Genomic DNA, 72,089 nt, shown 5'->3' with positions numbered 1-72,089 from the left:
AAACCTTTAAATTGCCAACTTTCAGCAAACCATGCCAAATCAACCTAGGGACCTCCGAATTCAATTTCAGGCATACGTCCAAGTCCAAAATAACAATACGAACCTATCGGAGCCATCAAAATATCGTTCTGGGGTCGTTTTCACAAAGTCAAACATCGGTCAATATTTCGAACTTAAGCTTCTAAAATGAGAATCACTCATCCAAATCAATCCCGACACATCCAAAAATCAATTCCGACCATACACGCAAGTCATAATACATAATACAAAACCACTCAAGACCTCAAACCACTAAACATAATGCTAAATGTCAAAACGACCGGTCGGATCGTTATATTCTCCCCCTCTTAAACAAATGTTCGTCCTCGAACGTGCCAAGAGTCTTTCCAAAACAATCAATTCACTATATAAACTCACAATACACATACACACGGGCTATCCCACGTCATCCCAATCCACATAAGCCCGACGACATCATCTCAACTGAAGATTATTCCTTTCACTCATGCCGATAAGAATTAAAACCAAATTTTAACATCCACCAAGGGCCCTATTATCTCACTAACACACTGTAAAATCCTCAACTAGCTGTAACAGCTTATGCATACATCCACAAGGTATAACCACACGACATGACACATCAGCCATATGCCCATAGCAACAACTCTGCCGTAATAGCTTCCCATTACCCAACCTGGTACCGGTAAATAGTCCCATATCGACTAGAACCATGTTACAAACCTTCCCAACACTGATAATGATGCAAGAAACATGTGAAACACATAACTACTCACCCGAAAAACAATCTACATCAAACGCTACCTGGGCACATACATCGCGATCCAAACCTAACAAGCACAACTCGAATACAACCAAAAGTGGAAAGAGAAATATATGAGAGAACTACCCAGCAAGTCCAATAGGTAAAACTCCTCATCGTTACCATACTACAAGTCCATCCCATAAGGAAGAAGCAAATCACACTTAATAATCATAACGAATCTCATCCTAACTTAACCCCGTCGCGACACGGTATGGAGACGTCTGTACTTATCTTCGAGAGGCTATGAAACTATTAGGAAAATTCCACCTCTTTCATTCCTGTCGTGCAAATTTGTTGATCTCTAAGTTTGAGCCTTTGTATCTCTATTCTCTCAGAGATGATGAGGACATGCACTACCAAATCAGCCGAGTAGACACTTGTGCCCCCTGCTAGAGCCGGGAGAGGCCAAGGCCGAGGAGGGGCACGTGTCGTAGCTAGAGCACCTGCCGGAGAATTAGTTGAGGAGACACCAGTAGCTCCAGTTGGGGTACAAGCACTAGAGGCACCTGTTATTACCCCCAGACTTCAAAAGACTTTAGCACAATTCCTGAGCATGTTTGGTACATTGGCTAAGGCAGGATTGATCTCTGTTGTACCAACTACTTCACGGTACATCTAGCAGAGGAGGTCAGGCTATGGGCACCAGAGGAAGAGCATAAGTGTGGTGACTTGATAGGTTATTTTGAGTTCTAGCCCTTATTTCCATGTTCCAAGAGGTCTATTAGCTTCATTTAGTGTTTCTCGATTTGCATGCGCATTATGTGTCTTTTTTCCGAAAAGCTTTTATGTGAAAATTTGAAGAAAAACATGATTTTTAGTTTTAAAAATAACCCGAGTCTACTATGGTCAACATTTTATGTAAACGACCCCAGATCAATATTTTGACGATCCCGGTGGGTCCGTAATGTGATTTTAGGCTTGGGCATATGTCCGGAATTGAATTAGGAAGTCCTTAACTTAATTTGACTTGATTTTTTGAAAAGTAGTAATTTCAAAATTTAAATATTTCCTATGTTTGACCGTAAGTTGACTTTATGGCTATCGGGTTCGGACTTAAATAGGTTCATTTTACTATTTAAACCTTGTCTGCAGGATTTGGCTCTAAACGGAATTTATTTGATAGGATTCAGACGCTCGGTTCTAAATTTGGAAGTTCTTGAGTTTCTTAGAAAATTTTATGCATTTTGATGTCCGATTCATAGTTCTAGGTGTTATTTTGGTGTTTTGATAGCACGAACAAGTTCGTATGATGCTATTACACTTGTGTGCATATTTGATTTTGAGCTCGAGGGGCTTGGGTGAGTTTCGGATAGGCTACGGACCATTTGAATTTAGAAAAATATTGCTGTTTCAGCTATTTGTTGATATCTGGTGTTTTGTACTTCGCGATCGCGAAGGGGAAATTGTGCTGGGACGTATTCGTTTTATGCGAATGCGAGGATGCAGTCGCGAACGCAAAGTAGTAGAGGGATTTCCCTTCTCGAACGCGACCATACTCACGTGAACACGATGGGTTAATGGGTCTGGGGTAGGCTTGTTGATTTTTAACCATTAATCTATGCCTTTTCATTGAAGATATTAGGGATTTAGGTAGAAGTTGGGGATTTTGAGAAACTAAGATATAGACCTCAAATTGAGGTCAGATTTCGAAACTAATCACATAACCGGGCTCGGGGGTGAATGGATAATTGAGTTTTGATATGAATCTCGGGTTTTGATTAAGCGTGCCTGGGGTTGAGTTTTGTTGACTTTGTGCAAAATCATTAAAGATTGAATCTTTTTCACTCTTGGGTAGTTTCTAAAGCCTATTTTGAATTATTCGAACTATATTTGGTTAGATTTAATGGTTAGATTTAATCGGTTTGGAGGCAAATTCTAGAGGAAAAGCCGCGGTTGAAAATTGATTTGGTTGCGGAGTGCGGTAAGTGTCGTGGTTGGCCCTGACTTGAGAGATTATGACTCGTTGGTCTATCTGCTACGTGTTTTATGTGTCGGGACAACGTATATGTGAGGTGACGAGTATCTATACGTTGTCATTGGGTTAAAGCATGCGGGTGGAAATTGTTTCTTTCTATTATATTGTTTCATTGATTATATTTTCCATGCTTAGGTTAGATTATTACTTCTATTAATTATTCATTTTTGTATTTATTATTTATTTCAAAGATGTTGAATATTTTGAAAATTGAGTTTGATGTCATGGCACCATAATTGAAGAAATTTTGTTTTCCACCCTGCTTTTATTATTCGGATTGGTGTTGTTGCTTGCTGGGGAAGAGAGAAAAGCATGAAGGGTGTTGTCGTGCCTTATTTGCATTCATTATCATATATTGAGAGATTTGAGAGTAAAAGCACGAAAGGTGATGTCGTGCCGGTGAGTAAAAGTACGAAGGGTGATATTGTGCCAATTCATTTATGATATTACATGCTGAGGACGAGAGTAAAAGTATGAAGGGTGATGCCGTGCCATTTTCATATCATTGACGTATTTGATTTCCGGTTTTGGTGATTTACTTGCTTATATTTTTACTTATTTCGGAAGATGTTATTTCGTGATTTCGTACTTGCCGTTTTTATGATATTTCCCCTTTCGCATGTCCCCTCCCAGTTAACATTTAATTGTTCATCTTGTTATTTTGCTGCTTTATATATACTTGTACATGGTTTTTACGTATTTGCCTTGTCATAGCATCGTCACTAACTCATTGAGGTTAGGCTCGACAGTTATAGAGTACATTGGGTCGGTTGTGCTCATACTACACTTTTACACTTCTTGTGCAAATACTGGTATTGGTCCCGGCAGTGCTTAGAGGTGCTCGGCTCGGATCACATTCACTTGCGAGACTCGAGGTAGATCTGCTAGCGTTCATAGACCTTGATGTCCCCTTCCCTTTCCTATCTTTACAGATTATCTCCTTCGAACGGTTGTATTTATTTCAAACTATGCTTGTAGACTTCTAGTTGCTCATGTACTTGTGACTCCGAATTTCTGGGAGTAGTTAGCATCGCGTTACTTTTATTCAATGTGTTAAATTTGGAATTTAGTTCTCGTTTAATGTCATTACTTTGAATTAATTGTTAAAAAATTGTTAATTTCTTATTAACGTCGGCTTGCTTATCAAGTGGATATTAGGCACCATCACGGTCCCGAGGTCGGGAATTCCGTGTTTTGACAAGGTGGTAGCAGATCACTAGGTTGCTTAGGTCTCTCGAGTCATGAGAAAGCTTAGTAGAGTCTAGAGGATCGGTACGGAGACGTCTGTACTTATCTTCTCGAGGCTATGAAGTTTTAGGAAAAGAATGTCACTTATTTCTTTTCCTATCGTGCGATTTTATTCTATCATTGATGTTTATAATCATTCCATTCTTGTTCTCTCGCAGATGGTGAGAACACGCACAGCGTCTATAGCCGGGCGGGAGCCGGAGCCCCCTGTTGCAGCCACTACTAGGGGTAGGGGCTGGGGCCGAGGTCGAGCCTGAGGACGAGGCAGAGGCAGAACTCATCCTAGAGCTCGTGCAGCAACACCCACTGTGGAGCCTCAGATTGATCATGAGGAGGATATCCCAGCTCATACTGCACCAGTCGGACCCGCTCAGGCCCTGGAGGGATTTATAGCCACTCTTATGCTTCAGGACGCTCTAGTCCATTTAGTGGGCCTTATAGAGAGTGTGGCCCAGACCGTGCATTTTCGGTGGCACCAATTGTCTCACAAGCTGGGGGAGGAGCACAAACTCCCGCTACTAACACTCGGGAGCAGATGGCTCCCATATCTCAGACTCCAGTAGTCTATCCAGTTTGGGTAGTTCTGCCTCTTATTGCTACATAAACCTGGGAGAGGCCCGCGATGTGTTTTGAGGGATTGATGAGGTTGGATAAGTTCACAAAGCTCTTCCCTATTCACTTCAGTGGTGCACCTTCTGAGGACCCACATGATTATTTGGATCGTTGCTACGAGGTGATGAGCAACATGGGTATTGTTGTGTCCAATGGAGTAAACTTTTGCAGTGTTTCAGATGACCAGTTCGGTAAGAGATGGTGGCAGGATCATGTGCGGAGCAGACCAGGTTCACCACCATACTTGGGATCAGTTTTCACACCTTTTTCTAGAGAAGTTCATTCCTTTCACTCTGAGAGAGGAGTACCGCAGGAAGTTCGAGCGCCTCCAGTAGGGTATCATGAGCGTTACCCAGTATGAGACTCGATTTGTGGACCTAGATCGCCATGCAGTTATCTTACTCCCTACTGGGAGGGAGAGAGTGAGGAAATTCATTAATGGACTTACTTTTTGTATTAGGCTACAGATAGCCAAGGAGACCAAAGATTATATTTCTTTTTAGAGGGTCATAGATATTGCTAGACGGATCGAGATGATTCGTAGTTAGAGTAGGGAGGTGGTATCTGAGAAGAGGCCTAGTCATTATGGTAGTTTCAGTGGGGCCTCGTCTGGAGGCAGGGGTTAATTTTTTAGGGTCTATCCTCCTAGTCCGTTTCAGTCAGCGCTTCAAGCATCCCACGGTGCTTTGGGCAGTCGTGGTTCTTATGTGTCTTATCCTAAGCAGCTAGCCTATAGTGCACCATCAGCTACTATTAGCGCACCTCCAATCCAGAGTTATCGGGTTGGTTATTTAGGTCAATAGGGCCAGTTCCAAGGTTAGTAGTCACAGTAGTTGAGGGTTTGTTATACTTGTGGAGATCTGAGGCACGTTGCTAAATTTTTCCCTAGGTCACACGGCGGCATGCTATAGTATAGTTCTCGTGCCATGGTTCCGGCACTGGTTTCTCCGCAGCCCGCTTAGCCAGCTAAAGGCGGGGGTCAGGTTGCTAGAGGAGGAAGTCAGGCCATTAGAGGTGGAGGCCAACCAACTAGAGGCCGTCCGAGTGGCGGAGGTCAAAATATGGGGCCCAGACCTATTTTTATGCATTTCTAGCTAGACCTGAGGTAGAATAATCTGACACCGTTATCATAGGTATTGTTCCAGTTTGCCATAAAGATGCTTCAGTTCTATTATATCAGGGCTATACTTATTCCTACGTGTCATCCTATTTTGCTTCAAATCTAGTTATGTCTCATGATGCTTTTAGTGCTCCTATATATGTGTCTAAGGCTGGGGAGATTCTATTGTTGTAGATTGTGTCTATCGCTCGTGTGTGATTTCTATCGGGAGCCTTGAGACTAGTGTAGATCTCCTACTTCGTGATATGGTGGACTTTTATGTTATTTTGGGCTTGGATTAGCTATCACCGTATCATGCTATATTGGATTGTCACGCTAATACAATGACCTTAGCCATGTCGGGGTTGCCTCGATTAGAATGGAGAGGGACTGCTGGCCATTCTACTAGTATGGTTATTTCTTATGTGAAGGCTCGGCATATGGTTGATAATGGATTATTAGCATATTTGGCCTATATTCCTGATCCTAGTGTGGAGGTTCCTTCCATTGATTTAGTAACAGTCCTGCGGGAGTTTCTAGAGGTGTTTCCTGCATATTTGTCGGGGATACCACCCAACAGAGATATCGACTTCTGTGTTGACTTGGCTTCGGGCACTCAGCCCATTTCTATTCTACCATACCATATGGCCCCTGCTGAGTTGAAGGAACTGGAGGAGCAGTTGTATGATTTGCTTGATAAGGGATTCATTAGACCAAGTGTCTTGCCCTAGGATGCACTAGTGTTGTATGTGAAGAAGAAGGATGGTACGATGGAGATGTGTATTGATTATCAGTAGTTGAAAAAAGTCATTATCGAGAACAAGTATCCTTTGCCGAGGATTGATGACTTATTTGATCAGCTTCAGGGTGCCAAAGTATTTTCGAAGAGTGATTTGAGATCTCACTACCCTCAATTGAAGATTAGGGCATTGGATGTCCCTAAGATAGCTTTTCGGACTCGGTATGTGCATTATGAGTTCCTAGTGATGTCATTAGGTTTGACAAATACCCCAGCATCATTTATGGATTTGAAGAATCGGTAGTCAAGCCCTATCTGGATTCTTTTGTGATCGTCTTCATTGATGATATTTTGGTATACTCCCACAATCGAGAGGAGCATGAGCAGCATCTTAGGATTGTACTTCAGACCTTGAGAGATAATCAGTTATATGCAAATTTTTTGAAGTGTGGGTTTTGGTTAGATTCAGTTGCGTTTTTGGCCATGTTGTATCTTCCGAGGGTATAAAGGTGGGTACTAAGAAAATTGAGGTAGTTCAGAACTAGCCTAGACCTACTTTAGCTATAGAGATTCGGAGCTTCCTGGGTTTGGAGAGTTATTATCATCGGTTTGTGGAGGGGTTTTCATCTATCGCAGCCCCATTTACTAGATTAACCCAGAAGGGTGCCACATTGAGGTGGTCTGACGAGTAGAAGCTCAAGACTGCTTTCACTATAGCTCTGGTGTTGGTGTTGCATGCAGGTTTAGGATCCTACACCGTGTATTGTGATGTATAGCATATTGGGCTTGGTGTAGTATTGATGCAGGATGGTAGGGTTATTGCATATGCATCTCGGTAGTTGAAGGTTCATGAGAAGAATTACTCTGTTTATGACATAGAGTTGGCAGCTATTGTTTATGCATTAAAGATTTGGAGACATTACCTCTACGGCTTGTCGTGTGAGGTATTCACATATCATCGAAGTTTATAGCACTGGTTCAAGCAAAAGGATCTAAATTTGTGGCACTTGAGGTGGTTAGAGTTGTTAAAATACTATGATATCACCATTGTGCACCATCCCAGGAAGGCCAATGCGGTGTCCTATGCCTTGAGTAGAAAGGCTGTGAGTATGGGTAGCCTTGCATATATCCCCGTTGGTGAGAGACCTCTAGCATCATATGTTCAATCCTTGGCCAATCAGTTCGTGAGGTTAGATGTTTCGGAGCCTAGTCAGGTTCTTGCTTGCACAGTCTCTCGATCTTCTTTGTATGAGTGCATTAGAGACCGTCAGTATGACGACCCCCATTTGCTTATCCTTAAGGACAAAGTGCAGCACGGTGATGCCAAGGAGGTTTTTATTAGAGATGACGGGATGTTGTAGATGCAGGGTCGGATTTGTGTGCCCAATATGGATGGACTGCGTGAGTTGATTCTTGAGGAGGCCCACAGTTCACGCTATTCCATTCATCCAAGTGCCTCCAAGATGTATCGGGATTTGAGGCAGTATTATTGGTGGAAAAGAATGAAGAAAGATATAATTGAGTATGTGGCTCTATGTTTGAATTTCCAACAGGTAAAGTACAAGCATCAGAGGCCTGGCGGTTTGCTTTAGAGACTTGAGATTCCCGAGTGGAAGTGGGAGCGTATTACCACGGATTTTGTTATTGGGCTCCCACGAACTTTGAAGAAATTTGTCGCAGTACGGGTCATTGTGGATAGGTTGATCAAGACTGTACATTTCATTCCGGTGGCGGCTGTCTATTCTTCAGAGAGGCTGGCTAAGATCTATATCCACGTGATTGTTCGTCTTCACGGTGTGCCAGTGTCCATTTTTTCTGATCATGGTACATAACTCACATCGTATTTTTGGAGGGCCGTACAGCGTTAGTTAGGCACAGGGGTTGAGTTGAGTACACCATTTCACCCAAAACGTACGGGCAGTCCGAGCGCACCATTCAGATATTAGAGGACATGTTTCGCGCCTATGTTATAGATTTCAGGGGTTCATGGGATCAGTTCTTGCTGTTTGTAGAGTTTGCCTACAACAACAATTACATTCGTGGAGGCTTAATTGTTGGTAGGCGGTGTTGTTCTCTAGTTGGTTGGTTTGAGTCGGGGGAGGCTTAATTGTGGGGTACTGATTTGGTTCGAGATTCCTTGGAAAAGGTCAAGATATTTGTGGATCGTCTTCGTACTGCATAGTATAGGCAGAGAAGTTATACCGATCAGAGAGTTCGTGATGTCGCATTCGTGGTTGGAGAGAGGGTTTTTCTCTAGATTTTACCTATGAAGGGTGTGATGAGGTTCAGGACGAAGGGCAATTTGAGCCCTAGGTATATCGAACCCTTTGAGATCCTTGAGAAAGTTGGTGAGGTGGCCTACAAGCTTGTATTGCCACCTAGCTTATCAGCAGTTCACCCGGTGTTCCATGTTTCCATGCTCTGAAATAATCACAGTGACCCGTCCCATGTATTATATTTCAGCTTAGTCCAATTGGACAAGGATTTGACTTATGAGGAGGAACCAGTGGCTATTATAGTCGGGTCCAGAAGTTGAGGTCTAAGAGTTATCCTTTTGTTAGAGCAATTAAGAGGTCAGCTGATCGAGGCAGTTATGTGGGAGACCGAGTTTAATCTGCGGAGTAGATACCCCCACCTTTTCACCAGTCTAGGTACTTTTGGTTATCCGTTCAAGGACGGACGTTTCTTTTAGAGGTGGAGAATGTGACGCCCCGATAGGTTATTTTGAGTTCTAGCCCTATTTTCATGTTTCGAGACCTCTATTAGCTCCATTTATTATTTCTCGATTTTTGTGCACAGTCCGTGTCTTTTTCCAGAAAGATTTTATGTGAAAATTTGAATAAAACAAGATTTTTAGCTTTAAAATGACTTGAGTTGACAACGGTCAATATTTTGTGTAGACGACCCCAGATCGGTATTTTGACGATCCTGGTGGGTCCGTATCATGATTTTGGACTTGGTCGTATGAGTGAAATTGAATTTGGAAGTCCCTAACTTAATTTGTCTTGATTTGTTGAAAACTAGTAATTTAAAGATTTACAGATTTCCTAGGTTTGACCATAGGTTCACTTTATGGCTACTGGGTTCTGACTTGGCAAAGGTCCATTTTACCATTTAAAACTTGTATGCAAACTTTGGTGCAAAACGGAGTTGATTTGATAGGATTCAGACGCTCGGTTGTGAATTTGGAAGTTCTTGGGCTTCTTTGAAAAGTTCATGCATTTTGATGTCTGATTCATAGTTCTAGATGTTATTTTGTTGTTTTGATCGTGCGAGCGAGTTTGTATGATGTTATTACACTTGTGTGCATGTTTGATTTGGAGCCTGCGGGGCTTGGGTGAGTTTCAGATAGGCTATGGACCATTTGAACTTAGAAAACAATTACTAGTTCAGCTACTTGCTGATATCTAGTGTTTTGTGCTTTGCGATCGCGAAGGGAAAATTGGGCTGGGGCAGATTCCTTTTACCGAACGCGAGGATGTGGTCGCGAATGCGAAGCAGTTGAGGGATTACCCTTCGCGAATGTGACCGTACTCACGCGAACACTACGGTTTAATGGGTCTTGGGGCTGACTGGGCTATACTCTACGCGAACGCGAAGGCCAGGTGGGTGAGGTCATCGGGAACGTGGAGCACACTCGTGAACGCGAAGGCCATTTGGGCTGCTATGCTTCGCAGTTGCATCAGATTTCTCGCAAACGCGATGAACACCTGATGCACAGTGATTTAAACTTCTAAAAATCGAGATTCTCCTCATTGTTCACCATTTTCAAGTTTGAGCTCGGCTTAGAGGCGATTTGGAAGGGATTGTTTATCCCAACTTCATAGGTTAGTAGATTCTAACTTGTTTCCTTACATTTCCATAACACCCATTGATTTTTAACCTTTAATCTATGCCTTTTCATGGTAAAAATTAGGGATATAGGTAGAAATTAGGGATTTTGAGAAATTGAGATTTAAACCTCAAATTGAGGTTGGATTTCGAAACTAATCACATAAACGTGCTCGGGGGTGAATGGGTAATTGGGTTTTGGTCCTAATCTCGGGTTTTGACCAAGCGGCCCTTGGTAGACTTTTGTTGACTTTTTGCAAAATCATTAAAGATTGAATCTTTTCACTTGTGGGAGGCTTCTAAAGCCTATTTTAATTATTCGATCTATATTTGGTTAGATTTGATTTGTATGGAGGATAATTCTAGAGGAAAAGCCACGGTTGAGCATTCATTTGGCTACGGAGTGAGGTAAGTATCGTGGTTAACCTTGACTTGTTGGTCTATTTGCTACGTGAGTTATGAGTCGGGACAATGTATATGTGAGGTTACGAGTATCTATGTGTTGTCATTGGGTAAAAGCATGCGGGTGGAAATTGTTTCTTTGTATTATATTGTTTCATTGATTATGTTTTCAATGCTTAGGTTTGATTATTACTTCTGTTAATTATTCATTTCGTATTTATTGTTTATTTCAAAGATGTTGAATATTTTGAAAGTTGAGTTTGAAATCATGGCACCATAATTGAAGTAAAATGTTTTCCGCCCTGTTTTTGTTATTCAAATTGGTATTGTTGCTTGGTGAGGAAGAGAGAAAAGCACAAAGGGTGTTGTCGTGCCTTATTTGCATTCATTATCATCTATTGAGAGATTTGAGAGTAAAAGAACAAAGGGTGATGCCGTGCCTGTGAGTAAAAGCACGACAAGTGATATCGTGCCATTTCATTAATGATATTACATGGTAAGGACGAGAGTAAAAGTATGAAGGGCGATGCCGTGCCATTTTCATATCACTGCTTTATTTGATTTCCGGTTTTGGTGATTTACTTGCTTATATTGCTGCGTATTTCGAAAGATGTTTTTTCGTGATTTCGTACTTGCCGTTTTATAATATTTCCCATTTCGCATGTCCCCTGCCAGTTAACATTTTATTGTTATTCTTGTTATTTTGCTACTTTATATATACTTGTACAGATTTTTTACGTAGGTGTCTTGTCATAGCCTCGTCACTACCTCGTCGAGGTTAGACTCGACACTTACAGAGTACATTGGGTCGGTTGTACTCATAATACATTTCTGTACCTTTTGTGCAGATAATAGTATTGGTCCCAGCGGTGCTTAGAGGTGCGTCAGCTCAGATCACATTCACTTATGAGACTTGAGGTAGATCTTCTGGCGTTTGCAAGCCTTGAAGTCCCCTTTCATTTCCTATCTTTACTGTTTATCTCATTCAAACAGTTGTATTTATTTCAAACTATGCTTGTAGACTTCTAGTTGCTCATGTACTTGTGACTCCGGATTTCTTGGAGTAGATAGCATCGCGTTACTTTTATTCACTATGTTAAATTTGTAATTTATTTCTCGTTTAATGTCATTACTTTGAATTAATTATTACAAATTGGTTAATTTCATATTAACGTCGGCTTGCCTAGCAAGTGTATGTTAGGCCCCATCATGGTCCCGAGATTGGGAATTCTGGGTTGTGAGAAGAAGAGGCTTGAGAGGTTCAAGAATAATGGCCCAACTACTTTTAGTGGCACAGTTACCGAGGATGTACATGATTTTCTAGAGAAGTGTCACCGAATTATCCGCACCATGGGTATTGTAGAGTGAGCGGAGTTGCTTTTATTACATTTTAGCTGTCGGGAGCAGCGTATCAGTGGTGACAAGCTTATGAGGAGGGTAGGCCAGCTGATGCAACACCACCCACTTGGACTCAGATTTTAAAGATATTTTTGTTGAAGTTTGTTCCTCAGACCCTTAGGGATGCGTGAGCACAAATTTCGAGCAGCTGCGTCAGGGCACCATGACGGTGTCATAGTATGCCATCAGGTTTAGTTAGTTATCCCGTCATGCACCTACTTTGGTTCCTATAGTCAGAGAGCGGGTCCGTAGATTTATCGAGGGGCTCAGTTATAGTCTTAGATTCAGCATGGCTCCAGAGTTGGAGACTGATACTCCATTTTAGCAAGTTATGGAGATTGCCAGGAGTTTAGAGCATATTCGGGATGAGGAGAGGGAGGATAAGGAGGACACGAGGTCTCGAGGTTCTGGAGGATTCAGTGGATTCTACTCTTCATCTATGACCCATCACGGCAGAGGCACAAGCAGTCAGCCAGTCCAGTCCGCACTTTAGACTACTCGTGGTGCTCCAGTTAGTCAAGGTACTCATATGTGTCAGCCATGTTTTAGTGCGCCACCTACACGAGGATCCTACAGTGGTTATTCCAATTATCCGGCAAAGACTCAGTATTAGCCGACATGCTCGCAGAGAGGTTGTTATGAGTGTGGCGATACTAGTCACATCATGAGTGATTGGCCCAGACTCAGGAGGGGAGGATAGGCGGGTAGAGGGTGCCCTTGAGGGGGAGGCCCGACCCGTTGATATTCTTTCCATGGTAGGGCTGAGGCAGCTGCACCAGATGGTGTCATTACATGTATGGTTTCAATTTGTCATAGAGGAGCATCAGTCTTATTTTGATTCGGTCCTATTTATCAAAGTGACTATTCCTATCTGCCTCGTATATGGGTAAGTTTGTGATTCCTGTACACTACTTATGTGTTTACCTCTATTGAGAGACTCTAGATTGGTAGCCCGTGTCTATTGTTTCAGTTTGTTCCCTACTGAGAGCTATGAGACTAGAATGAACTTTCTGTTACACATTACGGTAGGTTTTGATATGATTTTTTGATGGATTGGTTACGATTTGTGTTTAGGTGCTCTACTAGTATTGGATGTCCGTTACGTGTTATGATTTTGTTTTGGAAGGTTTCATTTGGTGTGATGTGTATTCTACTTGTGATTCGGAGCTGAGGATGGGATCCTCGCATTTTTGTGTGGTTTGATATGTTTGAACCGGGCTACATGCCATAGCGGAGTTATATGAGGATGAGATCCTTGTGATTAGTTCATGTGTTTTGATTCTCCCTTGTGGAATGGATTCGTAGAATGGTATTGATAGGGAGTAGTGCATGTCGAACTTGTTTGATAGTTCTCTCATGTGTTTCCCTTTCCATATTCAGTAATATTCGCGTTGTGCTTATTGGGTTTAGCTTGCGAGGTATGTGCCCAGGTGGCGTTGGGTGTGACTTGTTGATTTGGGTGAGTGGTTATGGGATCTTCATGTTACTTGCATCGTTGTAGGTGTTGTGAAGGTTTGGGACAAGGTTTTAGCTAATATGAGGTTTTTTGCCGGTGCTGGATTTAATGATGGGCAGCTATTGTGGTCAGAGATGTTGTTATGGGCGTATTAGTGATGTATTACATTGGGTAGTCATACCATATGGATGTATGCAAGAGTCGTGGAAGCTGGTCGAGGTTGATACAATGTGTTTATATGGGAATCGAGTCTTTGGGAAATGATCGAATGGTGATAATTTTGGTTCTAAGGCTTATCGATGTGGGTGGAAGGAAGAATCTTCAGTTGAGATGGTGTTGTTGGGCTTTTGTGGATGGGGGTGACGTGGGATCACCCACGCGTATATTTATGGTGAGTTCATTAAGTGATTTTGTGGCTTCGGAACAGTTCTTGGCATGTTTGAGGACAAACATTAGTTTAAGAGAGGGAGAATGTAACGACCCGTAATCTTGTTATGTATCATAGTTAACCCCTTTGAGCCTGTAATCTTGTTTCTGTGGCAACCACATTACAAGACCTACCCAATTGTTTGAATTGACCATCTATTTCAACCTTGTACCTCTCGTGAGCACTTGAATTTGTTATGAACTTTGTAAAAGTTAAAGTGTGGGGTGGTTGGTTTGGCTTTTGAGTGGAACTATCGAAAAAAGGAGAAAGGTGCAATGTTTTGAAAAAGTAAGAGCCACTTGAATTGAAAAAAAAATGGAAAAAGGTAATAAGTGTATGATTGTGAAAAATGTTCCTTGATAGTGGTAAATCTTGATGTAATTGTGCTTTAAGAAGTAGGGAGTTAGTGTATATTGATGTGAAGGTAGAGTTTTGGTTTGAAATAAGTGTGGGGTTTTGAATGGCTAATTGTATGTATTAAAGTGCTCAGGGAGGTGTAGACACTCTTATATCTAAATATATCCTACCCATCCCGCAGCCTACATTACAACTAATGAAAGTCCTACTTGATCCTTGACTGAATGAGCTCAATTAATAGAGTAGTACACTACGGGCAAGCCTATGCTACGTCTTTTGTGGCATATGAATGTTATTTCTGAGAGTGAGTGAATTCTTTCTATCTTGAGTTCTTAATTGTTCTTAAATTTCATTGCGTGAGGAACTACTCTATGTTGTTGTGTGAGGGCACTTGATTCATGAAGGAAAGGTAATGCCGTTGACCTCTGTTAGAGTAAGTGAGCGGGTTATAAAAATGCGTGGTGATTTTTAGTCAAATCTTGAGGCTAGGATGTTACGGTATTGTGCTTATTCTGTTTTAAATATTCTTGGTGTGATGAGTTATGAGAGTTGTTTAAAAAGGTTGTGTCTATATGAAGTGTAGTTTGATTACTCGAAGACGAGCAATGGTTTAAGTGTGGGTTGTTGATGGTAGGCTATAATTACATATTTTAGTCGCTTATTGCACTCTAATTCACTGCACTTTATTCATGTTGAAGCTTTAATTGATAGTGTTTTGTACTTATTGTGTGTTTTATGCCTTGTAAGAGTGATTCCGAGCTATGTAGATGTTATGGAATGAATTCGACCTATTTGAAGCTTTGAAGTCTGAGTAAAAGACCAAGGGATTAAGTCGGGATCGTGTTCGGGGGTCGAGGACCAAGTCTGGACGTCAAAAATTAAGATTTGATCAGTACTCTGAGAAATCCCCACTTCCGCGGCGGGTGGGGCACGGCGCTTGCACAAATTCTGCTGTATATCAGAAGTTAGCTCTCTGGATTTCCTCACTAATGCCTCGCATGGCGCATCGCCCCATGCGGGGCGCCTGTTGTTACATCCTGTACTTTAATATTAGGATAAGACGTAGTATTCTATATGTGCTTGAAGGGATTAAGATTATTCATGAGATTATAGAGGATTTGTAACTATGTTATTATAAAAGCATGTGAGTTTAACAACATGGATACCGTTATATACATTGGATATGGTATTTTGAGTGGAACATTTTTGTAAAAAAAAAAAGTTTTGAAACTATATGATTTTATATAGTTATTGAAATTACTACTTTCGAATATGCTTTAAATTATACACATAAAGTTTATGAGATTTTCTTTATTGTAAATATATAAATTACTTTCTCACAAGAAAAGAAGGTTATCTTTCTATCATTTTAAGAATTAAGCGTACGAGAATTTTTACTCTTTATAAGAGACTAGGAAAATTATAAGTAGAGAAAATATATGTATTTTTACATGGATGTTTTAATGAAATAATAGTGTATGTATTTATTTTATATGGTACCACATGACCATAATAGTAGGGTACATAAAGTGTATTAAAAATAAGTAGTATTTTAAGTAGTTTGAGATAATTCTTAATTATGTGGGTAATTGGTTAATTATCGGGTAACCGGACATTACCTAATTAACTGATGAGTTTGGGATAAAGATTAAATTTCCCACCCCCACCCCTACGTGGCAGCAAGCCACCTCTTGGAGAAGTGACTCTTAGTCAATTTTCATTATGTGGCAACTAATGTGTTAGTTATACACTACTTCATTTCTAACATTTTCAATACTACAATCAGATGGGATCACTACTTCATTTCTAACATTTTCAATACTACAATCAAATGGGATCACTACTTCATTTCTAACATTTTCAATACTACAATCAGATGGGAGGTTTGGTACCTTAGCAACGAAAGTTCTTACCAAATTCCTACAAAGTTACTACAACCAGAACGTTAGAGATTTCCTACAAACAAAATTCTTGCGATCAAATCGATTCCAACAAGAATTATTAGAACCTTAGCAACGTAAAATTTTGCAGTTCTAAAGGAGTACGATGCAACCTTTTCCAAGAATATCACACGGATGTTTCCCTACTACAGGTATGTTAAGGCTATCCCTTCTTTTCTTTTGACATGATTCAAGTAACGATACGTAAACTTAATGTTATTACATAAATGGTTCTACTCTTAGCAGTTAAGGATGTCTATATTATTCATTCCGGTAAAGTTATATTCAAGTATGTCTAAGTACGTTCCTAAGTCTCTATTGAGGTATATGATAAAGATATTAATGTTTATAATATAGTGATACATGCATCTTCATGCATTTACCACCGTGCTACGGCCGGTTGGGCAGTTACACATTTACCACCGAGCTACGGCCGGTCGGACAGACATGTATTTACCACCAAGCAATGGCCGGTTGGGCAGTTACACATTTACCACCGAGCTACGGCCGGTCGAGCAGTCATGCATTTACCACCGCGCTAAGGTCGGTCGGACAGTTACCACTGATCAGTTGGGTAGTCAAGCATCATACGATATGGATAAGAGTATCAAAAATAAACATTATATATATAAGTATAATAAGTATGTATATACGGTGACACTTCAGAAATTCAGGTTGATTCTTATATGTCTTTAATTAATGTTATCTTATTGTTATGTTTTAGTTCTGCCTTACATACTCAGTACATTATTCGTAATGACGTCCTTTTATTGGGGATGCTATATTCATGCCTGCAGGTATAGATAATCATTTTGACGAGCCCTCATAATAGACGAGATTGGCATTCAGCAAAGGATCGGTAAGACTCCACTTCATTCGGAGTGCATCCGACTCTATGAGTCATCATGTAAGAGTTTCTTTTCTACAGACTTATGGGTAGGTCGGTACCCTGTCCCATTTGATGTTAAATAATCTTAGAGGCTTTGTAGACAGAGGTTTATTTTGTACAGTATGTCAGAGGCCTTAACGGCCCATATGTATTCATATTTTATGAAAGATGGTTCATTGATAAAACGTTTTCCCACTTATAGTTATACATTACGAGTTCTGGCCATGTTGGCCCATGATAGTTACAAAGAAAAAAAAATAGTTGTAGAGTGGTTCGCTCGGGCCAGTGCGGCACCGGGTGCCAGCCACGCCTCCCCAGGTTTGGAGCATGACAAAGTGGTATCAGAGCAAGTCATGTCCTAGGAAGTCTACAAAGCCGTGCCTAGTAGAGTCTCATTTATGGGTGTGTTGCGCACCACATTTATAATTGAGAGGCTATAGGGCATTTAGGAAATGTTACCCTTCTTTTGTTTACAGATCGTGCCATAGAGCTGAGTCGTAAGAAGTCAGTATGAAGCTTTCACCAGATTTTGTATGCACCAGAGGTGCAGGTATTACAGTAGAGCTTTAAGCGTAATTTCCATCTATGTTGATGGGAGATTATGAAAGAAACAGAAGATACGATGCGATATTGAAAAATAAGTAAGGTAAAGGTGAAGAAGATACGTGATAGTCAAGTACAAAAGGTTATGAATAGTCGAGACTTCGAATATAGTTCAGGTTTTAGTTTAATTTACAGAGGAAACCCTAGTGAAAATTATGTAAATCTCTAAGAGTTAACATTCGAGGACGAATGTACTAAAAGGAGGGGAGGATGTTACATCCCGTACTTTTATATTAGGATAAGTCATAGTATTCCATAAGTGCTTGAAGGGATTAAGACTATTCCTGAGATTACAGAGGATTTGTAACTATGTTATTATAAGACCCCGTAAGTTTAACAACATAGATACCGTTATATACATTGGATATAGTATTTTGAGTGGAACATTTTTGTAAAAAAAAAAGGTTTGAAAAAATATGATTTTTTATAGTTATTGAAATTACTACTTTCGAATATAATTTAAGTTATACACATAATATGAGAAAGTTTATGAGATTTTCTTTATTGTAAATATAGAATTTATTTTCTCACAAGAAAAGAAGGTTATCTTTCTATCATTTTAAGAATTAAGCGTACGTGACTTTTTACTCTTTATAAGAGACTAGGAAAATTATATGTTGAGAAAATATATGTATTTTTACATGGATGTTTTAATGAAATAATAGTGTATGTATTTATTTTATATGGTACCACATGACCATAATAGTAGGGTATATAAAGTGTGTTAAAAATAAGTAGTATTTTAAGTAATTTGAGATAATTCTTAATTATATGGGTAATTGGTTAATTATCGGGTAACGAGACATTACCTAATTAACTAATGAGTTTGGGATAAAGATTAAATTCCCCCCCCCACCCCCACGTGGCAGCAAGCCACCTCTTGGAGAAGTGACTCTTAGTCAATTTTCATTAGGTGGCAACTAATGTGTTAGTTACACACTACTTCATTTCTAACATTTTCAATACTACAATCAGATGGGAGGTTTGGTACCTTAGCAACGAAAGTTCTTACAAAATTCCTACAAAGTTCCTACAACCAGAACATTAGAGATTTCCTACAAACAAAATTCTTGCGATCTAATCAATTCCAACAAAGATTATTAGAACCTTAGCAACATAAAATTTTGCGGTTCTAACGGAGTACGGTGCAACTTTACATTTGGCATGATTCAAGTAACGATACGTAAACTTAATGTTATTCCATAAATGGTCTCTTAGCAGTTAAGGATGTCTATGTTATTCATTCCGGTAAAGTTATATTCAAGTATGTCTAAGTACGTTCCTAAGTCTCTATTGAGGTACATGATAAAGATGTTAATGTTTATAATATAGTGATACATGCATCATCATGCATTTACCACCGTGCTACGGCCGTTTGGGCAGTTACATATTTACCACCGAGCTACCGCCAGTCGGGAAGACATGCATTTACCACCGAGCTAAGGCCGGTTGGGCAGTTACACATTTACCACCGAGCTACGGCTGGTCGGGAAGTCATGCATTTACCACCGCGCTATGGCCGGTGGAGCAGTTACTACTGAGCAGGTGGGCAGTCATGCATCATACGATATGGATAAGAGTCTCAAAGAGAAGCATTATATATATAAGTATAATAAGTATGTATATATGGTGACACTTCAGAGATTCAGGTTGATTCTTATATGTCTTTAATTAATGTTGACTTATTGTTATGTTTCAGTTCTGCCTTACATACTCAGTACATTATTCGTACTGACGTCCTTTTGTTGGGGATGCTGCATTCATGCCTGCATGTATAGATAATCAGTTTGACGAGCCCTCATAGTAGATGAGATTGGCATTCAGCAAAGGATCGGTAAGACTCCACCTCATTCGGAGTGCAGCCGAGTCTATGAGTCATCTTGTCAGAGTTTTTTTTTTCTACAGACTTATGGGTAGGCCGGTACCTTGTCCCATTTGATGTTAAATAATCTAAGAGGCTTTGTAGACAGAGGTTCATTTTGTACAGTATGTCAGAGGTCTTGACGCCCCATATGTATTCATATTTTATGAAAGATGGTTCATTTACACAACATTTGCCCTCTTATAGTTGTGAAAGATGGTACATTACGAGTTGTGGCCATGTTGGCCCATGATAGTTACAAAGAAAAAACAAATAGTTGTAGAGTGGTTCGCTCGGGCCAGTGCAGCACCGGGTGCCAGCCACGCCTCCCCGGCACAGAGTTATTTTTGTATTTCGGCTAAGAGAAGGTGGTTTCGTCTGGGACCGACCCTACATGGTATAAATACATGGAGAAACGTTATTTTCTGGACTTTTTGACACATATTCGACTTAACAAGGCTAAGGAGTAGTGGGAAGAACACGAGCACAAGGATTTCATCATTCCTTCCTCACACAAGACACGGGTTTGGATTGAATTTATGTTTTCCTCTACTTTAATTTTATTTATGATGAATTGCTCCATATATATGGAGTAGTTCTCTTTAGAGTTTGATGGATTTGGTGGATTGATGATTGTTTGTAGATTATAACTCTAGTTTTATATATTTAGGCATTTTTTTGATGATTTAATTGCTGCATATATATTCACTTGTTCATGTAATCGAGAGAGGCATAACTTGTGATATCTTTGCATTATATTGTTGGTTGAGTTCATTAATTCTTCTTAGTAATCGAAAGAGGCTAGTTAAATCATTGATTAAACCTAGTTAGGAGAATAATCGAAAGAGGTTTTCCTAAAGACTAATCCACTACGCATTCTTGCATATCTTAACGGTCTTAGATTGGTTCATCTTGTGAGGTTAAGACTTAATCGAGATTGGAGTTTTCCTGAACGTTTGAACTAATAATTGAGTGAATTCGAGAGACTTACTTAAACATTAGAAGTGAATTATCGAGAGTTAGATCCCGAATAATTATCTCACACCTATCCTATCAACCCCTATTTTCTGCCATTGATAACTCCCTTGCTTACCTTTGTTTCGATTATCATTAGTCAACAACTTTAGCTTCTTAGTTAATTTTAGTTAGATATCTTATAATCTCAATTGCTGATCATCTTGGATAGCAACCAAGCTAGAAACTACGAGAATACTATTTAAATACAATCCCTGTGGATACGATATTATACTATACTATATTTGATTAGTGAGCATAATTTAGGTGTGTGTTTTGAGCTCGTCAAATTTTGGCGCCGTTGCCAGGGATTGTCAATCAACAGTCATTGATAATCATGAGTTGTGGGAAGGTAATCGAGCTCAAATTGGTAGACCTTGAGTTGTGGGGTGAATGTAATCCACCAGAGGAGAAGAAAGAAATCATAATGCCCACCTAGTGTTTGATAAAATGCTCAAATAAGCTGGAAACATGAACTCCTTCCTAATTTGTGTTCAATTTTTATATATCTCTAAATAGATCAAAGTTTCTAGGATTCCCGGAACTGTGTAGTGAATTAAGGAAAGCTCAAAGTGAGGTATGTTGGCTAAACTCCTCTTTTAGAATTGAACCACGCAATGGCCTTGTAAGTCCCGTGTTGCTCATTATAAATTGATTATGCCTAATAAGATTTGTGTCAAAAGATATATGTGTTCAATATGTATTCCAAATGCTCTTGTTATGTTGAGTTACTATTTGAGAATGTGATTTAAGCATTGGGCTCTGTGTTAATATGTTATGAATTAAAAACGTGATTCTAATGAAAGTTATCGTGTCGAATTGTGTAAGAAATCACATGTGCCTAAGACCCTTAATTGCTCAAATGTGGACTTAAAGTATTGAGTGGAAATATTTGTTGTTGACGATCCGTGATGATGTTTGAAAGTGAAATAGTAAGCATAAAATATGAATTACGACCAACGTGCCAAGAACGACATTAACAATTGTGGCTGCTAGTGCCAGTGATATGGAAATATGTGTAAATGATTATGAAAGGGGTATGAAATCCGTTAAATAATAAATGCTTGGGAGTATCGTTCAGTCCCCGAGGAAGGGTAGGTAAAAATAACCTAACCCTGAAACTACATGTGCCGGTGTAGGTGTGATTGAGGGGTAAATCCCTGTGTTAAGGTGATGAGGTTGTTTCCCCTTATATGGGATGAGAATGATGTGTTGAGACATTTCCCCTTGAATGGGATGAGATTATTGCTAGCAAGATATGATGTGATGTCGACCCACACGACATTGTGGAGAGACGGCTTAGCCGATCGGGCTGAGATCGGACGTCATACCGCGCACATGGTGGTAATGTGAGTAGATGTCTTGGGGTGAAACATCTTAGCCAATCGGGCTAAGATCAGACTCCATGCTAAATAAACGGTGGTGTATTGGTGCTAAGGATCTCTCAACTTAAAAAGATTGGAGCTTACTTGAAATTTACCTTTCCCCTAACTTGACACCTTGATGCTGTTTGGTCTCTTAATGGTTTCATGTTTCCTTCTCCGTTTACTGTTATTCGTTCTATTGAGAGGGTATTTAGTTTTACATACTAGTACTATTCAGTATGTACTAACGTCCCTTTTGCCGGGGGCGCTGCATCTTTAATGGATACAGGTGGTTCGAAAGCAGGTGTTATTGATCAGTGACAGGAGCACACCCTCTCCTCATCTGACTTGGTCAGCCCTACTTCATTCCGGGGTACTGTATCTCTTATCCTTTGTACATAGCATTTTGAGGTATAGCCGGGGCCTTGTCGCCGGCACTGTCTTAGCACTCTTTTGTTTCTGTTAGAAGCTCCGTAGACATAGTGTGAGTTGTATCTTGTTTTGGGAAAGTTAAACTAGATTTGTTTAAATCGTATCACATGTTCCACTTCAACCTCGAATGTACAGGGTACTGTTTTGGAGATTTGTTAATGACGTAACTAATGGAAATGAACTAGTGTTATTTACATGACCTCTTACTATCTAATTAATGAAATATATATTCTATTTATTCATGGATGAGTTAGGTAGATGGTATTGTGCAGGCATGCTCGACCAGGGTATCTCAATTGAGCGCTCGTCTCACTCCCCAAGGTTGGGGCTGACAGAAATCCCCACTGCCGCGGCACGTGGGGCGCTGCACTTGTACAAATTCCTATTGTCTGTCAGAAGTTATCTCTCTGGATTTCCCCACTAATGTGCCGCATGGCGCATCTCCCCCCGCCTGTGCAATTTTTACAGAGTTATTTTCCTATTTCGGCTAGGAGAAGGTGGTTTCTTCTGGGCCCGACCCTACTTCGTATAAATACATATAAAAACATTATTTTCTTTAATTTTTGACACATATTCGACTTAACAAGGCTAAGGAGTAGTGGGAAGAACACGAGCACAAGGATTTCATCATTCCTTCCTCACTCAAGATACGAGTTTGGATTGAATTTATGTTTTCCTCTTCTTTAACTTTATTTGTGATGAATTGCTCCATATCTATGGAGTAGTTCTGTTTTGTGGTTTGATGGATTTGGTATATTGATAATTGTTGGTGGATTATAACTCTAGTTTTGTGTATTGAAAAGTTTTTGGATGATTTAATTGATGCATCTATATTCACTTGTTCATATAATCGAGAGAGGCATAACTTGTGATATCTTAGCATTATATTGTTGGTTGAGTTCATTAATTCTTCTTAGTAATCGAAAGAGGCTAGTTGAATCATTGATTAAATCTAGTTAGGCGAATAATCGAAAGAGGTTTTCATAAAGACTAATCCACTACGCATTCTTGCATATCTTCACGGGCTTAAATTAGTTTATCTTGTGAGGTTAAGACTTAATCGAGAGAGGAGTTTTGCTGAACGTTTGAACTAATAATTGAGTGAATTCAAAAGACTCACTTGAATATTAGAAGTGAATTATCTAGAGTTAGATTTCGAACAATTATCTTGCACCTATCCTATCAACCCCTATTTTTACCCACTGATAACTTCCTTGCTTACCTTTGTTTCGAATGTCATTAGTCAATAGCTTTAGCTTGTTAGTTAATTTTAGTTAGACGTCTTATAATATCAATTGTTGATCATATTGGATAGCAACCAAGCCAGAAACTATGAGAATACTGTTTAAATTCAATCCATGTGGATACGATATTATACTATACTTTATTTGATTAGAGACCATAATTAAGGTGTATGTTTCAACCTCGTCACAATTGCGTTCGCGTACCTTTATGAGGCCTGAGCATCGCTTTCCTATCCTTTATCTCGCGTTCGCATAGAGTTGAGTTGAGAAGCTCAGAGCTGGAGGAAAGGTCTCCGCGTTAGCAAAGGTTTGGAACTGTTGTGCATCGTGTTCACGAGGTCTATGCCGCGAACACGTAGGGTCTTTTTGTGGCAGTGAGTTTTTTTTTATCGCGAATGCGATGGTCCTTCTGCTTCCGCAAAGAGTATACCTGGAGTAGACCTTTAAGTACTCTATTTCCAAGGTTTTGGCATTTTATCATATTTTGAGCTATGGAGCTCGGATTGGGGTAAGTGTTTTCTACATAGGTTTGATTATATTCCGTGATTCCATCTTCGTTTTTGGCATTTGATTGATGATTTCAAAAGCGAAATTGGGGTGTTTTGTCTAATCTTTCCTAATGTAAATTTTTGAGTTTTGAACATCGATTCAGAGTCGAATTTGAGAGAAATTAGTATGATTGGACTCATAATTGAATGGGTTATCGGATTTTGTGAGTTTTTTCAGGCTTCGAGGTGCGGGTCTGGGTTTGACTTTTTTATTGTCTTTGAGTATTGGATTAATGATTCAACCTTTATTGATTGAGTTTGCTTTATATAGCATTATTTGATGATTTTGAGTTGCTTTTAACTAGTTTCGAGTTGTTCAAAGGATGATTTGAGCAGGATGGCGCTTCTAGTGTATCGATTTGGCTTGTTTGAGGTAAGTGTCTTGCCTAACTTTGTTGGGGGAATTTTTCCTAAAAATTGATATTGTTATCTACATGTAGGGGTGGTGCATATATAAGGTGACGAGAGTTTATATATGTGCCAAGGTTAAGCATGCTCGGGGGTGGATTATACGATTATCTGTGCCTTGTTAGAATATGTGAACTTCTTGCTTCATGTTTTACTTGATTCCTAGATTAATATGAATATGAGGTTAAATGCAAGAAATCTTGATTTAGCCTGTTATAACATGATTAAAATTTGATGGATTTTGGTGAAACTATTATTGTGCTAAATTCGATCATCACTGTACAATACATCGCTATGACCATTATTCTTGAAGTATTGGATTCTATACTTGAGGAGAAGATCATTCATTTTTGAGATTGGTTGAGATAATTGAACAATGAGGTTCTTGAGGTTTGTTAATTTGTTAGTCGCTTGAAAGCTGTGATTTTTGTTCGTTTGGAATATTTGCTTAATCATTTTCCTTGATGTTATTTATGCTTCCTACATTGCTTGTTATTGTTATACATGTGCTTGGCGAGGAAGTGTGTAAAGCACGAAGGGTGAAGCCATGACATTTTATTTACATTATCATGTGAGGATGAGACTAAAACCACGAAGGGTGATGTCGTGTCATTTCATTTACATCATTATGTTTTTATATTATAATGTGTTCATGGAACGAGTGGTGTTTCCGTGAAGGCGAGGATGAGAGACATGCATTATGTGGTGATTGCTTTTCTTTTTGTATACATTCATCCCTTTATCTTGAGTTGTTACTGTTGCACCTACGTTTTCTATGTGACTTGTCGTTGTTGTTCTATTTTTTTCCTCTATCTCAATTGTTATTGTGTTGTCCATGCCTTCTATCTGTTTAACTTACAAATATCATGCTTTCCTTCTAGTTGTCATATATGCATCTATGTTGTTTCTCATTTGTTGCACTTTCCTATAAGCTTTCTACCGTGTTAGCTATTCATGGCTTCTATATGTTTAACTTATAAAAATCATGCTTTCCTTCATGTTGGTTATATTTATATCTAAGCTTTCTACCATGTTCGTTATTCATGCCTTCTATTTGTTTAGCTTATAAATATCATTCTTTCCTTCATGGTTATTATATCTACATCTAAACCTTCTACCACGTTAGCTAGTGAAATTATGTTCCTCTATCTTAAATGCTATCATATATTCTATGCCTCCTATCTAGCATGTTACCGTTGCCCATATGCACTGCTTTGTTCGTTATTGATACTGTGTATCTCCTACTTTATTGTTATTGTTATTTCTCTTACCTGATTGGTATTGTTATACATATGTTAGGTAAGTAAGAGATAAATTCACGAAGGGTGTTGCCGTGCGAATTGATTTGGCTTACATTCATCTATTTGGTGAGGATAAGATAAATGGTCGTAGGGTGTTGCCATTCCATTTGATTTGATATCTTGAGTACATTTCTCACACTATGAAAGTTATGAATTTACTATCGTGTTTTGTTGGTTATCGCTTTAAGAAAAGGATTGGTCGTGATATTGAGGAATATTGACCTTGATTTCTTCTAGTAATCATTTACTGCTTCGCATATTTGTTTTTTGTACTCTTTTCTGTTATGTTATAATATTGTTCTTTTGCTATTCTATTGTACATGTTATATCACTGAGTATCTTTTAACAGAAAGCCTCGCGATTACTTCACCAAAGTTAGTCAAAATACTTATTGTGTACAAGAGGTCGATTTTACTCATAGTACACTTCCGCACCTTGCATGCAGATCCTCGAGCGGAGATACGGTGGATGACGAAAGCTGACTCTGAAGATGTTCGTGCCTTCCGGATGTAGCTACCACTTGTCCTTGGGTAGTTTTAGAGTTGAATTCTTTTAATGTACATTTCAAACAGAAGTTGTATTTATTTAATATCAGCTTTTGCAAAAATGCGGTCTTAGTAGCTCATGACTTATACTACCAATCCTTAGGATATTGTATGGAATCCAGATATATCATTTGATGGTCTCCTTTATTTTATTAGAATTGTCTTAACTGTTAATTGCTAGCCTAACGGGTTGGGCTTGGTACCGTCACGCCTAGTGGAGATTGGGTCGTGACAAGTTGGTATCAGAGCACTAGGTTCGTAGAGTCTATGGGTCATGAGCAAGTGTCTAGTTGAGTCTTTTGGATTGTTATGATGACGTCCATACCTATCTTCGAGAGGCTACAGGGAATTTAGGAAAATTTTCCTTCTTTCTTTCCTTATCGTGCGGCTTAGTTTCAGCTTGAAACCTACGACTTTGATTCTTCCTATTCGATCATATGTGATGTTGCGCACTCAGTATCAGTTATGCACCGACGGTTTGTGATGTTGTGGATGGGTTACGAAGCGTTATGGATGCTTGATTAATATCGCGACGTGTTGTCTAGTCTAGGGAGCAGATGCAGTAGTAGATCTTTCAGACATTCATTTGCGGTACGAAGCGGATTCTTGTATCTTGTTGGTAAGCACAAACTTGGGAAGATGGAGGGTGGCCTAGTTGTTGTGATTATGGTGGTTTAATGGTAAGGTGTTGATTTGAGTACACTAGGGGGGGGGGGGGTAATCTCCTGCATGATAACTCTGGATCTTATGTTTTGTATGAGGTTTCCATTTGACGGAATGCATATATTATCATTCCTGAGCACTTGGGGAAAGTTTGCTTGACTATTACAAGGATGGGTGTGTGCTTGGCAGAGTCTTCAGAGTGTTCTACGCCCAGTATTACCTAAGCATATGAAGTATACAGTTGATTCACAGTGCGGGATTAGGGAAACTATGAAGATATGGTACTATGGATTATCGACAATGCGTTCTATGTATTCGAGCTAAATAGGGGAGTCTGTTAGTGATGATCGGATTGCAGGATCATGTATTGTATTAGTTTCCGGACTGAGGGATTGCTTGGTTGTTTCGGTGAATAGCCATGTGCTGGTGAAGCGCGGTTTGCTCGCTACGTATTGGTTGTGTATTGAAGATCAGAGTAAGGTGAGTGGTTATCGAGAAGGTTCTAATGAGTTCCAGATCATATGTGACATGTAAGGACTCCTGAATTTGTGAATTAATAAGGCTTGAGATCGGTTTCGGATTTACAGAAGGTTCCTTCTGAGCGAGCATATCGGATTGAGTTACTTTCGGGTTGGCAGTCTGCGTGACTCAGTTGAGTTAGGGAAGGATATGATTTCTTGATGGCAAGGACGATTTCAGGTGTTTAGAAGAATGTTGGCACTATTTGTTGTCAACGGAGGAGAGTGCACATGTTGGTATGTGCATTGTGTTTTGACTAATGTGTATTTTTCTGTAAGGTGAGGGGGTATGAATGACGTATCAGCTATTTGAGTAGCAGTGTTGAGATCGGATATGGAGATTCTTGTATTCATGAGGTTTAGAGATTGGATAATTTATGGTATGTGTTATGGAAAGGTTGCTTTGGACTTTTGGAAGGTTATTTACCTGTTTGGGAATGATCGGAACTTAGTTTGGGGATTATTTGTGAGCCTAATGAGAATGTGTATTCTGTATCGGATCGGATTTGCTTGCTCTTGCGCAGCTATTACCACAAGTATATTATCAGATGGAATGGATGTTATTCGTGCCTTGGTCTATGTTATGTGTTTCTCTCTTATGGTATGTGTTTCTCTCTTATGCTGCGATGGGTTATGAGGGTTACATGATTATTGGCATGTATATTGTAATTCCGTTGTGGCCTTATGGCGTTATGGGCGAGATGGCCATCGTGATGATGACTTACTTATTGCAACATAGTTGTGCTTGTCTTTCTCAGTATTTTTTATGCCTACTCATCTTCCCACAGCTATATTTGTACACTCTATCGTGCTTGATGTTGACGCATATGTGATCAGTGAGCCCGAGCATTATGGCTTAATGGGTACCCTTATATGGATTGATATGATTGGATCGGGTTGCGCGTTGCAACGGTACAGTGATGAGATGTCACCCCTTATGATTATTTCGTGTGTTTTGCTTTTACTTTGTTAAAAATAGTTTATAAGAAGATGTTAATATTACCCCGTCAGCTTAACTTGCTTAGCCTTCTTATTTAACTTTCTTTCTATTATCTGTCATGTTTGAATTATTACTTATTTGCTGTATGAAACCACGTTGTGTGGAGATCCATATTATTTTTGGTGATACTTGTTGGTTGGGCCGCTTGTATTGGCGGAGATGAGATTTCTAGACCTGAGATTTGCACTACCGTATTGGGATGAGGAATGTTTGGGAGAATGATATCATATTTCTGCTCAAAATTTGGCAATGGACCTTGTCGAACGAGTGAGCTTCTTGACTTGTTGATCGGAAGGGTGGTTATGAGTTTCTACATGTTTCTTTCATCATCGGCAGTGTATGAAGGTTTTGAATGAGGTTTTATTTGATATGAGGTTTACTACCAGTACCGGATTTGCTTTTAAGCAGCTATGGTGGTCAACATTTATTGCTGTGAGTATCTGAGTTATGTGGTATATCATGTGATTACATCTTCGGTTATGGTTATGGATTGATACAGCTTGTTCAGACTTTCATAATATGTAGATGCGAGATGCGAGTCTTGTAATGAATTTCGAATGTTGGAAATTGGGTTCTAAGGTTTACAGACTAAGGTTGAAGTAAGGATCTTCAGTTAAGTTGTGTCGTCAGGCTTACATGGATTGGGGTGATGTAGGATCACTCACGGGTATGTGTACAGTGAGCTCATGCAGTGATTTGATGTCTTTGGAACGACTCTGGGCATGTTCGAGGACGAACATATATTTATGTAGGGGAGAATGTAATGACCCAACAGTTCATTTTGAGCATTTGCATTCCGTTTACATGTTTGAAGTCTTGATTAGCTTCATATAATATATTATGACTTGTGTGAATCGTCGGTTTTGGTTTTCTAGTGATCATGAGTTTATTTGGAAGAATCATTCTAAACTAAGAAGCTTTAAGTTGGAAGAGTTGACCAAGTTTGACTTTTTAGTATTTGATCTCGGATCGCAGTTTTAATGGTTTCGTAATGTCCGGATGGTGATTTTGGACTTGGGCGTATGCCCGAAATTGCATTTGGATATTTCTAGAAGGTTGCGACTCTCTTTGTCGAAAGTTGGCAATTTGAAGGTTTGAAATGTTCATAAGTTTGACCGAGAGTTGACGTTGAGGATATCGGGTTCAGATTATGGTTCCAGGAATTGGAATAGCTTCATTATGTAGTTTGAGACTTGTGTGCAAAATTTGAGGTCATTCCGGGTTGATTTGATATGGTTCGGCACGAGTTTTGGAAGGTGAAAGTTCAAAAGTTCATTAAGTTGGATTTGAGGTGCGATTCGTGGTTTTTATGTTGTTATGTATGATTTGAGGCCCCGAGCAGGTCCGTGTTATGTTTTGGGACTTGTTGGTATGTTTGGACGGTGTTTCGAGGGGCTCGGGTGAGTTTCAGATCATTTCCATGTTCTTTGGCATTGCTGATTTCTAGTGTTTCAGAACTTCTTCGTAATCGCGAAGATTGGGTCGCGATTGCGTAGTCTATTATGGGAGCTGGGTATTTCCTTCATCACGATCGCGACTAGTAAATCGCATTCACGTACCTTTGTGAGGCCTGAGCATCACGTTCGCGTCCGTTAACTTGCACTCGCATAGAGTTGAGTTGAGAAGCTGGGAGCTGGAGGAAAGGTCTTTGCATTCGCGAATGTTTGGATCTGCTGTGCATCGTGTTTGCGAGGTCTATGTCGCGAACGTGTAGGGTTGTTTTGTGGTGGTGATTATTTCTTCATCGAGAACGCGAGGGTCCTTCCGCGTTCGCGAAGAGTATACCCGGAGCAGACCTTTAAGTACTATATTTCGAAGGTTTTGAGCATTTTATCATATTTTGAGTTATGGAGCTCATATTTGAGTGTTTTTGGAGGCGATTTTCATCACATGGATTGAGATAACTGTTTTCACTCCGTTTTGATTATATTTTGTGATTCCTTCTTCATTTTTGGCATTTGATTGATGATTTCAAAAGAGAAATTGGTGGTTAAGTCTAAACATTCCTAAAGTGAATTTTTGAGTTTTGAACATCGATTCGGAGTCAGATTCGAGAGAAATTAGTATGGTTGGACTCGTAGTTGAATGGGTTATCGGATTTTATAAGTTTTTTCGTGTTCCAAGGTACGGGCCCGGATTTATTTATAGGTTGACTTTGATTATTTGATTAAAGATTCGACATTTATTGATTGAGTTTACTTCCTATGGCATTATTTGATGACTTTGAGTTGCTTTTGACTAGTTTCGATTCGTTCGAAGGATGATTGAAGCAGGATGGCACTTTTAGTGTAACGATTTGGCTTGTTTGAGGTATGTGTCTTGCCTAACTTTGGTGGGAGAATATTTCCTATTAAATGACATTGTTTGCTACATGTGGGGGTGATGCATATATGAGGTGACGATCGTATATGCATGTGCCAGGGTTAATCATTCTCGGGGGTAGATTATACGATTATTTGTGCCTTGTTAGAATAGGTGAACTTCTTTCTTCATGTTTCACTTGATTCCTAGATTAATATGTATATGAGGTTAAATGCAAGAAATCTTGATTTAGCTTGTTAAAACTTGATTAAAATTTGACGAATTTTTGTGAAACTATTAATGTGCAAAATTTGGTCATCACTGTCCTTAATCACAAATACCTCGCTACGACCGTTATTCTTGACGTATTGGATTCTATACTTGAGTTGAAGATCATTCATTTTTAGATTGGTTGAGGTAATTGAACAATGACGTTCTTGAGGTTTGTTGATTTGTTATTAGCTTGAAAGCTGTGATTTATGTCTATTTGGAATATTCGCTTAATCACTTTCCTTGATGTTATTTATGATTCCTAACGTGCTTGTTATTGTTATACACGTGCTTGGTGAGGAAGAGTATAAAGCACGAAGGGTCATGCCATGCTATTTCATTTACATTATCATGTGAGAATGAGAGTAAAAACACGAAGGGTGATGCCATGCTATTTTATTTACATCATCGTGTTCTTATATTTTCATGTGTTCACGGCACGAAGGGTGTTTTCGTGCAGGCGTGGACGAGAGACATGCATTTTGTGGTAATATCTTTTCCTTGTGTATACATTCATGCCTTTATCTTGAGCTGTCACTGTTGCACCTACGATTTCTATGTGACTTGTGGTTATTGTTCTGTCTTTGTTCTCTATCTCAATTGTTGATGTGTTGTCCATGCCTCCTATCTGTTTAACGTGCAAATATCATGCTTTCCTTCTTGTTGTCATATCTATATCTATGTCGTTTTTCATTTATTGCACTTTCGTATAAGCTTTCTACTGTGTCAGCTATTCATGCCTTCTATCTGTTTAACTTGTACAAATCATGCTTTCCTTCATGTTGGTTATATCTATATCTAAGCTTTCTACCATGTTAGTTATTCATGCCTTCTATCTGTTTAGCTTATAAGGATCATGCTTTCCTTCATGGTTGTTATATCTACATCTAAACCTTCTACCACGTTAGCTAGTGAAATTATGTTCCTCTACCTTAAATGCTATCATTACTTCTATGCCTCCAATCTAGCCTGTTATTGTTCCTCATATGCACTGCATTGTTTGTTATTGCTACCTATGTATCTTCCACTTTATTGTTATTTTTATTTCGTTCACCTGGTTGGTACTATTATACGTATGCTCGGTGAGGAAGAGATAAATGCACGAAGGGGGTTACCATGCCAATTGATTTGACTTACATTCATATATTTGGTGAGGATGAGTTAAATGCACGAAGGGTGTTGTCGTGACATTTGATTTGATATCTTTATTACACTTCTCACACTATGAAAGTTATGAATTTACTACCATGGTTTGTTGGTTATCGCATTAAGTAAAGGATTGGTCGTGATATTGAGGAATATTGACCGTGATTTCTTCTAGTAATCATTTACTGCTTCGCATTTTTATTTTTTGTACTCTTTTCTGTTATGTTCTAGTATTGTTCTATTGCTAGTCTACCACACAGGTTATATAAGTGAGTATCCTTTAACTAAAAGTTTCGTCACTAATTCACCGAGTTTAGTCAAGATACTTATTGAGTATATGAGGTCTACACTTATGCACCTTGCGTGCAGATCTTGAAGAGGAGATGCGGTGCATAATGGAAGTTGACTCTGAAGATGTTCGTACCTTCCAGATGTAGCCACCACTTTTCCCTGGGTAGTTTCAGAGTTGAATTCTGTTTATGTGCATTTCAAATAGAAGTTGTATTTATTTCATATCAGTTTTTGCAAAAATCCAGTCTTAGTAGCTCATGACTTGTACTACCAGTTCTTGGAATGTTGTATGGAATCTAGATTTATCATTTGTTGATCATCTTTATTTTATTAGAATTATGCTAACTGTTAATCGGCTAGCCTAACGGGTTGGGTTAGGTGTCATTACGACTAATGGAGATTGGGTCGTGACAGTTCCTATTTTTATTTTTACCATAATATCATAATTCTCGTGTTACCTATCTGTCTAGCCTTATTCCTTGTCCATTTAGTTTTCTGAAGGAATGAAATATTTAGTCTCCTCCTTTTTACTGTATCCATTAATTCCATAGACTTTTCTATCAAAGTGCCTATATTTCAACTACCTACATGAATCCTCCTCTCTTGGGCTTGTTTGTGTACTCTCATCCGTCTATGATGCGAGAATCCTTTCTTACTTTGCACTATATCTAGGAAGTGATGTGGTGGAACTAGCTTCTTTAACCACATCCGTCCATGATGCGCCAAGCCTTTCATATTAACCACAAAGTCAATTATGGGTCAAACCTATGAACTTCAAATCCTTTAAACTTCCAACATTCGCCAATTAGAGTTAATTCGACCTAGGAACCTACGAATTGAAATCCGGACATATGTCTAAGTCCAAAATTATCACCCGGACATAATGAAACTATCCAAACTCCTATCCGAAGTCAAATATACAAATAGTCAAACTTCGATTAACCTTCACAGCTTAAGCTTCCAAACTAGGAACTAAACATTCCAATTCAATCCAAAACCTCCTGAAACAAAACCAACTACCGCTGCAAGTCACATAACAACCGATGCACCCACGTGAAACATCAAATAGGGAAACATGGCTTAAATACACGAAACAACCGGCTGGGTAGTTACAATATGTCCTTTTCATCTTGTTAGTGTATATAAGAATATGCCACCTTGGGACATGAGAATGTTAAACTTAAAATGATTTGTAAGATAGGTAGGCGCCAATCTTTTTCAAGCAGATCAGAAAAGAACGCCGCTGTATAAAAGAAAAAAAAAAGTTATAACACATAAATAACAAATGAACCAAAAACAAAACAGGAAATATGTTATAACCCATAAAATAACAAATGAATCAAAGTAAAAACGAGAATATTAATGGAGATGAGAACATACAAAATGGTGATGGAAACTTCCTCAAATATTAGGTTTTGCAGTTCACAATATTAATTGAGGGCTTGTTATAAGTTAATGATCCTATATATAATGGTGTCACAATACGCAAAATTTTTCATTGAATTACTTTTTGTTGTATTATCAATAATCGTTTGCAAGTAGAGAGTTCACCGTTTACATATGTGAATTGATTACACAGAACAAGTTATTCACAAAATATTTAATGACTGTTGTGACACCTTTAAATGTAAGTTCAGCACTTTGCAATTTTCGCTTGATATTACCGTCATTGAGTAATTTTGTCTTTCCCTTTTTTTTTATTTCGACAGCGATTGGTATCAAACATGAATCCACAACCTAACCTCTCTTTGAATTGCATATCGCATTCAACATACATTCAAAAGCATAAACTCGCACGATTATCCAACAATCATTCCAGATGCTATGAATATTTGCGAATTTGTGTTATTTCGCATGCAAATAACTTTATCTCCCAAAATAAGTCATTCATGTCTCTTCCAATGAATATACAAAATAGTCTAAAATGTTACATAATTCACACACATAGTGTATGTATATATATTGCGATTTTATGCGATATGCATTACACGTTGACTTTAGTAATGTCACGACCCGGACTTTCCACCAACGGGACCGTGATGACGCCTAACATTTCACTTGCTAGGCAAGCCAACGTTAGAGAATCATTAAAATTAATTTCTTATTTCCATTCAGTAAATAACACTAATTAACTAAGATGAAATATAATAAGTACGGAATATTATAAAACTCTATTAATCACTACCACCCGGATCTGGAGTCACAATTCACGAGCATTCTAGAATTTACTATAAGTAATAGTCTGAAAGAAATACAACTGTCTAAATGAAAGAAATCAGTAGGACATAAAAGATAGACGGGGACTTCAAGGTCTGTGAACGCCGACAGATCTACCTTGAGTCTCCGGACAGCGGACCAATAGCAAAATCTGGATCAACCTGAGCCGGTACCAAAATCTGCATAGAAAGTGCAAAGTGCAGTATCAGTACAACCGACCCCATGTACTGGTAAGTGTCGAGCCTAACCTCGACGAAGTAGTGACGAGGCTAAGGCAAGGCACCTACAAATCAACTTGTACAATTTAACAGTGTATATACAAATAACAGAAATGAAGAACTAAATAGGAAATATCGGGAGGGGAACATACTAAGGGGAAAACGAGTTAAAGAACTACAACAGAATGATAACCGGAGCAGTCAATATACCATGAATCAACAGGAATAGTGAATACAGTAAAGTAAAAATGTACGGCATCACCTTTCGTGCTTTTACTCTCAATTTCACCATAAAATCAATAGAAACGACACAACATCACCCTTCATGCATTAACTCTCATGTCATGGCACGGCATCACCCTTCGTGCATTTACACTCACAGTATGGCACAGCATCACCCTTCGTGCATTAACACTCACAGTATGGCACGGCATAACCCTTGTGCATTAACACTCACAATATAGCACGACATCACCCTTCGAGCATTAAGACTCTTCCTTGGCATAATGCGATGCATAAATAACAACATGGAGATAGAATAACAAGTACAAACCTTACTTCAATATTGGATTCCACAATATAAATCTCAACTTTTAAATAAATACTCTATTACCAACAGAAAATCCGTAAACATGATAATGACGATCAATTTAACAACACTAGTGTAAACATGTAGCAATTAGGCATAGGAAAGAGACAATATAAGAAAAACGAAAGAAACATGTAAAACAGTTAAATTGGCGGCGCATAAGTACTCGTCACCTCACATATACGCCGCTCACATGAATTTCACTTAGTAAATAATTTAAGGTTCCTAATTCCCTCAATTCAGGGTTAGACACAACACTTAACTTGTTCCGAAGGCCACTTAATTCTTAATCACAGCTTTTCCTTTAGAATTCACCTCCAAACCTCTCGTATCTACTAAAAAATGACTCAATAATATCAAATACTGCTAAAGGAATTCATTATATTGCATAAATTAAATTTCCCAAAATTTTCTCCAAAAAGTCAAAAAATCGACCCCGGGCCTGCTTGGTCAAAACCCGAGGTTCGGATCAAAATACATTGACTCATTCACCCCCGAACCCGAATATATAGTTGGTTTTAGAATCCGACCTCAAATTGAGGTCAAAATCCTCAAATTTCCGAAATCCCTAGTTTCTACCCTAACCCCTAATTCTACCATGAAAACTCTAGATTTTTGGTTGATAATTCATAAAATGTAATAGGTAATTAAAATAAAATGGTTTAGAATCACTTACCAACACTTTGGGGAAGAAAATGACTCTTGAGAATCGCTTCTACCCGTTTGATTTTTGAAAAATGTTAAAGAAATGGCTTAAACCCGTGTTTGATTCTGTTTTGTTCATCGCGATCGCGTGAACACTGCCGCATTCGTGAAGAGCAGCCTCCTGAGGACTTACGCGATCGCGAGAGGCTTTACGCGCTCGCGAAGGCGTAGCCCGCCTTACCTTCGCGTTCACGTAGAGCTTCCCCAGGTCCCCTGCCCAGCATAGCTAGAGCTATGCGTTCGCGTTCGACCTGTCGCGTTCGCGTAGAGCAACTCCCCCAAATGCTCCGCGTTCGAAACCATGGTCTTGCATTCGCGTAGAGTAAATCCTCCCCCAGCCCAGTTTCCCCTTCGCGATCGCGAGAGTGACTACGCGATCGCGAAGCACAGTATTGCAGACATCAGATACAGCAAAAATACCAGATTTTTCTAAGTTCAAAACATCCTGTGGCCTATCTGAAACTCACCTGAGCCCTCGGTGCTCTAAACCGAACATGCACACAAGTGTAAAAATATCATACGAACTTACTCACGCGATCAAATCGCCAAAATAACACCTAGAACTATGAATTTAGTACCAAATCAAATGAAATTCTCAAGAACACTTTAAAATTTTTATTTTCTCAACTGGACGTCCGAATACGTCAAATCAACTCCGTTCCTCACCAAATTTTACAGGCAAGTCTTACATATCATAATGAACCTGTACCGAGCTCTGAAACCACAATACGGACATGGTACTCACAATGCCAAACATCAATCAATTCTTAAAAATAATTAATTTTCAGACTTTTAATTTTCATCAAAAATTCATAACTCAAGCTAGGGAACTCCGAATTCGATTGCGGGCATACGCCCAGGTCCCATAATTCAATACGGACCTATCGGGACCGTCAAAACATGTATCCGGGCCCGTTTACCAAAAATGTTGACCGAAGTCAACTAAGATCAACTTTTATGGCAAAAATTCTTATTTTTATTAGTTTTCAACATAAATGATTTTCGAAAACATGCCCGGACTGCGCACGTAGATCAAGGCGGTTAAAAATGAGGTTTTTAAAGCTTAAGAGCACAGATTTGAGGTCTAAAACATAAGATAACCTTTTAGGTCATCACATTCTCCACCTCTAAAACAACCGTTCATCCTCGAACGGACATAGATAAGTACCTGGGCTGGTGAAAAGGTGAGGATATATATTCTGCATATCGGACTCGGACTCCCAAGTAGCTGCATTAATAGGCTGACCTCTCCACTGCACTCGAACTGAAGGGTAACTCTTTGATCTCAACTAGAGAACTTGCCGGGCTAGAATTGCCACCGGCTCCTCCTCGTAAGTCAAATCTTTGTCCAATTGGACAGAGCTGAAATCTAACACATGGGACAGATCACCGTGATACTTTCGAAGCATGGACATATGGAATACCGGATGAACATCTGCTAAACTAGGTGGAAACGCAAGCCTGTAAGCCACCTCTCCACTCTCTCCAGAATCTCAAAAGGTCAGATATACCTAGGGCTCAACTTGCCCTTCTTTCCAAACCTCATTACACCCTTCATGGGTGATACCCGAAGTAATACTCTCTCTTCGGCCATGAATGCAACATCACGAACTCTACGGTCAGCATAACTCTTCTTCCTAGACTGAGCTGTGCGAAGTCGATCCTAAATAATCTTGACCTTATCCAAGGCATCTTGTACTAAGTCTGTGCCCAACAATCGAGCCTCCCTCGGCTCGAACTACCCAACTGGCGACCGACACAGCCTACCATATAATGCCTCATAGGCAGCTATCTGAATGCTCGACTGGTAATTGTTATTGTAGGCGAACTCTGAAAGGGGCAAGAACTGATCCCAAGAACCTCCAAAGTCTATAACACAAGCACAGAGCATATCCTCTAAGATCTGAATAGTGCCCTCGGATTGCCCGTCCGTCTGAGGATGGAATGATGTGCTCAACTCAACCTGCGTACCCAACTCACGCTGTACTGCCCTCCAGAAGTGCGAGGTGAACTGTGTACCTCCGTCAGATATAATAGACACGGGCACACCGTGAAGACGAACGATCTCCCAGATGTAAATCTCTGCCAATCGCTCCGAGGAATAGGTAACTGCCATAGGAATGAAATGCGCTGACTTAGTCAGCCTGTCCACAATGACCCAAACTGCATCGAACTTTCTCTGAGTCCGTGGGAGTCCAATAACAAAATTCATAGTGATGTGCTCCCACTTCCACTCAGGAATCTCTAACCTCTTAATTAAACCACCAGGTCTCTGATGCTCACACTTTACTTGCTGGAAATTTAGGCACCGAGCTACATATGCAACTATGTCTTTCTTCATTCGCCTCCACCAATAATGTTGCCTCAAGTCCTGATACATCTTGGCGGCACCCGAATGAATAGAATACCGGGAACTGTGGGACTCCTCGAGAATCAACTCACGAAGTCCATCCACATGAGGCACACAAATACGACCCTGCATCCTCAACACTCTGTCATCTCCAACAGTAACCTACTTGGCTCCACCGTGCCGCACTGTGTCTCTAACGACTTTGAAATGAGGATCGTTATCCTGCCGATCTCTGATGCGCTCAAACAAAGAAAACCGAGCAACTGTACAAGCTAGAACATGGCTGGGCTCAGAAACATCTAACATCACAAACTGGTTGGCCAGGGCCTGAACAACCAATGCTAGTGGTCTCTCATCAACTGGAATATAAGCAAGGCTGCCCATACTGGCTGACTTTCTACTCAAAGCATCGGCCACCACATTGGCCTTCCCGGGATGATACAATATGGTGATATCATAGTCTTTCAATAGCTCCAGCCACCTTCTCTGCCTCAAATTGAGTTCCTCTGGTTGAACAAATACTGCAAGCTCCGATGATCAGTGAATACCTCACATGGCACGCTGTAAAGATAGTGCCTCCAAATCTTTAGCTCGTGAAAAATGGCTGCCAGCTCTAGATCATGAACAGGGTAATTCTTCTCGTGAACCTTCAGCTGTCGCAAAGCATATGCAATAACCTTGCCACCCTGAATCAACACCGCACCCAGACCAATACGAGATGCGTCATAATATACTGTATAAGATCCTGAACCTGTGGGTAATACCAATACCTGTGCCATAGTCAAAGCTGTCTTGAGCTTCTAAAAGCTCGCTTCACACTCGTCTGACCATCTGAACGGGGCACCCTTCTAGGTCAATCTGGTTAATTGAGCTGCTATGGATGAAAACCGCTCCACAAATCGACGATAATAGCCTGCCAAACCCAAGAAACTACGGATCTCTGTAGCTGATGTGGGTCTAGGCCAGTTCTAAACTGCCTCAATCTTCTTAGGATCCACCTGAATACCCTCTGCTGATACAACGTGACCCAAGAAAGTAACTAAACTCAACCAAAACTCGTATTTTGAGAACTTAGCATATAACTGGCTGTGTCTCAGAGTTTGAAGAACGATCCGAAGGTGCTGCTCATGCTTCTCTCGGCTGTGGGAGTAGATCAAGATATCATCAATAAACACAACCACAAAGGAATCTAAGTAGGGCTTGAACACCCGGTTCATCAAATCCATGAATGTTGATGCGGCATTTGTCAGCCCAAATGACATTACCAGAAACTCGAAATGCCCGTACGGAGTCTGAAAAGCTGTCTTAGGGACATCGGATGCCCTAATCCTCAACTGATGGTAGCCGGATCTCAAATCAATCTTCGAAAAAACCTGGGCACCCTGAAGGTGATTAAATAAATCATCAATCCTCGGCAATGGATACTTGTTTTTGATAGTGACTTTGTTCAACTGCCGATAATCTATACACATCCTCATCGATCCATATTTCTTCTTCACAAACAACACAGGTGCACCCCGAGGCGAGACACTAGGTCTAATGAAGCTCTTATCAAGCAAATCTTGCAACTGCTACTTCAATTCTTTCAACTCGGGCAGGGCCATGCGGTATGGCAGAATGGAAATGGGCTGAGTGCCCGGAGCCAAATCAACGCAGAAATAAATATCCCTGTCGGGTGGCATCCCCGACAGGTCTGCAGGAAACACCTCTGGAAACTCACGAACAACCGGCACTGAATCTATGGAAGGAACCTCCACACTAGAATCATGGACATAAGCCAAATAAGCTACACACCCCTTCTCGACCATATGCCGAGCCTTCACATAAGAGATAACCCTGTTGGTAGAATGGCCAACATTCCCTCTCCACTCTAATCGAGGCAACCCCTGCAAGGCTAAGGTCACCGTCTTGGCGTGACAATCTAATATAGCATGATAAGGTGACAGCCAATCCATACCCAGTATGACATCAAAATCAACCATGTGGAGAAGTAAAAGATCTACACGAGTCTCAAGACTCCCAATGGTGACCACACATGAACGATAAACACGATCTACAATAATAGAATCTCCTACTGGTGTGGACACATACACAGGAGCACTCAAAGAATCACGGGGCACAACCAAATAGGAAGTAAAATAGGATGACACATAGGAGTAAGTAGATACCGGGTCAAATAGAACTGAAGCATCCCTAAAGCATAGCACCGGGGCTGGGCCCCACCACCTTAAACTATGTCCCTGGGACGGCCTCTAACTAGCTGGTCTCCGCCACTAACGGCTTGACCTCCACCTCTAACAGTCTGGCCTCTACCTCTGGCTTTCTGACCCCTGGCTCTAGCTGGCTGAGCAAGTGGTGCAGTAACTGGTGTCGGAACCATGGCATAAGAACTCTGATGTTGCGAGCTACCCGTTGCCCGAGGTCAAAGTATAGCAATGTGCCTCGGATCACCACAAGTATAACATAACCTCGGCTGCTGTGACTGCTGACCCTGAAACTGACCTTGTCGACCTGAATAACCACCCTAATAACTCTGGAGTGGAGGTGCACTAATAGGAGCTGGTGGTGCACTGTAGGCTAGTTGGTCGGAATAATGCATCTGAGGGCCACGACCACCTGAGGCACCATGGGATGCCTGGAGTGCTGAGTGAAATGGCCTGGGAGGATGGCCTCTACCAAAAGTACTCCTGCCTCTAGATGAGGCACCGTTGAACTCACCGGATTGACAAGGTCTCTTGTCAGACCCCTGACCTCCCAAAGTAAGAACCATTTTGACTCGTCTGGCAACATTAACAGCTGCCTGAAAAGGAATATCACTCCCAGTCTCCTTAGCCATCTGCAATCTGATAGGCTGAGCAAGTCCATTAATAAACCTCCTCGCCCTCTCTCTCTCTCGGTTGGAAGCAGGAGAATAGCATGACAGGCCAAATCCACAAAACGGGTCTCATACTGAGTAACAGTCATACTGCCCTGCTGGAGACGCTCAAACTGACGGCGACGCTCCTCTCTAAATGTGATAGGCAGAAACTTCTCTATGAAGAACTGAGAGAACTGATCCCAAGTAAGAGTAGGCGACCCAGCTGGTCTGGTCAACAAGTAATCTCTCCACCATTTCTTGGCAGAACCAATCATCTGAAATGCAGCAAAATCGACCCTATTGGTCTCCACTATATCCATGTTCCGTAGAACCTCGTAACATCTATCATGATACTCCTGGGGATCCTCTGAAGGAGCACCACTGAAGTGAACAGGAAAGAGCTTGGTAAACCTGTCCAACCTCCACAAAGCATCAGAAGACATAGCTGGCCCATTTCCGACCTGTGCCGCAATAACCGGCTGAACTAATCTGACTGGCTGAGCTGCTGGAGCCTGATACAGGGGAGCTATCTGCTCCGGAGCGGGAGTGGTGGGAGTCTGGGTTCCTTCTCCAGCCTGAGACATTACTGGTGCCATGGGAAATGCACCAGTCTGGGCAACACTCTCCATAAGGCCCACCAAACGGACCAAAGCGTCCTGAAGTACTGGGGTGGCAATAAACCCCTCTAGAACCTGAGCTGGTTCGACAGGAACAGTCTGGGCTGGAACCTCCACGTTAAGCTCTATCTGAGGCTCCACTGCTGGGGTTGCTACTCGGGCTCTAGGCTGAGCCCTGCCCCTGCGTCGGCCACTGGCACTGCCTCGACCTCGACCTCTACCCCGCGTAGGAGCTGCCACTGGAGGCTCTGGCTGCTGCTCAGCTGAGGAAGCGGTACATGTTCTCGCCATCTGCGAGAGAATAAAAGTAAAAGAGTTCAATCAGTATTGAGAAAGCAAAATCGCAAGACAGAGAATAATAGAAGTGAAACTTGTTCCTAAACTTCATAGCCTCTGGAAGATAATCACACACATCTCCATACCGACCCTCCAGACTCTACTAAGCTTGCTCGTGAATCGTGAGACCTAGGCAACCTAGTGCTTTGATACAAACTGTCACAACCCAAAATTCCTACCAACGGGACCGTGATGGCGCCTAACATTTCACTTGCTAGGCAAGCCAACGTTAGAGAATCATTAAAGCAAATTCCTTATTTCCATTCAGTAAATAACAATAATTAACTAAGATGAAATATAATAAGTGTGGAATATTATAAAACTGTATTAGTCACTACCACCCGGATCTAGAGTCACAATTCACGAGCATTCTAGAATTTACTACAAGTAATAGTCTAAAAGAAATACAACTGTCTGAATGAAAGAAAACCGTAGGACATAAAAGATAGATGGGGACTTCAAGGTCTGTGAACGCCGACAGATCTACCTTAAGTCTCCGAATATCGGACCAATAGCAAAATCTCGATCAACCTTAGCCGGTACCAAAATCTACACAGAAAGTGTGGAGTGCAGTATCAGTACAACCAACCCCATGTACTAGTAAGTGTCGAGCCTAACTTGGACAAAGTAGTGACGAGGCTAAGGCAAGGCACCTACAAATCAACTTGTACAATTTAACATTGTATATACAAATAACATAAATGAAGAACCAAATAGGAAATGTCGGGAGGGGAACATACTAAGGGAAAACGAGTTAAAGAACTACAACAGAATGATAAACGGAGCATTCAGTATACCATGAATCAACAAGAATACTGAATACAATAAAGTAAAAATGCACGGCATCACCCTTCGTGCTTTTACTCTCAATCTCACCATAAAATCAATAGAAACTGCATGGCATCACCCTTCGTGCATTAACTCTCATATCATGGCAAAGCATCACCCTTTGTGCATTTACACTCACAGTATGGCATGGCATAACCCTTCGTGCATTAATAATCACAGTATGGCACGACATCACCCTTCATGCATTACCACTCACAATATGGCACGGTATCACCCTTCGTGCATTAACACTCACAATATGGCACGACATCACCCTTCGTGCGTTAACACTCTTCCTTACCATAATGTGATGCATAAATAACAACAGGAAGATAGAATAACAATTACAAACTTACTTTAACATTGGGTTCCACAATATAAATATCAACTTTTAAATAAATACTCGATTACCAACAGAAAATCCATAAGCATGATAATGACGATCAATTTAACAACACTAGTGTAAACATGTAGCAATTAGGCATAGGAAAGAGACAATATAAGAAAAAAAGAAGAAACATGTAAAACTGGTAAATTGGCGGCGCATAAGTATTCATCACCTCACATATACGCCGCTCACTTGAATTTCACTTAGCAAATAATCTAAGGTTCCTAATTCCTTCAAGTCAGGGTTAGACATAACACTTACCTTTTTCGAAGGCCACTTAATTCTCAATCACAGCTTTTTCTTTATAATTCACCTCTAAACCTCTCGTATCTATTCAAAAATGACTCAATAATATCAAATACTGCTAAAGGAATTTATTATATTGCATAAATTAAATTTCCCAAAATTTTCTCCAAAATGTCGAAAAATCGACCCCGGGCCCGCTTGGTCAAAACCCGAGGTTCGGACCAAAATACATTGACCCATTCACCCCCGAACCCGAATATATAATTGGTTTTGTAATCCGACCTCAAATTGAGGTCTAAATCCTCAAATTTCTGAAATCCCTAGTTTCTACGCTAACCCCTAATTCTACCATGAAAACTCTAGATTTTTGGTTGATAATTCATACAATGTAATGGGTAATTGAAAGAAAATGGTTTAGAATCACTTACCAACACTTTGGAGAAGAAAATGACTCTTGAGAATCACCTTTACCCGTTTGGTTCTTGAAAAATGTTGAAGAAATGGCTTAAACTCGTGTTTGATTCTGTTTTATGCACCGGGCGACAATGTTCATCGCGATCGCGTGAACACTGTTATGTTCGCGAAGAGTAGCCTCCTGAGGACTTACGCGATCGCGAGAGGCTTTACGCGTTAGCGAAGGCGTAGCCCGCCTTACCTTCGCGTTCGCGTAGAGCTTCCCCAGGTCCCCTGCCTAGCATAGCTAGAGCTATGCGTTCGCGTTCGACCTGTTGCATTCGCGTGGAGCAACTCCCCCCAATGCTCCGCGTTCGCGAACATGGTCTCGCATTCGCGTAGAGTAAATCCTCCCCAGCCCAGTTTCCCCTTCGCGATCGCGAAGCATAGTACTGCAGACATCAGACACAGCAAAAATACGAGATTTTTCTATGTTCAAACAATCTCGTGGCCTATCTGAAACTCACTCGAGCCCTTGGGGCTATAAACTAAACATGCACACAAGTCTAAAAACATCATACGAACTTGCTCGCGCGATCAAATCACCAAAATAACACCTAGAACTACGAATTTAGCAAAAAATCAAATGAAATTCTCAAGAACACATTAAAATTTCTATTTTCTCAACTGGACGTCCGAATCACGTCAAATCAACTCCGTTTCTCACCAAATTTCACAGGCAAGTCTTAAATATTATAATGAACATGTACCGGGCTCCGGAACAAAAATACGGGCCCGGTACTCACAATGCTAAACATCAATCAATTCTTAAAAATAATTAATTTTCAAACATTTAATTTTCATAAACAATTCATAACATAAGCTAGGGACCTCCGAATTCGATTCCGGACATACGCCCAGGTCCCATAATTCGATACGGATCCACCAGAACAGTCAAAATACGGATCCGGGCCCTTTTATGAAAATGTTGACCGAAGACATCTAAGATCAACTTTTAAGGTAAAAATTCTTATTTTTATTAGTTTTCAACATAAAAGCTTTCCGAAAACATGCCCTGACTGCGCGCGTAAATCGAGAAGGGTAAAAAATGAGGTTTTTAAGGCTTAAGAGCGCAGAATCGAGGTCTAAAATATAAGATGACCTTTTGGGTTATCACAAGTAAAAGGTAAAAAAAAACATGTGATCTATTAAATTCACACACATAGTGACATAGTGCACCTATACTAGGAAAAAGTTTGGAAATTAGAGCTTGTAGGTTTCAATCAGTAGAATTACGACTTTGTATTGTCAATTGGAATAGTGAGATCTATTGAGGTTTTATGGAGGTACATGAGAAATATAGTTTTTTTTTATGAATATGTTAAAGTGGATGTCCATTTAATACTCTTAGACATCCCTATTCCATGAACCATTTGAGTTCATGTATTTAGTTAATTCATCACTTAATATTTGTAACCTTTAGGTATATTCTTGTAACTTTTAATGTATCTTATATCCTATAAATAGGGTATTCTTTATCCTACGAAGTACACAGAAGAAACATACTTGAATAAGATAACTTCTACATTCTCCTCATATACATCTTGTCTCTGTTAGTATATTGTTCTATTTTGTTCTCATTTCTTAATACGTTATCAGCACGAGGTTCTAACCAACTGAGGTTATCTGCTTCATCAGAATTTTATGTTCTTCCTAAAAGATATAGTCAGTTTCTTTTCCGATTTCGTTTTCACTATGTCGAATTTGTCAAAGCTTGAATTTATGGCACTTGACATTTGTGGGAATAACTATTTGCCATGGGTATTTGATGCCGAAATTCACCTTGACGCTAAAGGTCTTGGTGACACTATTAAAGAAGGAAATGAAGCATCAAGTCAGGATAAGGCAAAAGCCATGATTTTCCTTCGCCATCATCTCGATGAAGGGTTAAAAAGTGAATATTTAACCTTGAAAGATCCATTTCAATTATGGACTAGTTTGAAGGAACGATATGACCACCTCAAGGTCACGGTATTGCTAAGATCTCGTCGTGAGTGGATGCACTTACGCCTACAAGATTATAAGAACATAAGCGAATATAATTCTATTGTATATAGAATAATTTCCCAACTAAAATTATGTGGGAAACCTATGAATGATGAGGACATGCTGGAAAAGACTCTTTCCACTTTTCATGCCTCAAATATGGTGTTACAGCAGCAATACCATGAAAAGGGCTTTAGGAAATATTCTGAGTTAATTTCATGCCTTTTGGTGGCTGAACAAAATAATGCCCTTTTAATGAAAAATCATGAAGCCCACCCCACTGGATCAGCTCCATTTCCAGAAGCAAATCTGGGAACGAAAGATCCAAAATCTGAAAAAAGATAAAATAATTATCGTGGCCGTATAAATATATGTGGGCGTGGCAAGGGGCAAAATAATAATCGCCATGTTGGTGGTCGTTATAAATAAGAGAAAAATAAGGGTTCTCAGAATAATCCTTCAAAAGGCAAAGGTAATGTTTGCCACCGATGTGGTATGAAAAATTATTGGGCACGAATTTGTCGTACACCTAAACATTTTGTCAAACTTTATCAAGCATCTATAAAAGGAAAACAAAATAAAGTTGAGACTCACTTGGCTTTTCAAAATGATGTTGAGGCGTGCCCTATGAATAATCATGATAAAGTTGAAGCAAACCTTACCTATAAAGATGATATTTTTGAAGGCCTTGCAGATATTACTCATTTAGAAGCTGGAGACTTCTTTGAGCATCATAACTGAAGACTTATTATTGAAAAAAATTATAAGAATAAATGTATTTCTTTTTATGAAGTTCATATTTTGAATAAAACTTTTTATGTTGTCAGTATTTAATTTCATAAATGTAGTTTCTTTTGTTCTTAAATTTTTCAATATTACTTATGATGTATTTTTTTTCTTGAAGAATATGAAAACATTTCAGTCTTCAGTTGGCCTTATGAATAATAAATAAGAAATATGTCTTCTGGATAGTGCTACGACGCACACCATATTAAAAGATAAGAGATATTTCTCTTATTTAATTATGAAAGAAGCCAATATCATAACAATATCTGGTAGTACAAAATTAATTGAGGGCTCTGGAAGAGCAACTGTATTACTACCAGGAGGAACTATATTGGCTGTTAATGATGCATTATATTGTAGTAGGTCTCAGAGAAACTTGTTGAGTTTCAAAGATATTCGCCAAAATGGCTATCATATTGAGACCACCAATGAAGGAAATGTTGAATACATTTATATTACTACAATAAAAGCGGAAAAGAAGTATGTGCTTGAAAAGCTTCCCGCATTTTCCTCCGAATTATACTACACTAATATTAATATAGTTGAATCACATGCCATAGTAAACAAGGAGTTTACTAATAATTTTATTATTTGGCATGACCGGTTGGGCCATCCCGGTTATAATATGATACGCAAAATAATTGAGAATTCACATGGTCATTCATTGAAGAACTAGAAGATTCTCCAAACTAAAGAATTCTCTTGTGCTGCACGTTCTCAAGGAAAACTGATTATTAGACCATCAGTAACTAAAGTTGGAGTTGAATCTCCTGCATTTTTAAAACGTATACAGGGTGATATATGTGGGCCCATACACCCTCCATATGGACTATTCAGATATTATATGGTTTTGATAGATGCATCTACAAGATGGTCACATGTGTGCTTGTTATCAACCCGCAATTTGGCCTTTGCGAGGTTACTAGCTCAATTAATAAGATTAAGAGCACAATTTCCAGATTATGCAATTAAAACACTTCGTCTTGATAATGCTGGTGAATTTACGTCCTAGGCCTTTAATGATTATTGCATATCAACTGGGATAACAATTGAGCATCCAGTTGCTCATGTTCATACTCGAAATGGTCTAGCGGAATCATTGATCAAACGCCTCCAATTAATTGCTAGACTAATGCTTATGAGAACAAAACTTTCCATTTCGGCATGGGGCCATGCTATTTTGCATGCAGCAGCTCTTGTGCGGATCAGACTCACAAGTTATCATAAAGTCTCCCCAATACAATTGACTTTTGTTCAGGAGCCAAATATTTTGCATCTTAGAATATTTGGATGTGCAGTATATGTTCTAATTGCTCCACCACAACGCACAAAGATGGGACCCCAAAGAAGATTGGGGATATATTTTGGATATGAATCTCATTCTATTATAAAATATTTGGAACCAATAACTGGAGATTTATTTACGGGAAGATTTACTGATTATCATTTTGATGAATCAGTATACCCAATATAAGGGGGAGAAAATAAGCAGCTGCAAAAGAAGATAGATTGGAATGCATTATCACTATCTCATTTAGATCCTCAAACAAATCAATGTGAACACGAGGTTCAAAAGATAATTTATTTGCAAAATATTGCAAATCAACTACCTTATGCATTCACTAACCTACCAAGGGTGACTAAGTCACATATTCCAGCTGCTAATGCTCCTATACGAATTGATGTCCCGGTTGGACAATCTATAAATACAAATGAGTCTAAGCCACGCTTGAAACGTGGTAGACCAATTAGTTCCAAAGATAAAAATCCTTGAAAGCGAAAAGAAGCAAATGATCTAGGAGATGATAATATGGAGGTAATTGCTCAAAAAGAGTCCTATGACATAACAAATGATAAGACCTCAGAGGAGGTCCAGGTACCTAAAAATAATATAAATAAAGAGATCTCAATAAGTCATGTCTCTACGGCAAAAAGGTGGAACCGAAATAATATTATTGTCGATAACATTTTTGCTTATAATGTTGCTATTGAAATAATGCAACAAGATGAGGATCTTGAATCAAGATCTGTCGATGAATGTAGAATAGAGAAATGAATGGCAAAAATGGAAAGACGCTATCCAGGCAGAATTAGCGTCACTTGAAAAACGTGAAGTATTCAGACGTATAGTCCGAACACCTGAAGGAATAAAGCCAGTGGGATACAAATGGATTTTTGTGCGAAAACGAAATGATAAAAATGAAGTCGTTAGATATAAAGAACGACTTGTGGCACAAGGATTTTTGCAAAGACCTGGCATTGATTATATGGAGACATATTCTCCTGTGGTGGATGCAATCACTTTCAGGTATCTTATAAATTTGGCAGTCCATGAAAAACTTAATATGCGTTTAATGGATGTTGTCACAGCCTATTTGTATGGCACATTAGAAAACGAAATTTATATGAAAATCCCTGAAGGGCTAAAAGTTCCTGAAACTAATAAAAGTTTTCGGGAAACTTGTTCAATAAAGCTTCAAAAATCCTTATATGGATAGAAACAATCAGTGCGAATATGGTATAATCGCCTGAGTGAGTATTTGCTGAAAGAAGGCTATAAGAATGATCCAATTTGTCCTTGTCTATTTGTAAGAAGGTCTGGATCTGAATTTGTTATAATTGATGTGTATGTTGATGATCTAAATATCATTGGAACTCCTGGGGAACTTCCAAAAGCAGTAGACTGTTTGAAGAAAGAGTTTGAAATGAAAGATATTGGAAAGACAAAAATTTGTCTTGGTCTACAAATTAGTGCATATGAAAGATGGAATTTTTGTCCATCAATCAACTTATACCGAAAAGATCCTAAAGCGTTTTTATATGGATAAAGCACATCCATTGAGTACCCCAATGGTTGTGAAATCATTTGATATAAATAAAGATCCATTTTGACCTCATGAAAATGATAGAGAGTTTCTTGGTAGAAAAACTCCATATCTTAGTGCAATTGGGGTACTAATGTATCTTGCAAATAATACTCGACCAGATATAACTTTTGCAGTAAGTTTATTAGCAAGATTTAGTTCCTTTCCAACAACAAGATACTGGAATGGTGTTAAGCATATTTTTAGATACCTCCGAGGGACTATTGACTTGTGGGGGTACAACTATTTCATGGCATTCAACAAAACAAACTTTAGTTGTTGCATCTTCCAATCATGCAGAGATAATAGCTATTCATGAAGCTAGTCGAGAATGTGTATGGTTGAGATCAGTGACTCAACATATTCTATAATTGTGTGGTCTTTCTTTAAAAACAAAGATTCCAACGATATTGTATGAAGACAATGCTGCTTGCATAGTTCAACTTAAAAGAAAGATATATCAAAGGAGACAGAACAAAGCACATTTTACCAAAGTTCTTTTTCACACACGATCTTCAGCAAAATGGTGAGATAGATATTCAACAAATCCGTTCAAGTGACAATCTAGCAGATTTATTCACTAAGGCATTGCCAACATCAACAATTGAGAAGCTAATACATAAGATTGGAATGCGTCGTCTCCGAGATATCAAATAAAGTTTTCATCAGGGGGAGTATAATACGCGATGTACTCTTTTTCCCTTAACCAAGTTTTTGTCCCAATTGGATTTTTCTGGTAAGGTTTTTAATGAGGCAGTACTCAATGCATATTACAAGATATGTGTACTCTTTTTCCTTCACTAGGCTTTTTCCCACTGAGTTTTCCTATTAAGGTTTTAACGAGGCACATTATCTTTTAGATGGACATCCAAGGGGAGTGTTATGAATATGTTAAAGTGGATGTCTATTGAATACTCTTAGACATCCCTATTCCATGAACCATTTGAGTTTATGTACTTAGTTAATTCATCAATTAATATTTGTAATCTTTAGGTGTATTCTTGTAACTTTTTATGTTTCTTAACAACAACAACAATAACAACCCAGTATAATCCCACTAGTGGGGTCTGGGGAGGGTAGTGTGTACGCAGACCTTACCCCTACTATGAGGTAGAGAGGTTGTTTCCAATAGACCCTCGGCATCCTTCCCTCCAAGAACTACCCACCTTGCTCTTGGGGCGACTCGAACTCACAACCTCTTGGATGGAAGTGAAGGTTGCTTATCATCAGAGCAACCCTCTTGTCAAATAGGGTATTCCTATCTTATAAATAGGGTATAAATAACTTTTCATGTATCTTATATCCTATAAATAGGGTATTCTTTATCCTATGAAATACACAGAAGAAACATACTTGAATAAGATAACTTCTACATTCTCCTCATATACATCTTGTCTCTGTTAGTATATTGTTCTATTTTGCTCTCATTTCTTAATATTTTTAATATTCACACACTATATGATACTTCTTTGTTATCACTAATAAATGATAGATGGTATTACTTCCTCTTCAAAAATTTTATCAATCGTTAATCGAAAAAATGTTAATCTTTTCATCATATCCTTTCCCAGGCAAGTTTATAGAGCATATAATATATATATATATATATATATATATATATATATATATATATATATATATATATATATAAAATTAGCAATTATGTATTTATATTGTTACTATTGTAATTTATTATTTGGATGCGTTTGATGAAAATATTTCTAATTGTTAATATCCTTATAAAGGACAAAGTACAGTCAAACATGATCAAAGTATTGAACAAAATACAATGTATAAAAGTTTCTGCTAGCTTATAAACAATCATTTGAAAATTAACAATGCTTAAATTGAATTAAGTTACCAAACATGTATAACATTAGGTTTAAAAGGATTTAATGACTTTAGGTTTAATTATTGGGTGAAAAACATTTACATCTTCCAAGTTTACTCTAAAAATCAAACTCATCCTCCAACTTTAAATAATTAATTGTCATTTTCGTCCTTTCATCCTACGTAATGCCTATTTCATTCTTTGACATTTTCAACTCCCCATATACGTAATACTTTTTTTATGTTATCTATATATTTTTTAATGCGAGTATTTATTCATAATTTTAATAATATTATATATTATTATATAATTTAATCTAAGTTCTCTAACATTATAAATATAATAACCATATTATGAATTTATTACAAAAATGTACTGCTACTTTATTTTTATTATTATTATTTTAATGTTATGTATATTAAAATGCATAAAATGTATGTCGGGGTGTGTGTGAAAGAGAGATTCTAAGTTCCACTATTTATATTATTCTCCATGTATATATTAATTTTTGAGTTTTGATTGTTATTATTAGATTTTTTCTAAATTATAATTAAAGTTAATGTAAATTGTAAATAGATAATATTTGCAAATTTATTATAAGATTTTACCTTTATTTTTTGCCCATTATTCTTTTATTACCTGCATTGTTTAATTTATAAAATGTTCACTCTCTTTTATTTTCAATTTTGTGATTAGATTAAGTTTTGATTGCTATTAATAAAATTACTGATACGAGTAAATTATTTATTGTAGTTTTTTTATTTTCTCATTTATTTCACTACTGTATGTCATTAACTTATGTGCTTAATACTACTTTTTACTTTTTTTAGTTTTGAAAAGTTTCCTATAGGTAATAAGCCAAAAACATAAATTAAAATAAAAAAATATTATTATATTAAAGAATAAAAATAAGAGATAAAAATTGTAGAAGGTAAAATAGGCATTTAAAGAAGTCATCTTTTCGTTACACCTTGTGCTTCCCAATGTGACGTATAATGAATATGAGACTTGTTAATCATGATTTAAATGAGTTTAAAGTCATAATATGGCTATATATGATGTTTGGATAAAAAATATAAAGTTTGGAAAAAATCGGATTTAAGTTGCGGAAAAACCGACTAAAGGTTTGCCTTATAACGAAGCTTTTTGAGAAATAAATTTTGTGTTCTATCTGAGGTCTTTTGGGGATTATATTATATACCAAATTTAAGGTCTTAGAATTTATTTTCCAACACACTTAACCGTTCATTCATATGACACCCGGATAAAAAGATATAAGCGTCGAAAGATGGGCCAATACTAGCACCTCTTTGACTTTTCAAAAGTTGATATATAGGTCTTAACTCGTCTCTCTCTCTCTCTCTCTCTCTCTCTCTCTCTCTCTCTCTTATTTTTACTTAGAACGCAATCAGAGAACACCATAAAACCTATCCTTAAGCTCTTTAATAGGGTTTCAAAGAATACTAATATCCCGGGTACGAAATCGAGAAGCGATAACATCAAAACGATCCCTACGATGTAAGTATCATTATACTGCCTCCCTTTTATCTTTGTAGTTCATGTTTTGTAAGGTACTTCATAATTAAGAAATGTCTAATTTCTGTATTTAAGTGTTTAAATATCAAGGAAGTTTGAAATTGATTTCCTAATAGGTAGAACTCACGGGACGATGATCGAAAGCCGTGAGTTCGATTTATTTTCTACTTTTAGTGGACGGTTTTGTATTCCACTCATGATGGCCTATTATGCTGCAGATTTATGGAGTTTGTAAGGATAAAAGGGCATGGAGAAATGCCACATGTGGTAGGGTAGTAGGTTGGTCGCTTGTCGTTGCAGTTTCAGGCAAATTGATAACTTGTTGATTGGGTGTGTTATGGTATATTTGGGATTTTTGTTGTATTGAAGGTTCCAAATTGAAATTTGGTTGGTTTTGAGTTACTGATTGTATTGTTTTTGTATCTCGCCTATAGTAGGCTTGAGGGAGCAGTAAAATCAGGGGAAATGCTGCCCGTTTTATTTTAGAATCGAGTTATCGTTTGAGATACGTAACATATCGGCACCATCTAAGTCGTAAATGTATTTCTTTGTTATAGGGTTGGCGTGCTAGTTATCATAAGCTTGTGGTTGAGTTTCATTGATGACTTGAGGTATGTTAAGGCTATCCCTTCCTTCCTTTTGGCATGATCCATATGATATAACGAAACGAGCAAGCACACAACTTTCATAAATGATTCTATTCTTTGAAGTACTAGGGTTGCCTATGTTCTGTATCCCCCATATGTCTTACTATCATATCGTCTGTTCATTGGTCTCATGAGATTCTGAGAGATCTTATTAACTTACTTTATTATGCGTTGCATCCATTTATACATGTATAATGACCCATGACCGGATGATGTTATATACGCGTATAATATATGTCTATGGGGTATGGAAAAAGGTTATGACATTATATACACACCACCACCTGATCAGCTGGTATACGTTTATGATTTCACCCACAGAGGCTAAGATGATATGATGGGATGCCCTCAGAGGCTTGATGATTGTATGCATGTATATACCTATGCATGATATAATATTTATATGCATATGCATGATATTATAAATGTTTCATGATTCGCATATCTATTCAGACTTACAGGTTGAGTCTTTTACTCCATGTTTATTTCATGTCTGTTATATACTAATTTTTATGCCTTACATACTCGGTACATTATTCGTACTGACGCCCCTATTTCCTGGGGGCCTGCGTTTCATGCCCGCAGGTGCAGGTAGACAGGCTGATGGTCCCCCATCTTAGGATCCCTGCTCAGCGAGAGTTGGTGTGCTCCGTTTGATCCAGAGATTCTATTGCATTTTGGTACGATACTTTTGTATGCATATGGGTATAACAGGGCCCAGTCCCATCCTTTATGCATTTGTACACTCTGTTAGAGGTCTGTAGACAGCCATGTATAGTTGGATAGTATGTGTCCTTGTCGGCTCGCCCTACCATATTCCGTATATATATATATATATATATATATATATATATATAAATATGTTTATATGTCTTTTGGGCATGTTTTCCCACATATGTTGTTCATATGAATCAGTAGTTTATTTCCAGATGTTATACATGACCTACACTTATTTCATGTTTATATCTTAGACGAATGCTTAGGGGTGTTCGATAGGTAGAACTCGGGCACTCGTCACGGCCCATCGGTTTGGGTCGTGACAAAAGTGGTATCAAAGCAGTTCCATCCTAGGGTTGTCTACATACCGTGTCTAGTAGAGTCTTGTTTGTGAGTTTGTTGTGCGCCACACTTAAAAACAGGAGGCTGCAGGACATATGGGATATTATCCTCCCTTCTAATCTTAGATCGTGTGATATGAGGATTTATTTTCCTAATGATATGTTATGTATTTAGCGATGCCCAAGAAGGCTACAGCCACCCAGAAGGGCAAGTCCGTGGCTGATGAGACTACAATTCGAGCGCCACGAGTTACCAGGGCTCGGGGAGAGTCATATAGTGAGACTCCATCTCTGACTTCACATACCTTGCCCTCTCCAGAGGAGATCCGAGGGGAACCAGCTCCAGTACCCCCAGCTCCTCATCCAGCTGCACCGGGTCAGGAGATGAGAGATGTTATTCAGCTATTGACTCGATTAGTGGCCGCATAGGCTCGGCACCATGAGGTAGGTATTAGTAATGCGGATAGGGCCATTAGTGCGGGGGTTCATGATTTCATTAATTTGGACCCTCCGATATTCACTGGAGCAGATCCAAACGATGACCCTCGGGTATTTATCGATAGGATGTAGAGGACTTTGAGGGTAATGAAGGCCACTGTGACTGAGTCAGTTGAGCTAGCTTCCTATAGACTTTGGAATGTTGCAATTAATTGGTATGTGTCTTGCGAGTTGTCCAGAGGTGAGTATGCCCTTCTAGCAGTATGGCAGGAGTTTACAGAGGCTTTTCTTGGTCATTATTTGCTACTAGAGCTTAGACGTGCCAGAGTTGATAGGTTCTTGACCCTTCGGCAGGGTAATATGAGTGTTCGGGAGTACAACCTTCAATTCGATTCTTTGTCTAGGTATACTCCCACTATTGTAGCTAAGATGGAGGATCAGGTTCACCCGTTCGTGATTGGGTTGGAGCCGCACCTTCTTAATGACTGTATGTCGGTCTCACTTCATCCAGGCATTGATATTTCTCGTATTCAGGCATACGCTCAGGGTGTAGAGGAGCGTAAGCAGAAGTAGAGGGCCGATCATGATCATGATAGGTGCCAGAGTAAGAGAGCGAGATATTCAGGTCCTTCTTGTGAGTTTTGAAGTGGTTAGAGACAGCAGTACCCTAGGTATCCAGCCCAGCCATCGGCTAGTGCACCCCCTTAGTTTGCCGGTAGGAGATCTGATCGTTCTACCAATCCAGGGCCCGGTCAGAATTTCAGGGCCTCTAGTTCTCAGTATAGGGGTGAGTCAAGTCAGATGAGGCCACCCTTGCCACGATGTGCTCAGTGTGGTAAGCAGCATGTCGGGCAGTGCCTCATGAGGTTAGGTGTTAGTTATACTTGTGGTTATCCAGGCCACGTTATGAGAGATTGTCCGATGAGAGGTAGTACAGGTATAGTTCAGCCAGTGGGATCTGTAGCAAGTTCGTCATCATTAGTACGCCCCCCCGGGCAAGGTTCACAGGCACCAGCCGGTCGTGGTAGAGGCAGAAGTGGAGCATCTTGCTCGAGAAGTCCTCAGAACCACGTTTATGCATTAGCGGGTCGAGAGGATTAGGATTCGTCACCTGATGTTGTTACAGGTATATTATCAGTCTCCTCATATGATGTATATACATTGATTGATCCAGGTTCCACCTTATCGTATGTCACTCCATTGGTTGCTAGCAAGTGTGGGATAGAACCTGAGTTGATTAAACCTTTTGAGGTGTCTACACCTGTTGGAGATCCAGTGATAGCTAGACGGGTATATAAAGATTGTATAGTAGTAGTTCTTAGTCGTTCTACAGTAGCAGACCTGATTGAGCTAGATATGGTAGAATTTGATGTTATAATGTGTATGAATTGGTTGGCTTCTTGTTATGCTAACGTTGATTGTGGATCAACGATGGTTCGGTTCCAGTTTCCAGGGAGCTAGTTCTAGAGTGGAAAGGTAATACTGCACCGCCGAGAGGTAGGTTTATTTCCTATCTCAAGGTAAGGAAGATGATCAGAAAGGGCTATATTTATCACTTAGTTCAGGTACAGGATGTGAATGCAGAGTCACCGACCCTTCAATCTATCCCAGTGGTTAATGAGTTTCTCGATGTTTTTCCTGATGAGCTTCCAGGCCTTCTGCTAGAGCGGGAGATTGAGTTTGCTATTGACACATTACCAGATACTCAGCCGATTTCTATTCCTCCTTATAGAATGGCACTTGCAGAGCTGAGAGAGTTGAAAGAACAACTGAGGGATTTACTTCAGAAAGGCTTTATAAGACCCAGTACATCACCGTGGGGAGCACTTGTGTTATTTGTGAGAAAGAAAGATGGTTCCTTGTGGATGTGTATTGATTATAGACAGTTGAATAAGGCGACGATCAAGAATATGTACTCGCTCCCGAAGATTGATGATTTATTTGATCAGTTGCAGGGTGTCAGGTGTTTCTCGAAGATAGACTTGAGGTCGGGGTACCATCAGGTAAGGGTTAGAGAGAAGGATATTCCGAAGACAGCATTCAGGACCAGATACGGGCACTTTGAGTTTCGTATTATGTCATTCGGTTTGACCAATGCCCTAGCGGTATTCATGGACTTGATGAACCGTGTGTTCAGACCTTTTCTAGATCTGTTCGTTATTATATTTATAGATGATATTTTGGTTTATTCTCGTTCAGAGGTTGAGCATGCAGATCATTTGCATACTGTGCTAAGAGTTCTACAAGAAAGGAAGTTGTACGCAAAATTCTCTAAATGTGAATTCTGGTTGAATTCTGTAGCTTTCCTTTGACATATTATTTTAGATGAGGGTATTCGTGTTGATACACAGAAGATTGAGGCTGTGAAGACTTGGCCTAGATCCACAAAACCGACGGAGGTTCGTAGCTTCATGGGTTTGGCAGGTTATTACATGAGATTTGTAGATGGTTTTTCTTCTCTTTCAGCACCATTGACAAAGTTGACTCAGAAGGCAAATAAGATTCAGTGGAATGATGCTTGTGAGTGTAGTTTCCAGGCATTGAAGGACAAATTGACTTCAGCACTTGTTCTGCCACTCCCAGAGGGGACCTATGGTTATTCTATCTATTGTGATGCTTCGGGCATTGCATTGGGTTGTGTACTGATGCAACATGGTAAAGTTGTAGCTTATGCTTCTAGACAGCTAATAAAGCACGAGGAGAATTACCCGACTAATGATTTAGAGTTAGCCGCGGTGATTCATGCACTAAAGATGTGGATGCACTATTTGTATGGTATTCATGTTGATACTTATATGGATCATAAGAGCCTTCAGTATATCTTCAAGCAAAAGGAATTGAATTTATGTCAGAGGCAATGATTGGAGCTACTGAAAGACTATGATGTTGATATTTTATATAATCCAGGGAAGGCGAATGTAGTAGCCGACGCCCTCAGCCGTAGATCTATGGGTAGCCTATCATATTTACAGCAAGAGAAGAGTGAGATAACCCATGTGATTCATCAGCTAGCTAATCTTAGAGTTTGATTACTAGATTCAGGTCCTACCGGAGTTACTATTCTGGACACGACAACATCCTCTTTAGTAACTGAAGTGAAGGAACGTCAGTATGAGGATCCTGTTCTAGCTCATTATAGAGATACAACACCTCAAAAGGAGAAGACACCATTTGAGATTATAGGAGATGTAGTCCTTAGATATCGAGGTCGATTATGTGTTCCTAATGTGGCAGGGCTGTGCCAGCAGGTTATGGGAGAAACTCACTATTCCCGTTATTTTGTTACTTCAGGAGCGACGAAAATATATTTTGATATCAGGGAAATATAATGGTGAAACGAAATGAAGAAGCATATAGCAGAGTTTGTTGCTCAGTGCCCTAATTGTCAGCAGGTTAAGATTGAGCATCAGAAACCCGGTGGATTATTGCAGGCTATAGTGATTCCGACTAGGAAATGAGATGTAATTAATATGGATTTTATCATAGGCTTACCTCGTACCCATCGTAAGTTTGATTCTATATGGGTTATTGTTGATAGAAATTACAAAAATTAGCCCATTTTCTGCCTGTTAGGACTACGTATTCAACAGAGGATTATGCAAGGATTTACATTAAGGAGATAATAAGACTTCATGGTGTCCCTATACTATTATCTCAGATAGAGGTGCTCAGTTTACAGCTAATTTCTGGAGGTCCTTCCAAAAAGGATTGGGGACTCAAGTAAGCCTTAGTACAACATTTCTTTCCCAGACAGACGGTCAGGCTGGGCGTACTATTCAGACGCTGGAGGATATGTTATGGGCTTGTGTGATAGACTTCAGGGGTAGCTGGGATGATCATCTTCCACTTATTGAGTTCGCATATAATAATATCTATCATTCCAGAATTCAGATGGCTCCATACGAAGCTCTCTACGGATGGAAGTGTAGGTCAGCTATTGGATGGTTCGAGGTTGGGAAACTAAGTTAGTAGGACCAGAGTTGGTACAACAGGCAATTGAGAAGATTAAGCTTATACGGTAAAGGCTATTAGTAGCTCGGAGTCGTCAGAAGTCCTATGCAGATAATCGACGACGAGACTTGAAGTTTCGGGTAGATGACTGGGTATTCCTAAAGGTATCATCGATAAAAGGCATTATGAGATTCGGTAAGAAAGGACAGCTTAGCCCTCGGTACATTGGGCCTTATAAGATCATACGCAGAGTAGGCCAGGTAGCATATGAGTTATACTTGCCTTCCAACTTGGAGTCTGTACATACAGTCTTTCATGTGTCTATGCTCCGTAAGTGTATCAGAGATCCTTCTAGAGACATTCCAATTGACGATGTTCATGTCACATAGAAACTATCATATGAGGAAGCTCTAATTTCTATACTAGATAGACAGGTTCAGATGACTTGGGAAACTGAATAACACATGAAGTCTAGGTATCCTCACTTGTTTCCGCTTCCGGAGGAGGATCGGACTGACACATCACAGCCTTAGGTACATATATGGTACTTGATTCTTATGTTAGTTATTGTCATTGGTCGTGTGAGGCCATTGGTGTTATTGATGATTATGGCCCTGTGTGGCTTTGTATTGTTGGCTTTTCTGTCTGACAGGTTGGTAGTGGTACCATTACAGAGGAGACACTGGCAAAATTTCTATAAATCTCTAGGAGTTTAACATTCGAGGGCGAATGTTTCTAAGGGGGGAAGATTGTTACACCCTGTGTGTCCCAAGGTGACGTATAATGGATATGAGACTTTTTAATCATGATTTAAATGATTTAAAGTCATAATATGACTATATATGATGTTTGGATAAACAATATAAAGTTTGGGAAAAACCGACTAAGGATTTGCCTTGTAACAGAGCGTTTTGAGAAATAGATTTCGTGTTCTATATGAGATCCTTTTTAGACATATTTTACACCAACTTGAAGGTCTTAGAATTTAGTTTCCAACGCACTTAACCGTTTGTTCATACGACATCCGTGTAAAAGGATATGAGCGTCGGAAGATGGGCCAATACGAGGGTGCCAAGCTAGCACCTCTTTGACTTTTCAAAATTTGATATATAGGTCTTAACTCGTCTCTCTCCCTTTATTTTTACATAGAACCCGACCAGAGAACACCATAAAACCTATCCTTGAGCTCTCTAATAGGGTTTCAAAGAATACTAACATCCCGGGTCTGAAATCGAGAAGCGATAACATCATAGCGATCCCTACGACATAAGTATCATTATACCGCCTCTCTTTTATCTTTGTAGTTTGCGTTTTGTAAGGTACTTCATAGTTAATAAATGTATAATTTCTGTATTAAAGTGTTTAAATATCAAGGAAGGTTGAAATTGGTTTCCTAATAGTTAGAACTCACGGGACGGTGATCGGAAGCTGTGAGTTCGATTTCTTTTCCACTTTTAGTGGACTGTTTTGTAGTCAACTCGTGATGGCCTATTGTGCGGCTAATTTATGGAGTTTGGAAGGATTAAATATCGTGGAGAAATGCCACATGTGGTAGGGTAGTAGGTTGGTCGCTCGTCGTTGTAGTTTCAGGCTAATTGATAACTTGTTGATTGGGTGTGTTATGGTATATTTAGGGTTGTTGTTGTATTGAAGGTTTCGACTTGTAATTAGGTTGGTTTTGAGTTGATGATTGTATTGTGTTTGTATGTCACCTATAGTAGGCTTGAGGGAGTAGTAAAATCAGGGGGAAATGCTGCCCGCTTTATTTTAGAATCGAGTTATCATTTGAGATACGTAATATACTAGCACCATCTAGGTCGTACATGTATTTCTTTGTTATTAGGTTGGCGCGCTAGTTATTATAAGCTTGTGGTTAAGTTGCATTGATGAATTGAGGTATGTTAAGACTATCCCTTCCTTCCTTTTGGCATGATCCATATGATACAACAAAACGAGCAAGCACACAACCTTCACAAATAATTCTATTCTTAGAAGTACTAGGGTTGCCTATGTTCTGTATTCCCCATATGTCTTACTATCATATCGTCTGTTCATTGGTCTCATGACATTCCGATAGATCTTATTAACTTACTTTATTATGCGTTGCATCCATTTATACATGTATAATGACCCATTGATTTCCTAATCGGTACAACTCACGGGACGGTGATCGGAAGCCGTGAGTTCAATTTATTTTCCACATTTAGTGGACTGTTTTGTATTCCACTCATGATGGCCTATTATGCTGCAGATTTATGGAGTTTGTAAGGATAAAAGGGCGTGGAGAAATGCCACATGTGGTAGGGTAGTAGGTTGGTCGCTTGTCGTTGCAGTTTCAGGCAAATTGATAACTTGTTGATTGGGTGTGTTATGGTATATTTGGGATTTTTGTTGTATTGAAGGTTCCAAATTGAATTTTGATTGGTTTTGAGTTACTGATTGTATTGTGTTTATATCTCGCCTATAGTAGGCTTGAGGGAGTAGTAAAATCAGGGGAAATGCTGCCTGTTTTATTTTAGAATCGAGTTATCGTTTGAGATACGTAACATACCAGCACCATCTAAGTCATACATGTATTTCTTTGTTATAGGGTTGGCGCGCTAGTTATCATAAGCTTGTGGTTGAGTTGCATTGATGACTTGAGGTATGTTAAGGCTATCCCTTCCTTCCTTTTGGCATGATCCATATGATATAACGAAACGAGCAAGCACACAACTTTCATAAATGATTCTATTCTTAGAAGTACTAGGGTTGCCTATGTTCTGGATTTCCCATATGTCCTACTATCATATCGTCTGTTCATGGGTCTCATGACATTCCGAGAGATCTTATTAACTTACTTCATTATGCATTGTATCCATTTATACAGGTATACTGACCCATGGCCATATAGCGTTGTATACGCGTATAGTATATGTATATGGGGCATGAGGAAAGGTTATGGCATTATATACGCACCACCACCTAATCAGCTAGTATATCTTTATGATTTCGCCCACAGAGGTTGAGATGATATGATGGGATGCCCTCATAGGCTTGATGATGTTATGTATGCATATACCTATGCATGATATGACATTTATACGCATATGCATAACATTATAAATGTTTCATAATTCACAAATCTATTCAAACTTACAGGTTAAGTCCTTTACTCCATGTTTCTTTCATGTCTGTTATATACTAATTTTTATGCCTTACATACTCTATACATTATTCATACTGACGCCTCTATTGCCTGGTGGCCTGCGTTTCATGCCTGCAGGTGCAGGTTGACAGGCTGACGGTCCCCCATCTTAGGATCCCTGCTCAGCGAGAGTTGGTGTGCTCCATTTGATCCGTAGCTGCTATTGAGTTTTGGTACGATATTTTTGTATACATATGGGTATGACGGGGCCCAGTCTCATCCTTAATACAGTTGTACACTGTGTTAGAGGTTTGTAGACAGTCATATATAGTTGGATAGTATGTGGCCTTGTCGGCTCGCCCTACCATATTTCGTATATATATATATATATATATATATCTTTTGGGAATGTTTTCCCACGTATGTTGTTCATATAACGTAGTTTATATATATATATATATATATATATATATATGTATATATATCTTTTGGGAATGTTTTCCCACGTATGTTGTTCATATGAATCAGTAGTTTATTTTCAGATGTTATGCATGACCTACACTTATTTCATGTTTATATCTTAGACGAATGCTTAGGGGTGTTCGATAGGTAGAACTCGGGCACTCGTCACGGCTCATCGGTTTGGGTCGTGACATCCTTGATATGAGGAGCATAATGATAATTGTTCAAAGTTGAAGGATGACTTTGGGGGATGTAAATGATTTTCACCCTTATTTATTTTATTCGCATTGCATAAAGCTTGAATTTTTATTTATCAACATTTTAATTACATTATGATGTATTGAATTATATAAATATAACTTGTAAACATATTGAATTGACTCTTCATCCTATAGGAACTTGTTGTTAAGTCTTGAATTTAAATAGGAAAATATTTGAAAAAGTATACATAACCAAGATGTCCTTTTAACAATATATAAATAATAATAATAATAATAATAATAATAATAATAATAATAATAATAATAATAATAGTAATCTCATAAAAACTAGAAAAGATATTGAATAATAATATTTTTTTAAAACGGAAAAGAAGGAAACCATTTGAAGTGATTTTACTAAAGGGTGTTTTTCATCTTTTAGTAATGTATTCGGATAAAACAGAGCCCACTAAGCACCCCGGTTTCCCGGTGAGGCAAACGGAGCAGGGACGTGACCGTAAGGAATCGGAGATAGAGCGATGAGCCCCTCGTATCGGGGCTCGAGCAAAATGCCTACTCTAGGGGGCATCGGGACTGCGTCCTTCGGGTCCGTTCGAGTCCCAAGACTTTGAAGAGCATTACCAAACAACCGCACATGACTAACAAAGGGCCATGATGCCTGTGCCCAACCAGATATCATGGCATGAATCTTGACCCATATCGGCAAAAAATGAGTGATTAGTGAAAAGGAAGACTTTTACCTTTCTTAGGATTGTACTTTGGGTAAAACTGCCCTACTATATAAAGGGAAAGTTTATTATTCATTAGAGACATGATAACACGCATATCAAGGTAATTTATTTCCACTCCCTAAATGTTATTCAAAGTTCTTGTTTTTGTTCATAAGTTCTTCATAAGTGTAAGCTCGGAACAGAAGGCAGGTTCCCCGTGAAGCCATTAACCGAACTTAGAATCACTCTTATCATTGCTTTGTCCATTTATCACATCTTTTATTTGCTTACTCTAACGTCATTGATCACTTATATTGAATTAATCCACATATCTTTAAAACATCGTATAAATTCAATTGTTATTTGTTTTTAAGGGTAAGCAGTTTGGCGCCCACCATGGGGCTAAGGATAATAGTGTTAGTTTGATATAAATTTCCATAATGCATTCTGTTTTACGCTTGTTCTTTGAGATTTTAATTTCAGGTTAAATTAAAAAGGTCAAACTCTCAATCTGCTCACTTGAACGTTGATGCTGAGTCTGGCCACAATGGCGAAAATCACAATGTAGTGCCCAGCAATGAGGTGCCCCATGTTGACCCCAACGGAGTTCTAATTATGGACCCAATCGATGTCAACTCTCATGTAGCAATCGATGCAAACTTGCCTACCGATCCCGAGAACAACATTCACAGAGGAGCCCGATGAATAGCCCCGGGTACGCATGCCGGTGAAGGCGATGGGATCAATTTACGGGCGATCTTCGAAATGTTACAAGCTCAACAGGAGGCGATAGCCCAGTTACAGAACCAAAGTCGTGCCCCCACCCAAAGAAATGAACCAACCACAGAAAGGCCGGGTGAAGTTGAACCCGGGACCAACCCCAAAATAATAAAGATGCTTGAGGAACTGACAAAGCGGATGGAATCGGGGGAAAAGAAGATCGAAGCCAACGATAAAAAAGTGGAGACGTATAACCCCAGGGTTGATCAAATCCCAGGAAAACCCCCGATATTGAAAAGCCTAGATTCTATGAAATTTTTCCAAAAGACTTTCCATTCGAGCGCAACACTGAAACCAATCCTGAAGAAGTTCCGTATGCCCGAAATTCCAAAGTATAACGGAACCACAAATCCAAATGAACACGTGACCTCCTACATGTGTGTCATCAAGGGAAATGATGAAATCAAGTCGGTTTTGCTGAAAAAGTTCAGAGAAACTATGTCTAAAAGAGTAATAATATGGTATCACAACCTACCCCCAAATTCCATTGATTCATTTTCTATGCTTGCAGATTCCTTTGTAAAAGCTCATGCCGGGGCCATCAAGGTCGAGACCAGAAAATCAGACCTCTTTAAAGTGAAACAAAGAGATAACAAAATGCTCAGGGAATTCGTGTCGAGGTTTCAAATGTAATGAATGGACCTGCCTCTGGTTGCGAACGATTGGGCCGTTCAGGCATTCACTTAAGGACTCAACCCACAAAGCTCATTGGCTTCACAGTAGCTGAAACAGAATTTGATAGAGTGTCTAACTTGGGCAGAAGTCCATAACAGGTACCAATCGAAAATCAGAGTCGAACATGATCAGCTTGGAGCCCCTTCTATGTCCATGTATCACATTAGAACTAAAGACATGTCTAAAAGAGTCGTCGATCATGAACCAAGTGCGAAGAGAGATCGGTATCAACCGTATAGCGGATATCGAAGGGGTAGCGAATCCGGACGTAACCCTGCGAGGAGCAAAAAAAGAAGCGATTGAGGCCACGATAGTCGGGGACTCATGAATAAAAATGGTTTCAACAGGCAACTCGGAGCCAGGGAGGCACCGAGATTATCGGAATACAACTTTAGTGTCGATGCTGTCGGCATCGTATCTACCATCGGAGGCATCAAAGATACCATGTGGCCTCAGCCATTGTAGTCCGATCCTGCCCAAAGAGACCCCAACCTGATGTGTAAGTATCATGGCACTCATGGCCACAGGATCAAAGATTGCCAAAAACTAAGAGAAGAAGTGGCCCGGTTATTCAATAACGGGCACCTCGGGGAATTTTCGAGTGACCGAGCCAAAAATTAATTCAGGAATAGGGATTCCAACAAATATGCCGAGCAAGAGGAATCTTGGCACGTCATCAACATGATCATCGGTGGAGTCGACGTCCCCTATGGGCCAATGCTTAAGCACACTAAGGTGTCAATTACAAGGGAAAAGGAAAAACAAACCCGATATTACATGCCGGAGGGGACCATCTCTTTCAACAATGAGGACGCTGAAGGCATCGTGCAACCACATAACGATGCATTGGTAATATCTATACTCATAAATAAATAACGAGTTAAGCGTGCGTAATTCGAACCAGGTAGCTCGGCCAATATTATCAGATCGAGGGTCATAGAGCAGCCGGGTCTACAAGACCAAATAGTGCATGCAATCCGGATTTTAAACGGATTCAACATGGCATGTGAAACTACTAAAGGGGAGATAACCCTGCTAGTGAACACTGCCAGAACCATTCAGGAAACAAAGTTCTATGTGATTGAAGGGGATATGAGATATAATGCTCTATTCGAAAGGCCATGGATGCACAACAAGAGGACAATACCCTCGACACTACACCAGGCATTGAATGTCCCCACACGGGGAGGGATCAAGATAGTTTACGGAGAGTAGCTCGTCGCAAAAGAAATGTCCACTCTCGGTCAAATTTGCCAAAAATTCTAACTTTCGCTAATTCAAGCCTAATTCTACTACGGACCTCCAATTCACATTCCGGATGCGCTCCTCAATCTCAAATAGCTTAACAGAGCTAACAGAACCATCAAAATTCAAATCTGAAAGGTCGGGACAGAGTCCCGCAATAACAAACAATACATGTCCAAATCAAACTAACCAAACAAGTAACTCTGAAGCAAATGAAGCGTACCAACATCTTCCGCTGAGCTGATAGCCTACTTGGAAGGCTCTCGACTTGTCTACTGGGACCTGCGGGCATGAAACACAGCGTCCCCAAGCAAAAGGGAAATCATTACAAATAATGTACCGAGTATGAAAGGAATGAAAATCAGTAAATAATAGACATGAGAGAAACATGGAGTAAAAGACTCGACATCTACATTTGCATAGCTCTGTGAATCATTTGATTTTTATAACGTCATGCATATACGTATAAATGTCATACCATGCATAAGTATATGTGTTCATAATATCATCAAGCCTCTGAGGGCAGCCCATCATATCATTGCGTCCACTATGGGCAAATCATCAACGTATACCAGCTGATCAGGTGGTGGTGCGTATATAACACCGTAACCTTTTCCAATATCCCCTATACATATGTATACATATAAATACGCGTATATAATGCCATCTGGTCATGGATCAATGTACATGTATAAATGAATGAAATGCATGAAAATATGTTAATAATCTCAATATTTCTTTCGGATAAACTTTATCAACTGCGTATCATTCTGAGACCCATGAACAGAACATATAATAATATGTCACATTGGGAATCAAGAACATAGAGTCTCCTAGTATTTCTATGAATAGAGTGGTTTATGAAAACTGTGCGTTTGCTCGTTTCTTTTTGTATTATTTGGATCATGCCAAAAATAAAGAAGGGATGGCGTTAACATACCCGAACCGATTCTCTTGACAATATCTTTAATACCCGTTAATTGCGACAACACGTAACGACAGATCGAAGTAGGGAATAATCCGCATGATATTCTTGAGAAAGATTGTACCGTGCTTTCTTAGAATTGTATCTCAAACATAATCGGACCTTGCATGAACTTTGCTGAAGCTCATTCGTCACTTAGTGAATATGACCATCTTCATCTTGACATCTAAAAGGAGCCTTTTGTTGTGCTAATCACCCAACGTTGTTGGTCTTATTCAAGTGACCATATATTTTATGGAAAGTGAAGGTCAACAAATTTTCTGTTTTGTGCATTGCTCATAATTGGATATTTGCTACTATTTCTAGCTTATCTATCTCTGCGATAAGGCAGCTATTGTTTCATTTTTAAAGCTACAAGCTTTTGTTATCTGGTTAATCCCTTGATAAATTAAACCACTCAAATTTCTTGTTTAAGTGTCATGCCAAAAAAATGCTACGTTGATATCAAGTTGTAGTGACAACGTATTCATGTGGCAAGTGTCTTATACCATATTACTCATCATGCAAATTTGTGCCACTTGGCTTGGCTTAATGCCATGTGGCAGCTCGAAAATATTCTTACCCACTTAATCAATTATCTCCACTTACGTAAAATACTACTCACTCTTAACATACCTTATACACCTTACTATTATGGTTATGTGGTACCTTGTATGGCAGTAGTCCATAAATACCGAGTATTTTAGCTTGGTCCATATTTTATCCCAACATATCAAACTTAGACAAAAAATTATTTTCTTTGACTTGCTTCCCCTCTCACCTTCACGACTTTACTCATCACTTGTTTGAAATTTTATAATGTTTATAATCTCAAAATACATACGTCAATTAACTTACGACGAAACCTTAACGTACGAAAATGCAAAATGTAACATATCATTTCCGAGCTTATATCAATTTACTTATGGCGTACTTCCATGTAATAAAACATGGGGTGTAACATTATTCCCTCCTTTGGAAAATTCGTCCTCGAATGTTGACTGATGTACTTATCATTCTCATAACCCATAACTCTTGCGAATACTTTAATACTCTTCTTGCCATTTAGGAATCCAAAGGCCAGGGCATTCCCCCCTTTAGGCCTCTTTCTCGTACCACGGTCTGTGGTCGGAATTCTTCCAATCTCGTAACTCTTGCTTTCTTTTGTCATGCAGTCTTTACGACTTTTTCCTTGTATGTGCGCCTATGTGGCTCTTCTCTCCTCTTTCCTCCAGCTTTTAGCCAATATTTAGGCCTCACTTTGCAAATATATATACAAAACTTAATAAAATGTTCCTCTGGTATTTGTAGGTATACTGAAGTTCTTCGCTCGGTACTTTGTCAAACTTACAAATATTGTTCTACCTTATTTCATAGATCCGCTTATCCATTCGTATGAATTTACTGTATCTAGGTAGGTCTTATTATGCTATAACTCTTACTTCGATTTATCGTAATTGAGGTCTGCTACCTAACTCCAGGTTACTTATCCCATATGTATAAATCTAAGTCCTTTAATGCCTCATCATTACTTGTTCATCTTAAGAATGACGGCCTAATCTCACCTCATACCTTGTGACTTTTGTCCATCCACTGTTGATTCACCTTAATGTTGATCTATCATATACCACTGATTACTTGATCTCTTATGTAACACTGCCGCTAGGGCTCACGTCTCATCAGGGACATCTGGAGTAATTAGAATGATCTACAAGGGGCAATACTATACTTCCATAACCGTATTTTATAGCATCCCAATATGACTCACCTTACATGGGCATTTTAATCCTGTATAATTCATGAAATCCTCTTCAAGTAATTACTCAATCGAAGGCCAAATGTCATCCTTTATTTATCACAATCACACCCTCATTCCACTCTAGATGCTATTAGTCTTTAGATTCCTTTGAGTTCATTCAGACTATGCTAAACTTTCTATAATTTAGAGAAACCATTAGCTCTCTTGTTTTCATGGGCTTAATCTCGAGGACTTATCCATTCTCGTTACCTTCTTACTCACCCTTTCTCGTCCTTACTCCTATCACAAAACCTCGTCGCTTTACTATACTTTATCTTGCGACCTTTACGTATCTATTTATACTATTCACAACATTCCATCAACTTGTTTGCACCATAGATTCCCTTATGTTATTCTAGAACATCAAGCGAGACATCACATCGTCTCTAACTCTTCTTTACTCTCTTGGCTAGATTTCTCGGTACCTATAAACCATAGGCTGGAAGATATGCCACTGACGATGCCACTATCATTCCTGGATATTGAATCCCCGTGCTTCTAGCCTTCTATCCAAAGTATGGACTATTCTCAACCTTCTTCTTTCGAGTATCTCATACATTGTTCACCTTTTCCTTACTTACCTTAAAGCCTCACATCACATCTTCTATCTCTTTCATGACCTCCCCTCCACTTTGGTATAATTCACATCCACGTCTTGAACTTCTATTATAATACATCCACCTCTTTACACGATCTTGTGAGAGCTTCATACTAACTTTTTATGAGGTTGGGACACTTCTAACTGGTTTTATCGTAGAGCCGTTACAGAATATGGCTATTGCACTGTTAAGAGTGATTTTGCAATGTTCTTAATCATGATATCTATAACTTTCTGGGTCCAATAAGCAGACTCCTAATTTACTTAGTTGATGTAACTCTTTAGTTTCCTCTTCCTTCTGATTAGCCTTTATGTAGGCTTAAGCTATCTTCCGATCTGTGGCTCATGAAATTTAGTTATTACTTTAGCCTTCCATGGACACTATGGAAAACCATGATACAATCTTCTAATGATTACCTCCTTTGTCTATGACCTGGACCCAATTACTTCTTTTAACTTATACCGGAGTCTTCTACGGCTGATCATTAATCGAATAATTCCTTTTGTTCCATTTCAGATTTCTTCAAACGTAAGAAATTGCTTTTCCTAGTCTTTTTTTCCCCTTTGTTGCATGCATACTTAGCTTATCCGATTTCTCACGCATGCCGAAATTTTTGTGCAACTCATATGGTCTCGAATATTACTTTTGGTTTCACTCCCCGCTCATTAGCCATGGTAGGTGCCACTTTCTTTGTAGTTCATACAATTTTGTAGTGGGACTATTGTTACAAAATTATTTCCTCTTTAGGTCACTGTGCTTTGGTTGAAGCCTTCTTCCTTATTTCCTCAGCTAGTCTTTCATTGTAGTACTTAGGGAAGACCTTCTGACTCTTGTAAAGCTGCGAGCTTATTACATCGCATGCCCGATGGAATTCTTGATGTTCGTACTCACCTATAATTATCCATAGTTCTTACCTCCATGTCCTTGTGCTTGTAGTGTTGCTTCTGAACTGATATTTTGACTGTCTCCCCATTGGTACTCTCTTTTATTTCCATAACATTCATACAATACCTTTAACTACTCTAACTCCTATCTGAATATTTCTCAAGGGTCACGATGTCATATTTACGAGACTGAATTCCCCATATTGGGGTTCACTCTGTTTATCCTGCACGATCTATTAATTTGTCTGTATCCTCTTATTTAGCCATAACTAGGAACTTCCTGACTCAACTACTAACTACTCGTTGGCCCATTCTCATATCAATATTCCACGTAATCATTCTTGGGTTATTTCCTTTGTCCTAACTTACCTCTCGCACTGGCTCCTTATTAATCAATAACATCTCGGGTAGGAACCCTTACTTCCTCTCCATGATGTCATAATGCTCTAGTATCGTAGCGTATCTGTAGGCTTTGAATAAGTACAATCTCATCCCTTTTTCAATTTATCGCATTCTTCCTTTACCATTCCATAATTACTAGAACCACTTAATTCTGACTTAATGCCATATCACTCCATATTCCCCCCCCCTTTAGGGAAGTACTAATATTTAGTGCTATGACGATCTACCTATAGATGCTACCTCTTCATCATTGGCGTCTTCTCACACTATCGATGACCCTTACTCGCCTTGCGGTAATCCTTTTGTACCAAGGATAAGGAAATTCCTTACTCGCGCGGGTGGCACTTAGTGTAACTGGCACACATAATCCCTTAAGCTTAACGTTGCTCACATTGCTTGCTTTAGGGAAGCGTCTTCCTGAATAACCATTCTCTAAATTTCTCATGAATCTTCTTCGGTTGTCCATTCTATTATCGCCGTAACAAAATATGAAACTCTCATGATACCGACTATTATCCAATCACTCAGTCCCTAATTCACGTTTAGTTTGTCTTACTCACCAGCCCGTACTGACTTCTATTATTCTGGGGTCTAACGTTTCCTTTCGGTAGTTGCA

At 39.2% G+C, this 72,089-nt stretch overlaps 3 protein-coding genes across 3 annotated transcripts; all 3 read left to right on the top strand.

The window, feature by feature from the left end:
- Positions 1–6,101: 6,101 nt before the first annotated feature.
- LOC138909849 (uncharacterized) lies at positions 6,102–6,488 on the top strand. The gene has a single exon (XM_070201065.1). The coding sequence runs from the start codon at positions 6,102–6,104 to the stop codon at positions 6,486–6,488; it is 387 nt and encodes a 128-aa protein (XP_070057166.1).
- Positions 6,489–46,204: 39,716 nt separating this feature from the next.
- LOC104104178 (uncharacterized) lies at positions 46,205–46,840 on the top strand. Its single transcript, XM_009612186.1, has one exon. It carries the CDS (start codon positions 46,205–46,207, stop codon positions 46,838–46,840), a length of 636 nt encoding a protein of 211 aa, XP_009610481.1.
- An 8,962-nt stretch (positions 46,841–55,802) lies between these two features.
- LOC138909848 (uncharacterized) lies at positions 55,803–60,306 on the top strand. The gene is made up of 7 exons (XM_070201063.1): positions 55,803–56,214; positions 56,830–56,945; positions 57,221–57,308; positions 57,981–58,430; positions 58,563–58,637; positions 58,692–58,903; positions 60,259–60,306. The coding sequence occupies exons 1-7, from the start codon at positions 55,803–55,805 to the stop codon at positions 60,304–60,306; spliced, it is 1,401 nt and encodes a 466-aa protein (XP_070057164.1).
- The last annotated feature ends 11,783 nt before the right edge of the window (positions 60,307–72,089 follow it).

The sequence above is a fragment of the Nicotiana tomentosiformis genome, chromosome 4 (assembly GCF_000390325.3).
Source record: "Nicotiana tomentosiformis chromosome 4, ASM39032v3, whole genome shotgun sequence".
NCBI lineage: Eukaryota > Viridiplantae > Streptophyta > Magnoliopsida > Solanales > Solanaceae > Nicotiana > Nicotiana tomentosiformis.
This window is presented reverse-complemented; position numbering and strand designations above follow the sequence as displayed.

Bases quoted from the DNA above. Each gene is read 5' to 3' on its own strand.
- LOC138909849 (XM_070201065.1), top strand. From the start codon at position 6,102: ATGACCTTAGCCATGTCGGGGTTGCCTCGATTAGAATGGAGAGGGACT.
- LOC138909848 (XM_070201063.1), top strand. From the start codon at position 55,803: ATGAAGGCCACTGTGACTGAGTCAGTTGAGCTAGCTTCCTATAGACTT. The intron at 56,215-56,829 runs GTAAGCAGAAGT...TGATTGATCCAG, and splicing joins CGCTCAGGGTGTAGAGGAGC to GTTCCACCTTATCGTATGTC. The intron at 58,638-58,691 runs GTGAGATAACCC...TTTGATTACTAG, and splicing joins ATATTTACAGCAAGAGAAGA to ATTCAGGTCCTACCGGAGTT.
- LOC104104178 (XM_009612186.1), top strand. From the start codon at position 46,205: ATGTCGAATTTGTCAAAGCTTGAATTTATGGCACTTGACATTTGTGGG.